Source organism: Solanum lycopersicum, chromosome 6 (genome assembly GCF_036512215.1).
Source record: "Solanum lycopersicum chromosome 6, SLM_r2.1".
Classification (NCBI taxonomy): Eukaryota; Viridiplantae; Streptophyta; class Magnoliopsida; order Solanales; family Solanaceae; genus Solanum; species Solanum lycopersicum.
In genome coordinates this window covers 36567289-36628236 of record NC_090805.1, presented here as the reverse complement: position 1 = coordinate 36628236, position 60948 = coordinate 36567289, and the positions used below count along the sequence as shown (strand labels likewise).

At 32.3% G+C, this 60948-nt stretch overlaps 5 protein-coding genes across 9 annotated transcripts; 1 reads left to right on the top strand and 4 right to left on the bottom strand.

Annotated features, from left to right (window-relative positions):
- Positions 1–1029: 1029 nt before the first annotated feature.
- On the bottom strand, positions 1030–7424 carry LOC101244492 (uncharacterized). Of its 3 annotated transcripts, none has more exons than XM_004240861.4 (12): positions 7193–7424; positions 6955–7042; positions 5816–6109; positions 5005–5163; positions 4149–4289; positions 4003–4059; positions 3591–3729; positions 2772–2876; positions 2504–2694; positions 1892–1933; positions 1719–1803; positions 1030–1561 (listed from the first exon to the last, which is right to left on the bottom strand). In XM_004240861.4, the coding sequence occupies exons 1-12, from the start codon at positions 7282–7284 to the stop codon at positions 1557–1559; spliced, it is 1398 nt and encodes a 465-aa protein (XP_004240909.1). In that variant the 5' UTR covers positions 7285–7424; the 3' UTR covers positions 1030–1556. The 3 variants fall into 3 exon arrangements, with proteins under 3 accessions (XP_004240909.1, XP_019070076.1, XP_004240908.1); XM_019214531.3 differs by having other exon boundaries at positions 1030–1259; positions 7193–7359; XM_004240860.5 differs by having other exon boundaries at positions 1384–1803; positions 7193–7359.
- Positions 7425–26822: 19398 nt separating this feature from the next.
- Positions 26823–29111, bottom strand: LOC104647958 (ferritin-1, chloroplastic). The gene is made up of 8 exons (XM_010323864.4): positions 28470–29111; positions 28304–28387; positions 28153–28213; positions 27985–28072; positions 27681–27742; positions 27433–27498; positions 27284–27347; positions 26823–27167 (listed from the first exon to the last, which is right to left on the bottom strand). The coding sequence occupies exons 1-8, from the start codon at positions 28748–28750 to the stop codon at positions 27118–27120; spliced, it is 756 nt and encodes a 251-aa protein (XP_010322166.1). The 5' UTR covers positions 28751–29111; the 3' UTR covers positions 26823–27117.
- Positions 29112–34795: 5684 nt separating this feature from the next.
- LOC104647956 (uncharacterized) lies at positions 34796–40272 on the top strand. The gene is made up of 8 exons (XM_010323862.4): positions 34796–36964; positions 37060–37572; positions 37640–37939; positions 38142–38264; positions 38348–38772; positions 38920–39055; positions 39284–39864; positions 39941–40272. The coding sequence occupies exons 1-8, from the start codon at positions 36266–36268 to the stop codon at positions 40167–40169; spliced, it is 3006 nt and encodes a 1001-aa protein (XP_010322164.2). The 5' UTR covers positions 34796–36265; the 3' UTR covers positions 40170–40272.
- Positions 40273–41190: 918 nt separating this feature from the next.
- On the bottom strand, positions 41191–41755 carry LOC138337103 (uncharacterized). Its single transcript, XM_069299698.1, has 2 exons — positions 41750–41755; positions 41191–41631 (listed from the first exon to the last, which is right to left on the bottom strand). The coding sequence occupies exons 1-2, from the start codon at positions 41753–41755 to the stop codon at positions 41191–41193; spliced, it is 447 nt and encodes a 148-aa protein (XP_069155799.1).
- On the bottom strand, positions 41486–46842 carry LOC104647957 (uncharacterized). Of its 3 annotated transcripts, XM_026031468.2 has the most exons (7): positions 46742–46827; positions 45189–45245; positions 43774–43973; positions 43377–43476; positions 42435–42985; positions 41750–42362; positions 41499–41631 (listed from the first exon to the last, which is right to left on the bottom strand). In XM_026031468.2, exons 3-6 carry the CDS (start codon positions 43958–43960, stop codon positions 41782–41784), a joined length of 1419 nt encoding a protein of 472 aa, XP_025887253.2. In that variant the 5' UTR covers positions 43961–43973; positions 45189–45245; positions 46742–46827; the 3' UTR covers positions 41499–41631; positions 41750–41781. The 3 variants fall into 3 exon arrangements, with proteins under 3 accessions (XP_069155287.1, XP_069155286.1, XP_025887253.2); XM_069299186.1 differs by having other exon boundaries at positions 41486–41631; positions 43377–43973; XM_069299185.1 differs by having other exon boundaries at positions 41486–41631; positions 43377–43973; positions 45189–46842.
- Between the last annotated feature and the right edge of the window lie 14106 nt (positions 46843–60948).

Sequence of the window (60948 nt, the reverse complement as noted above, 5' to 3'; positions counted from 1 at the left end):
TTTCTCTAAAATATTGTCTTGATTTAAATTGCAGTGGGAAATAGAAATTTTATGAGGGTATATATGAACCGAACATGTTGCGCCTATACGAAGCAAGTCAAACATAGATTTTCTCTCAATACATAAAATGAAAAAAATTGACTAAAAAACAATTTATATCAACATAGGCCACCTACATATCTTATTCTTGAGAATTAACGTCAAACGTAGTTTAAGTACAAAGAAAATGTTGAAAATATATAAGAGGTGACCGAAGCCGACAGGAAAATAGGTTATTACGTTTAAGAGAGAGAAGAGATCGATCAAATTTTTTATTTTTGATGAATTTCTCAATTGAGCTTGGGCCAAAGAATTTGGATATGGGTTGAAATGATAGAAAAAAGATTGGTGAATTGAAATTTAAATTTATCCAATAAAGAAATATCACGTAATTATTAATAATAATAAAATTAAATAATAAAAGCATGTTATTTTTAAAGGTAATAGTAGACCAAAAAGTGGATTGAGTGATATTTTTAACCAACAGATGAATGAGGGGTACTTTTTAACTTTTTTTTCAAATAATCCAGAATATTTTTGGTCCTTCTCCGTTGATACGAAGGAGATAAATAAGAAAAAATTCAACCAATCTCAAGGAGTACTACAGAAACTATGGAAGAACGGCCGGGACAATGTCGAAGTTATAAACATGAATTCATGCTTTACTGAAGGAATTGGTGGGTACAAATTGAACTTCCTATGAACCTTTTATCTGACAAGAAGTCAACACTAGATGTATCATGAGTGCACAGAGCACGTAGAAATTGATTGTCATTTTGTTAGAAAAATTACATTAACTGATCAGAAACAGATCATGTGGGCAGTAAGAACAGATGGCAGACTACGGGACTGTAAAACAACAGCATGATTACCTTATTAGCAAGTTGGCAACGATAATTGTGTTCATGGATCTATCATAATTGTTGATATTTGTACTAAGTTAGTTAGGCTAATTCATGTTGCACAGTGTTAGCTAGAAAATGTCTGCAGTTAAGAGATAATCAAAATTTGTTAGCAAATTATATAAATAGCTACAATGTGTTTGGAATTATTGCAGAAATGAGAATTACAATTTGATTCACCCAATCCTTAATTCTCTTCATAAACTACTTCTTCTTCTTCTTGCTTCCCTTTCAAAGATGCTTTGGGACACATCTCCGTTCCAAGAGCAAAATCGATCATTCAGCACATCCCAATTAATAATGGATTAGTAACCAAATCTGGGTGCCATATTTATGTTAAGGTTGTTGCAAAATCTATGTTAACATAATATGTAAGTGCAGATGGCCAAGACAAATCAAGATCGACATACTCTAGGCATATGGCCATTACACAAACTTCCCGTATGTGAAAAAACATACAATTAACACTAATAAAGATTTCCACTGATTATATTCCTTCTTTGCTACCTATGGTTAGACCTCCAAAAATCCACCAGCTACCTAAAATTCATCCATGCAGTGTTTGGCCTAGCAATCGTAACCTGCCAGGATCATCTGCATGGCCTAACGATTGAATCATGCTAATAAGCAAGACACAACCAGCCAAACATAGAAAAAAAGATTTTTGTAAAAAAAGAAACGAAAAGAAACTTGTCAGAAACTATAAATCATCTTTCCGGGCCAATGAACCAGCATTTTTCAAAGACCAAAACCAACCAAGTATTTGTGATAACTTACTGGAAGCAGAATCCTTCTGTTTCTGTTCTATTACGTTGCAAAGCATGTTGTAGTCGTGTTTCAAATGAGGAGCAGCTATTTTATCCTGTAGAGGACAGTTAGAATGGGTGAGACTTAATGGATAGCCTATGCCTCAGTAATCTGAAACATCTAGTGATATATGAAAGTAATACCTTGAATATTTCGAATGGGCAAAAACTCGAACCATGGCAACCCTACAAGAACAGAGAGAAGCATCAAATCAGAATGGACACAATTAGCAAGTATCAATAGCCACCAAAATTCCCAAAGGGAACAAATATATGGCACCTGCAGCACAAGTTGTTAGCAGCATTTTGACAAGTGGTTTCTATAAGTAGTGTGATGTTTCCAGTCACTCTTTCAGAAAATCTTATTATTAAAGAAAAAAATGACGGAGAAGAAAACGCGCAAAGAAAAACCAGAATGAAAGCTTACACCATCATGATTATCTAAGGGTAACCCGATACAAACTGTTTCACAGGAAAGTACTCGTGGGCTTTTATGTACTTCTCAAACTTAGACTGAAATAAGGCATTTTATGAATGTGTAAGTTCACTGCTCTGACACGATCACATCAGATGAACAATTGGAACAAAACCACTAATTGAGCAACATGGACTAGGCTGCCAGTGAAACAGTTTATTTCTTTTTAATTAAAAGGTCTATGAAAAATCTCCAGTATCCTACTAATCAGCGAAGATGAATTGAAAAGCAAGGAACAAACATATTCATATTCGCCATAATATAAATCCCGAAACACTTACTGGCAATGCTATGGGACGTTCATTATGTAGCACTTGCACAAAGTACTTGCTTGAGTTGTCCGATTGGCAGCTATAAAGGATTAACATGTTATTTCCAGCAAAAGGAGCCACATTACTTCCCCGCCAGTTTCTATTCTTAGGAGGCTTAGGAGGGAGTTCCAAGCTTTCCTCTCTTTGTATCCGTTCAAACTCTTCAGCCATCAGAAACAGATTTACAAAATCAGAGTAGGACCAATAACTACTACAATTCTACTGTACAAACACTCACCAGATTCTTCAAGAAAGAGCCCGATTAGGCATGAAAAGGGAAGGAGAGTTTCTGCATGAGCAAAACGCATTCTTGCTTTTTCATAGATCCCTGTAGCATATCCTTCTGAAGGAGGAGAATGTACAGAAGAGATTAAGAAAAGGTGAAAGCAAAAGAAATACAAAATTAGATACAGATTACCCTCAGAGTATAATTGATTCACCTATAAACAAATTTATTGTTTGGATCTAAGTTCAGTTTAGGAAATACATACACATACATGATGAAAAATGACATTAGTAGGATAGAAGAATTTCAGATAGACTAGAGTGTGCAATACAGGGAGACATTCATACTAGGAATCAACAGCATGAGGATAATTTGTACAACAGAAGCACCTAATTGAAAGGACAGCTTATAAATAGAAGCATAAACCTCAAGGAATAATTACAGAATCTGCAAATTTAGTGGCTGATCTAGGATGTAAATTTTCTGGATTGCTTGGAATTAGAGACGAGAGATATACACAAATCATATTACAAAAGAAAGATAACTGGTTGAAGCTTAAATTCAAGGAACAAGGACAGAATATGCAAATTAGTGGCCAATCTAGGACATAAATTTTCAAGATTACTCGGAAGGAGATAGTAGCGAGATTACAAAGATCTTATTACATTTACTGGTTTGGTTTTAGTAAACATCAGTCAGACCATAACTATCTCTTCCTTTGTGATCTCGTTAGCTGCAACAAGAATAAGACATCCATATGCCTTATGAGACACTATTTAACCCCCAGGAAAAAAAAAGTGAAGAAAGAAAAGCTTGTTGAACTAGTATCACCTTCTTTAGCCTTAATTGCCTGTTCCATTGATTGAACAACATCCTCAAGAAGTGGCACTCCCATTCGATAATTTAGTGTGTCACCATAGCCTTTCAGTATGAACAACTCCAAATCATCAGTCCACTCCAACAAAGAAACCTAAATGTGAACTTGTCAGTAACCAGGGATGGCAGCAAGAAAGCTCCAATATTCCATTAAATGAAAAGTTGGAGATGTACTTAAAGACGGAGCTCAACAAGTAAACCATATGTTTTAATCAAACATCAAAGGAGATGGACTTATCTCTCACCCTCTCCCTGCATTCCATATTCTCCCCCAAGAAAATGGAAAGGGAAAAAACATAGCAGCAGGAACCATGAAACCCAAAACAGGAAATAGAAACGAAGAAAACCAGAATAGGATTAGCACTACCTCAGATGGACTGAACAGACTACAAGCTTGATTGGTGATGTTCAATAAGGATGCTTCCTGGGAGAAAAGTTATTTAGGAAATAAGTTCTCGATAAAATTTATACAAGGTTTAGCACTCATCAGAACACTAATATTACTATACTCACCTGTTTGCAGAGAAACCATAAAGAAGATACATCTTGATTTGTAAAATTAAGCCCATATTGCCTGACTAATTCATGAGTAATTTCATTCAATAGAGGTTCTTTGAGCTTGTTAACATTTGGCTCCTGACTTTTTCTAAAAGCCTGCAACCAAATGAAAAAGTATCATAATTTTTTGCTCACTCGACTCTCCAATCAAACCCCCATTCCCACCCACTCACCAAAACCCAGAAAGAAATAACACCCAATTTGTAAAGTCTTGCTTAAGTCTTCTTTAGATCAGATAGCACCCACATCGATAAAAAGGAGCAAGAGAGACAACAAAGGCGGTTACTTTAAAAAAAAAAGGTAGTAACAGTGTACAATACAGAACACTCCTTTATTTTTATTTTTAAATTAGAAACATGCAGAGTTAGCACTTTGTCGATAAATGAAAGCAAGTTTGCATTTCTATGTACATTAGACTTCTAAAAATATGCAAACCAGAAATTACTTAACCCATATTTAGAAGTTGTGTTCTATACTTCCAGCAACATCTTCAATAATAAGTTAATCTCCATTGGCTCAGTCGCAGTTTAGTCGGCATGTATTTTATTTTTACACCTCTAGGAGATGTTTAACTTTGCTATTTGAGGAAAGAGACTTCATTGCGTGACAGAAAATTGTAAACTTTTGAAAACAATCAAACAATGTTTATACTCTAACTTAACCAGCATTGATGTAGTTATTATTACTTCAAGTCCCAAATTTACAAGCAACAGCTCAAAAAACTAGTTAAAATGCATGAATGGCAACTAATTTTGATGTTATTCATACAGAAACCTCCACCATAAATGAAAGATAAAATTTGCATGTGTACCTTGTAGCTTTGACAACAATCGTGAAATCTCAAAACTATGTCACTTGCACGGCTTTCGCTTGTAACTGCAAAAGCTCGATGCCTTCCTGGTCCAAGCTTCCCTCTTTCATTAAATAGACCCATCCCAAATGCCACAGCACTAGCTGATGCCCGAGGAACCTATATAGTTAAACATGAATTTGAAGGCAATATGACTGAGAAGCTAACAAGAAACTGACATGAAATTAGAGACTGCAACCTTTGAATACAAAGGGCATATTTGTAGAATGTAGATAAGTTCTCCAATCATGCAAATCCAAATACTTGTAAAACAATTGAATTCTTGATGCATCACTTAAATATGTGCTTTGGTGGATAAATAAAGACACTCCGCAGCTACTTCTAAAACCATATGATTTGCCTGACAAAAGCAGCAAAAAGACAAAAGCCTCTACAAATATCCCTGTTGTCTATTAAAGTATTTATTTGGAAATCATCTGCATGACACATGAGGAAGCCAGAAAAAGAAGACAAGGCAGAGGCAAGCCAAAGGACCAAAAGTCCTTGAGCTCACAAGATGATGAGATATCCTCTTTGGATTTTTAGTAATAAAAAGATGTATGATGTCCTAGCAAAATTTGGCTCTTCCACTACTGCTAGCATGTTAGTTTTTTTTTATCATTTGTTGCAAAGTTCTTTGACTAGTATTGAGACCAGCAGAGGGAAGGATAACTTCATTCATACTTTCTTCTTTATTCAGTAGGATGACTCTAGTCATGCTTTGCCATTGTCTCAGACTGAATATAAAGAAGTAATAAACTGATCTATCAACCTGGGTAGTCTTGATTGAATATACATCTGGGTGGTATTCTTCATTGAAAAGGTCTGGAAATCTTTCTCTGACTCTGATTCCGAGATGATATAATTCATCTTCTCCTTCAGTGATCAACTCTCCACCTGTAACTTTTCCTTTCCAAGGAGACCTCCATCCCGCTAACCAAGAGGGAATTTTCTCCGAATATTGCTTATGTTCTTTTGCATCACGTACAAGGACTTCCAAATGAGCATCCAAGGCGTCTAATTCCCTTATCTTCTTCTTTGTTGGTGCACGAGTTCCATGTCTTGCCTATCAAAGAACAAGAAAGCAATCACAACAAATTATCTCTGAAAACATCTCTTACAGGAAAAGCATAATTTCAGCAATTCCAGCCAAATTGTTCAAGTTTATCATCAGACAGATATCCATAAAGAACTTCAAACTCAATCTCTTTGGTGCACTAGATGTCGATGTCGATGTCTCGTCGGTCATATAATTTGAGGAGAATACAGAGTATGCAGCATGGGAACAAACTAAGAGTCTGCATGTTACTACAACATTAGATGCCTTACGACAAGCAAGTGAGAGAGAATGCAAAGCATGTTAAGTGCCAAATTAATAACTAAAGTGGAACAGAAGCATTTCTCATTAAAATTGAGGAAGCAACGAAGTAAAGACACTCTAAATGAAAATACAACCATAAAGGTTCTGCAAAATTTGACCTTGGACTCAGAGAAGGAGAAGAGAATGGTGTAGTGAGTGAAAATTAGTGATTCTCTTCATCTAAAATTCTTTGTTGAAGCTAGCAAACTAAATTTTTAGACTGTATTCTCCGCTTCTGTTTTAAAGTACACAGTAATTTCTCATTTGAAAAGCACGAAATTTTCTTCTTTCAAAATGGTATGATGCAGACAAGCTTCACCTGGCACCAAAATCCTGTGTATAGCCCTCCCTAAACTAAATCTAAACACATATACGTCAGGATACCCTAGATATATATATCAAGAGATTAACACTAGTTGAGATAGTTCACTCCTGAACGTGTAAGCATCAGTTAAATATTGTTCGATCCAAATTTCAATTCTTCTAATAACATGAATATTTTATCAATCTGCCAGTTTTTAATTAAGATTGGCTCAGGAAAACAAACTCACCACCAGATTCAAATGAATTGGTGTACATTGATCTGGAATTTCAGAAGATACAAAAGAATTCGCAGATATGTCCTTTGAATCAGCATACCTGCCAATAAAAGGTGGAGTAAAATCGTAAATGGAAACGCCAAAAGAAGGCTCAAATAAACACCAAATTTAGCAATGAGAAATTGAAAATTGAGCGTAGATGCAGAAATGTAGAACCCTAGTTCGATGTATATTGAGGGATCAAATGGACCTGGTTACAGTGGCAAGGTGTTTCCGAACGTCGAATGGTTCATCAGCGTTTGAGAATTGCGTAATCGCTAAGAAAAGGAGTAGCAGGATCATGATATTCCTTCAAAATTTATCGTTTGCAAAATATTTGTCTCTTTGTACCCTTTTATTTATAGTTGAAGTGCGACTTTCAAAAAGCACCCCCATGAAATACGTGGCACTTGATTGCAAATTTTGGCATTCTCACAAAATATTTACATAATTAAATGTGTCTTTCGTTCCTTTTAACTCTCTCCCTTTATTTTTAGCTATCATTATTTAAATAATTAAGATAGAAGAGTATATAATCATATTTTATCTACTGAGTTTGAATAATTAATTTTAGAATGACCTACTTTTCTTTTTTACTTTGTTTTTCTTTTTGAAAAAAAATTCTTTAATAATGGATTTAATTTATTTAATTTTATTATGTAATATGTTTAACACTATAAGATTAAATGACATTCTAATATAATTTACATAAGTTTAATTTAAAATCATAAGATTGAAACGTCTTTTTTGATTTCTTAAATACTGTGTGTCAAGTTAAATTAGATAATTCTATTTGACACATATGAAGCATATCACATTCCATTATTTGATAGATGTGTATTAGATTTATAAGCTAAGATACAACACTTCTTAGAATTAGTTTAATATAAAGTTCTACCCACTTGATTATTTTCTTAAGGCTTAAGTCATCAACAAATTTTTAAAGTTATCCGCATAATTCACTTAGACACCTTAACTAGGACTTATACCTATTGAACATCTAAATTATTCAAAACATGTAACTATTAAAGATAAAACACTGATATGACAACATAAGTGTACTTCACTTAGTATTAGCACGTTAATAGGTTCCAAATGTTACTTTTTTTCTTAAAAAAATTTTCTTAAGAAATAAGGCTTCTGAATCTACGAATTGATATGATTTTGCAAGAAGAAAAAGATTTTTAGACATTGAAGTTAAAAAGTTAGTCGACCTCCGTTCATAACTAGATTTATTTCTTGTCACTCAAACAAACAACACCACTTCAAATTGAAATGTAAACTAATTAAGCTTATTAAAAATGGTATCATGAAATTTCATATAATAAAAATTGATAGTTAAAAAGAAATAAAGAGTTCTTCAACTCCAAATAAACATTAGTTATGTAATTCAGAAAAGTATGTCAGGTAACTCAAATTTTTCGATCATGATAATAGAAATTAAAAAAATTTCGACGAAATCTTTTTCATCTTCCTCGTACCAAAACTAGATGGAGAGAGGAGGATTATAATTGAAAAAACAATTGAGGGAGGAATCGTCTTGTTGGAGAGTTGGGGACGATCTGGATCAACTGGAGAGAAAAAAATGAGGGGTCGCCGTGGGGTGGATGGGTGGTTTTTTTTAGAAAATTCTTTTTTATTTTTTTGAGTTAGCTTAGTAAACTAAAATAGTTATTTTTAGAAATTCATTTTCAAAATAAATTTTTGAAATCAAATGTCACATGTCATCATTTGATTTATCAATGTGATGTCACAACGAGTGTAGTACACGCATATCATATTTTATGATGACTATCATAAAAATGTCAAATAGATATCAATTTATAGAGCATAGTTGTGTAATAGGTATAAACCTTAGTTGAGGTGTTCAAACAAATTATGCGCACAACTTTAATAGACCACATATGACTTAAGTCTTTCCTTAATAAACGAGTTCCTTCATCCAAATCAGTCCATACTCTCTCTTCATTATTTTAGCGCATGTTTATTCCAGTTTTCTTTGATCCTTCTCCGTCACACAATACTCTTCAATCTTAATTTTAATTTTTCTTATTATATTTTGAAAGAAAAACATTTTGTATCTCAATATTGTTAAATTTTGAATTCCAAAAAAATTATTAGTAAAATACATTTTTAATTAAAAGTTCCTTCAGATTTATATGAAATCAGGTCTAGTGAGTAAGAATCAAATGGAGAGGGGCTTTGGCTCAAAAATAGCTTGCAATTTAGAAAAGTAAGATTTAAAGGTTTGAGTTATATATAATGTTAAAAGAGAAAAGATATAAAGTCGTCATTGAAGTTGTCCCGAATTTTTGAAAATAACACCTTAACTTTGTAACCGTCATATTACCCACTAAGTAATTTTGAATATATATAATTATATCATTTTTCGTCCATCTGACATAGAGAGTGGTGTGCACTCTCTTAAAGAGAGTGAACAACCTAAAATAACTAATGTAATTTTATTTTTACAAGTATTTTATAATAGCATATATTTTCTTATTTTTCTTATTATTTTAACTTTTTTCCTTTTTATTTTTTCTCTTTCTTTCTTCTATCTTTTCAAAAATTCATTGTCATCTTAATTCATTGAAGCTTCTTACTTTCAATGTCACAATTTTTTACCACAACTTCACCTTCTTCTTTTTTTTAAATTACTATTAGTTTTACTTTCTTTAGTTTTAAATTTTATCTAAATATTTCTTACATTTCGAACAATTCGATAAACTCATTAGATTTCAAGATGATTAGGAAGTATCATATAGTTTTTTTATTCGATTTCAATTAAGTTCTTTCAATTTTCTAGAAATTAATTGATTCCTTTAAAATTATCATTTCTAATTTTTGAATTTATATGAAAATGAGTAATTGATGATACCTTCAAAATTTAATTTTCGTAAAAAAATAATTAATTTTGTTATCAATAATTCAATAAAGTCTAAATAATAGTATGAATTTTATAAAGAATTGACTGGAGAAGAAGAAGAAAAAGAAAAGAAAAAAATGAAAGCGAGTTTCAATTTGACATGGGGGTGGGAGGTGAAGAAAAAAAAAATGAAGGGATGAATCACTTGAAAGTGGGAGGTGGAAGATGAAATGAAATTTAAGATATATCAAAATTAAAATTCAAAAGTAAGAGAGAGAGAGAGAGAGAGAGAGAGAGAGAGAGATAAATAAAGAAAGAAAAGATAAAGGAAAAAATTTGAAATGAAAAGAAAATATATTTTAAATTAAATTAACACGTGTCATGTAATGATTGGGGTGTAAATTCACTTGCTTCTTAAAATTTGGGACTGATCAAAAAATGGTATAATAATATCTGTTCAAAATTGTTTAGTGGGTAATAGGATAATCGCAAAGCTAAGATGTCTTTATAAAAATCTGAGACAACTTTAATGGAGACTTTATGTCTTTTCTCAATGTTAAGACTCTTAAAATACATTGATGCATATATATATATTGTACTAGTTCTAGACAAGTGTGTTGCACATGTTTTTAGCTAATCGATACGTATATTCTAAAACAATATAAATAAATTTTGGAATAAAAAAAAATATTACATAAACAATGTTGTTAATGTTGTCCGCGATAACCTTCTTTTTACTTGTGATAAAGACGCCATCATTTTTGTATCTCTAAGATACAAGTTGGATAGTATATTCGGGAGCTACATGACATGTCACATCGAAAAAAGATTTTTTTTTCAAATTACTCTTCTGTTAACTCTGGTGCTAAAGATTGGTAATTTTGGTAAGTTTAGGGTGTTTGGTGTTGACACTGTTTATTTGAAAACCAATATTGGTAAAATGCCAAGCATGCTCTTCAAGACATTTCCATGAATTTGATCTCTGTAGGACAACTAGATGATAATGATTATCATAATGGCTTGTTCAATGGCCAATGGAAGCTCACCAAAGGCTCATTGACTATAGCTCGAGCAAGAAAGCATTCAAATTTATAAGTGACACAAAGATCTATTCTTTGTGATCTATAAACTTTGTGGAAAGATAGACTTTTCCAGAATTGTGGCACGAGGGTCTTAGTCATATGAGCGAGAGGGGGATCACATATTTGGCTAAGAAGAATTTGCTTGCAGATGTGAAATAAACAAATTTAAAAAAATGTGTTCATTACTTAGCTCAGAAGCAGAAAAGAGTTTCTATTCATATTTTTCCTCCTTTAAGAAAGGCTGAACTACTAGAGCTAATGCACTCTGATTTGTGTGTTCCTTTTAAAGTGAAGTCATAAAGTGGTCAAATTTACTTTGCAACTTTCATTGATGATCATTCTCGTAAGGTTTGGATATATTCTTTAAAATTCAAAGATCAAGTACTTGATGTGTTTAAAGAGTTTCAAGTCTTAGCTAAGAGACAAACATAAAAGAAATTAAAATGTATTCACACTGATAATGGTGGTGAATATATTGGTCTCTTTGATAATTACTGCAAATTGCAAGAAATTTTTAATCAAAAGATTCTTTCAAAGACTCCTCGATTAAATGGAATGACAGAAAGAATAAACAAAACTTTAGTTGAGAGAGTTAGATGTGTGCTATCAGATGCTAAATTTCAAAATTCATTTTAGCTTGAAACACTTAACAATGTTGCTTATGTTATCAATTTGTCTCTCCTTGTTGCTTTAGATAGTGATGTTCCAAACAAAGTTCGATTTACTAAGGATGTTTTTTATGATCACTTGAAAGTGTTTGAGTGTAAAGCTTGTGTGCATGTTTCAAAAGATGAGAGGTCAACATTGGGTATTAAAACTAAATAGTGCATCTTCATTGGTTATGATCAAGATGAGTTTAGATATCGCTTTTACGATTCAATTGATAAGAAGCTCATTAGAAGTCGTGATACTACGTTCTTTGAAGATCAAACTACTAAAGTTATTAGCAAGGATGAGAAAGCATATTCTCAAATTGATGTTGATCCAGTCTTTATTATTGATACATCTTTTGCACATGAAGAAATCCAAGACAACGTTGTAGATAATGATCAGTGTGTAGTACCTATAGATGCTCCTATTGATGATGGTATGGTTGATCATCCATAGCTCGTGTTGAGATGACTACTCTGTATGCTCCAGAAACCTCGTGTAGAAGATCCATTATGGAGAAAGCACAACTCAACACATTATTCTCCTAATAAGTATGTTCTTTTGACTAACATGAGAGAAACTGAAGGTTATGATGAAGTCATGTTAGGTACTCATAGAGCTAAGTGGAAAGAAGACACTGTAGACAAACGTAAGCTTTGTACTAATGTGGTAGACATGAAGCCTATTAAAGAGATCCTCCAGTTGAAGTCTATTTGACCCATTGGCTGGAGGGGGAGTTCGTTGAGCTATGACCCATGTTTTAGCCAAAGGCCCATGACATAATCCTACTTTGAAAATTATTGAAATTATTCCCATTATTTGGTTTCCAATTTTATTAGCAAGATGGGAAGAGCTATTATCTTAACCATATTCACTCGGTTTTTAGCCTTAGTTCCCATAGAGTAGTTTCATTCACATGTGTGTACTAGAGAGGGCACCAATATTAGGTCTACCGACTCATAATACTTCTACAAAGAATTAAGGGCACCATGCTTAGGTCTACATTCAAGGTTCATTAAGGATAGCTAATTGACTTTCTTAGAGAAGGTTTTCTACCATTCCGGTCCACCATCTCTAAGTCTATCATTTCACACAAAAAGGAGGCACCATCATAAGGTTTACCGCTTCAAGGTTTTGCTTTCACTTAGGGGGATAGACTCATCTGAAGGGACCAAGCTTAGGTCTACCAGTTCAATACATAGCCTAGAGGCCTCATTAATCATTCATAGAAAGGGCACCATACTTAGGTCTACTAATTTTACACATTTATTCATTCATTATTCAAGTAAAGAATGCCTAAGCTTATCAAGTCAAGAGATCACATTCAACTACTTCCATGCGTCAAGGAGAGACACCTAAGTCTACCAATCAAGATACAACATAACATATAGAGACCCTTCACATTTTAACATCAATGTTGACACCCAATTTTGACCGACCTTTGAACTTTATTAGAAATCCTATTCGATTAAATACGTATTTTAAATTTTAGAATTTTTAGTCGACTTTGCTTGAAAATTATATATTTTAGTATGTTTTATTTTATAAAATTATCGTAAATATTATAATATTTTAAAATTATTAATGAATTTCAAATGTTTTAAAATTTAAATGATTTTCTCAATTAAAATGTTTTGGCTCTTATTTACTAAAGTAAAAGAATATTGTCTTCCTTACTTTACTCTTACTCATCTATTTTTTAGTAATGAAATATTAAATTAAAAAAATCTGATTTGTCTCTCCTTATTTAAGATAAATAATAATAATATTTCTTTTCCTAATTTATTCTTGCTTATATTTGGAAGTGATATATTTTTATTTTGGCTGATTTGAATCTCCTTTTTAACAAGGAAAATAATATATTTAATTAACTCCTTTAAATATCTTTCTTCCTTATTTGTTTCCCCCTCTTTGCTATATAAATAAGACCTCTCCCTTCATCAACTCAGAGACACTCATTCACTCTCAATCAAAAAAAATTTCTCTCATCACTCTCTCTTCTCTCACTGCTCTCTTGCTACTTTAACAACACATTAATATTCCGATAAATATTCAAGTGTTCTTCGCTATTTTGCTACTTTCGAGTAAAAGATGAATCAATTTGTTTTGCTTAACCGTTATTTGATTACTTTGACAGGTTTCAAACTTGAAGTTCAAGTTGAAGATTAATTGAAGAAAGATTTATTTGTTTATTTGAATGTATATATATATATTTTTTTTTTATTTTTTGCCTATTTTATTTATTCGAATGTTGTAACAATTGTAACTCTAAAAGATCATATATATATAAAATTATTTGGGGGATCGTCTAGGGGAGGGGGAGTTATATGCTTACTTGTTCATTATAAATTTTTTAGAAATCATGCCTAGGTTTGTCTTTAACCACCTAGATTTGATATTTGTAGGTGTTATAATCTAATAAATTTTCAATTTGCTTGACGTTTTTGTTAACAAGTCTTAAAAAATAAGAACCAGAGTCCATTAATTTTTTAAATGTTAAAATCAAATCCTAATAAATCTAGTAGGCTGTTAGATGTTAAAAATATATTATAAATTCTCATTTGTCTTATCACGTAGAAACTATGCCTAAGTATTAAATTGTTCATATCATTTACAAAATCATGCATATATGTGTTACTCCTTCTTTTAAACACCTAGAAATTCATGTCTATAGGCTTGAAATAACTTTTAACATATCCGTAAAAATAAAATTTATTTGTGCATATTTGTGTCCTTCCCCATAAAATGGTCAATATTAATTCTATTTGTCTTCCTCATTCATGATGCAATATGTTTTTTTTAAAATATTTCATATCAAAGTAACATAATTTTCTTAAAAAGTCATTATTTAAACTTTGGATTGATTTTGACATTGTTTATTTTGAAAGTAAATTATAAGTACTATCTCCTAACCTATCGTTAGTGGGAAAGTCAAAGGAACTATGAGGTCTAGTTCTAATTTTTTAAAGCTGACGCATCCTCGGAAGTACCACCTACCCATGAATTTCAAAAAGAATTATGTGCATTTATGTGTAAATGTTTATGTGCCTATGTGTGAACTAAATCTTTTAAATCATTTTTCAAAAACATAAACTATTTTTAGACCGACCTCAAATCAAAATTGTTTCTATGGTGGAGGAGCGCGATCAACAATATCGTGGCATCATCCCTACAAAGAAACAAACATTTTTAAATAAAAATTCCTACTCAAAGCTTATCAATTTTCAAACTTTATTTTTGCACATATTAATTGCTTAATATTTGTCAATTTTGTATGTTAAATAAATAAATAAAAAATAATAAACTTGGTTGTTTATTATTGCTGTCTTCTAGCCTCGCATATTTAAATTAATAAAATAGCCTTAATTGTTTTATACTTGTTATCACTTAGCAAGCATATTAATGAATAATAATGAAGTGACCTTGATTGCTACTTGTAACCCCCACATAGATTGCATGAGATACGGCCGGGACCCACACTTGTGGACCTCGAGGGATGCCTAACACCTTCCCCTCGAGGTAATTTGAACCCTTACCCTAATTCTCTGGCCCGTTGACCTTAGTTAGACTTAGTTAGGTTAGATAGGCGCCCTAACGCGCCTTAATTCGTTAGGTGGCGACTCCAAAACTCAAAAATCCCAAAAGAGTTGTTAGGTCGTGCACAAAATCCGTTTTCTGCGAAAATGTGGCGCGACAGAATGGCGACTCCGTTGGGGATATTAGGTTCTTACCATTACGTGTTAACTGCTTATTTATGTGGGGTTTACTTTATTTTTGTCATTTCACTATTTGTTAGGTGCTTACCATGTTTAGCTTATTTTGTTTCCTTATTTATTGTCTTCTTTCCATGTTCCACCCTTTTCCTTTTCCTTAATTGTTTATTATCATGTTTCACCTTTTCCCTTTCCCCTTATTTGCTTACATGTTTAGTCTCGTATTCTCCTGCTTTATTTGTGTAGTTTTCATATCTTTATATGTTTAATTTCCTTTATTCATGCTTATTTATTTATTTATTGTTTATAAGCTGCCTATATGTTACCGCTTTCCAATTTAAATGCTAAATGTTTATTGTTTTGATAATTGGCATCACGCTCATACTTCCCCCAATTGGGACCCTCTTCCTTTTTTTTTTGTTCTCGTGATGTTGTGTCTTTGAACCTCTTACAACTACTCCAATCTTATTCAAATACCCATTATAGAGAGTCGGCATATGCGTGGACATAGTGGATAGTTTTACTACCGCGAAGCCACGAGCCTCTTGCATAGAATCCCTTTCAAGTCCGAGTCAAGCCACTCTTAGAAGTCCTGGTTAAGTCATACATGCTGCATAAAACCTAGGTGGTTTGACCCTTGGTGTCAATCCACATAATTAGTAGCCACCCTATTGTCTAAAGGGCCCCAACACCCTTAGACAAATTGCATATTTATGTGTCAACGTGATCATGATAATTAAATCAAGCCAGCATTGTCAAAATGGAGTTTAGAAGTCGTTTGTTACTTTGTTTGCAGAGTCATGGCTCACCCTCAGTTTCCAAACACGCAAATGGTGGTCAAAGTAAATCCCATTATGAAGATTTGGTGGAAAGATATTCAAAAAAATCAAGAGTTAGAAGCAAATAAACCGTTAGGCAGCCTCACTGCTTTGATCTCCGTAGAGTCAGATCACACTTAATCAAGGCAGAGAGAAGATGGGCTAGCAACCTCCTCAACACCGATTATGACATTATCCCAGAAATGAGGAAGCAGATTGTGCCTAACATTGGAGAGCAACATAATTGAAGTTTTTTTTATTATTCTTTTTATTCCCCATGTGTTATCCCTAGCCCTTTAGTTATCTCTAGATTGATGTAATAAATAGAAATTATTTCAATAATTGAAAGTCGTTTTATTGTCTAACTCTAAACTCCAAATTGACAAATAAGGCTTGAATTAGTTATTGTGCATCACTTATGTGTCGCTTAGGCCTACCTCTGGCTCAACGAGGCTCTTTTGCATTTAGGTCGTTTATCTTAAATAACGTGTTTGATATCTCAATTTATGCAATGTTCTAACTTGAGTTTTATTTTGCTTTTATTTATTTTACCCTTTTCCAATGGTTGATCTGTAGACCATAGTTTATCACACGCGATCAAAGGTCATTTCCTCTTCTTCCGACTGAGAATTGCAAAGGAAAAAGTGAAAGGGACTAATGCTAAGGTTATGTGCAAAAACTATTGAAAAAGTGTCTTTCAGACAAGTTGGTATCAAACCTTGAGCAGAAAATAAAGAAGTTAGAAGTAGAGTTGTTGGACATGCGTGAGTGGGCAAAGTTTTTACTCTCTGCCAATCCAACTTTGGAGACGAACATTCACTCTCCAAAATAATCTTCCTCTGGATTACTCTACCTCTCAAAGTCAACCGAGCTTCATTCAAATGCTTCTAAAAACATCTACTTTCCAAATCACCCATATCCTCCGCAAACACCATGCATATGCTCTTAAACCTCAACATCTTACTTTACACCCGCATTATCCCACTATGCAAGCTCCTCAATACGAAACACCTCTGCACCAAGTTCCTTGGCATCATGCACCTCTCATGCCATTTCCAAACCCTCCATATCAAATGTCTCTGTACCAAAGGCCTCCTATGCCATATCTTTTGGAACTACGTCAGACCTGATTCCCGTTTAGGAGGGGATACGTAGGCGCTCCTATGGGGTTCGGTCTTATCATAAATAAAACCTTTATTTTCCCCTTCTATTGATAACTGGGGCAGAATTTTTGAGAGGTTCTCAAAAATTCCATCAAGATTTCTTCTTGCGCATCTCCATACTGGGGCAGAATTTTTGAATAAACTCAAAAATTCCATCAAAAACATCTTCTCAACAACTGGGGCAGAATTTTGAGAGGATCTCAAAATTGCTAAAAATCAAGACCGGGTAGAAATTTTTAAGAGAATCTCAAAAAATCCAACAGTCGAGCTACAACTACAACAGATCAGAATAACAGAAGTTCTACACTGGGGCAGAAATTTCGAGAAAATCTCAAAATTTTCGATAATTCTCGGAAGAGAATTCTATCAGACACCAAAGAAGCACGCTGTGCCAAATCATGGATACAGATCAACCTCTCCTTCAAACTAACTATTTTTCTTTGAATGTAGAAAATACAGGTACATATACAAAGGCAGTTTCAACAATCAACATGCCACTTTTGAGCCCGACAAATGACACTCGACCCTTCCAACAAGGCAAATGTCCAAGCTACTACATAACCTCATCATTCAATTATGAAGTTGCACTATGCCCGAGATCTAGGCTTGCATGACTACATTATGCCCGAGATCACACTATGCTCGAGAAATGCATCATAGCATGTGCCCGAAGAAATGCATCATTGCATTGTGCCCGAAGAAATACATCATCGCATATGTCCAATATTGACTTATGCTCGAAGAATTGCATTATTGCATGCGCTCGATATTTTATGTGCCCAAAGAAATGCACCATTACATATGCTCGATACTGCATGTGCCCAATATTACATTATGCCCGAAGAAGTGCATCATTGCATTGTGCTCGATATTGCATGTGGCCGAAGAAATGCATCATTGCATGTGCTCGATATTGCATGTGCCCGAAGAAATGCATCATCGCATTGTGCCCGAAGTTTGCATAACCTCAAGATTGCATCGTGCTCGAAGTTTACATGTGCCCGAATCAAATCAAGTCATAAGTATCAACAGATGTCAAAAACAGATACGCTCTCTTTACTCATTATTTATATTTCAAAGGCGTCATCCTCCAAAGGCGTCATCTTTCATGGCCTGCGGACTTCATGTCATGGCCTGAGGACTTATCTTATGCTTACCATGTCCTTAAGGCGTCATAGTCTAAAGGCATCATCCTCATGGCTTGCGGACATCATATCATGGCCTAAGGGTTTAATTTCTGTCTATCATTGATCCGAAGGTGTCATAGTCTAAAGGCGTCATTTTCATGGCCTACAGACAACATTTTTCATGACCTGAGGATATACTTTGCATATCATGGCCCTAGACATCACAGCCTAAGACGTCATTTTTTTTCATGATCTTAAGGCAAACATTCATGGTCTATATGGGAAATTGCATCATGTTTACATTTACCGCTTTTTCTGCTCTAATTACTCTATTACAAGTTACAGTTATGCAGATTACAGACAAAGTCGCCGTTTGAACGACTGTTCACTTATTTACAAAATAAAGGCTCCGATAAATTCTTGGCTACTCGCACTATCGTTTCGCTACTCATCTATCATTCAGGCTACCATGAAGATATCTTCGGATTCAACTCGCCACTGTGACTTTCTATCTCTTCAGCTAGGCTCGTCCGCCTTACAATACGACATCTAGGCTCGTCCGCCTTACAATGTGACATCTAGGCTCGTCCGCCTTACAATGTGACATCTAGGCTCGTCCGCCTTACAATGTGACATCTAGGCTCGTCCGCCTTACAATACGACATCTAGGCTCGTCCGCGTTACAATAGGACATTCAGGCTCTTCCGCCTTACAATAGGATATTCAGGCTCTTCCGCCTTACAATAGGATGTTTAGGCTCTTCCGCCTTACAATAGGATGTTTAGGTTCGTATGCCTTACAATACGACATTTAGGCTCGTCTGCCTTATAATACGACATTTAGGGCCTTCCGCCTTACAATAGGATGTTTAGGCTCTTCTGTCTTACAATAGGATGTTTAGGCTCGTCTGCCTTACAATACGACATTTAGGCTCGTCTGCCTTATAATACGACATTTAGGCCCTTCCGCCTTACAATAGGATGTTTGGGCTCTTCCGCCTTACAAAAGGATGTTTAGGCTCGTCTGCCTTACAATACGACATTTAGTCTCGTCTCTCCTTACAACTAGACATTTTGCTTATATTATTATATTTATATACTATCAAATATTTTGGAGTTTGACGTTATTCTTCAGAGATGGGTTTCAATCCTTAAAGAAGTTAAAGACCGTCAAGGTTTGCACTACGTCTCAAAGCAGATACGCTCCTTATCACCTCTTGTCATTTATTTAGAACTCATTTTTTATCATTATTGGTCATACTTTATCTATTCATAAGCTAACATTTTATCTAGAATTTGCAGATATAATCGATCGCCCTTGATCACAATTATCATGCTATCCTCTATCACAACAAAGACTCTATCAATTCTTCAAACCCCGAGCTTCGCGCAAAGGCTGATAGCCTCACTCTATCACGCTCTTCCTGTATCTGTCACGCTCTTCTAGCCTCTCAATCTCTCTTCTCGCTACTCTAATTTTATCCATTCAAGCCGATATCGTGCCTTCCGAACACCTTAGCGCTCTTTCAACTTTTAAGAGCTTCATTTGCTCTTGAATCTAGAACTACACACGACCTGATTCTCGTATAATCAGAGATATGTAGGCGGCTTAATACCAAAGTCTCGGTCGTACCCTTTTCAACTCTATATCGTTTCAATTGATCCAACTGACATCTTTCGCCGGTCGGACAAAATCGGCTACTAAGTCAACGTTGGTTGCCTGACAATTCATTCTTCATTTTCAATCAACCAAGGGGCAGCTGTTGACACCCAATTTTGACCGACCTTTGAACTTTATTAGAAATCCTATTCGATTAAATACGTATTTTAAATTTTAGAATTTTTAGTCGACTTTGCTTGAAAATTATATATTTTAGTATGTTTTATTTTATAAAATTATCGTAAATATTATAATATTTTAAAATTATTAATGAATTTCAAATGTTTTAAAATTTAAATGATTTTCTCAATTAAAATGTTTTGGCTCTTATTTATTAAAGTAAAAGAATATTATCTTCCTTACTTTACTCTTACTCATCTATTTTTTTAGTAATGAAATATTAAATTAAAAAAATCTGATTTGTCTCTCCTTATTTAAGATAAATAATAATAATATTTCTCTTCCTAATTTATTCTTGCTTATATTTGGAAGTGATATATTTTTATTTTGACTGATTTGAATCTCCTTTTTAATAAGGAAAATAATATATTTAATTAACTCCTTTAAATATCTTTCTTCCTTATTTGTTTCCCCCTCTTTGCTATATAAATAAGACCCCTCCCTTCATCAACTCAGAGACACTCATTCACTCTCAATCAAAAAAAATTTCTCTTATCACTCTCTCTTCTCTCACTGCTCTCTTGCTACTTTAACAACACATTAATATTCCGATAAATATATAAGTGTTCTTCGCTATTTTGCTACTTTCGAGTAAAAGGTGAATCAATTTGTTTTGCTTAACCGTTATTTGATTACTTTGACAGGTTTTAAACTTGAAGTTCAAGTTGAAGATTAATTGAAGAAAGATTTATTTGTTTATTTGAATGTATATATATATATATATTTTTTATTTTTTGCCTATTTTATTTATTCGAATGTTGTAACAATTGTAACTCTAAAAGATCATATATATATAAAATTATTTGGGGGATCGTCTAGGGTAGGGGAGGGGGAGTTATATGCTTACTTGTTCATTATAAATTTTTTAGAAATCATGCCTAGGTTTGTCTTTAACCACCTAGATTTGATATTTGTAGGTGTTATAATCTAATCAATTTTCAATTTGCTTGACGTTTTTGTTAACAAGTCATAAAAAATAAGAACTAGAGTCCATTAATTTTTTAAATGTTAAAATCAAATCCTAATAAATCTAGTAGGTTGTTAGATGTTAAAAATATATTATAAATTCTCATTTATCTTATCACGTAGAAACTATGCCTAAGTATTAAATTGTTCATATCATTTACAAAATCATGCATATATATGTTACTCCTTCTTTTAAACACCTAGAAATTCATGTCTATAGGCTTGAAATAACTTTTAACATATCCGTAAAAATAAAATTTATTTGTGCATATTTGTGTCCTTCCCCATAAAATGGTCAATATTAATTCTATTTGTCTTCCTCATTCATGATGCAATATGTTTTTTTTTAATAATACTAATTTAGAATCATTTCATGCATTTAACTTGGCTTTAAAAATATTTCATATCAAAACCGTGTAACATAATTTTCTTAAAAAGTCATTATTTAAACTTTGGATTGATTTTGACATTGTTTATTTTGAAAGTAAATTATAAGTACTATCTCCTAACCTATCGTTAGTGGGAAAGTCAAAGGAACTATGAGGTCTAGTTCTAATTTTTTAAACCTGACGCATCCTCGGAAGTACCACCTACCCATGAATTTCAAAAAGAATTATGTGCATTTATGTGTAAATGTTTATGTGCCTATGTGTGAACTAAATCTTTTAAATCATTTTCAAAAACATAAACTATTTTTAGACCGACCTCAAATCAAAATTGTTTCTATGGTGGAGGAGCGCGATCAACAATATCGTGGCATCATCCCTACAAAGAAACAAACATTTTTAAATAAAAATTCCTACTCAAAGCTTATCAATTTTCAAACTTTATTTTTGCACATATTAATTGCTTAATATTTGCCAATTTTGTATGTTAAATAAATAAATAAAAAATAATAAACTTGGTTGTTTATTATTGCTGTCTTCTAGCCTCGCATATTTAAATTAATAAAATAGCCTTAATTGTTTTATACTTGTTATCACTTAGCAAGCATATTAATGAATAATAATGAAGTGACCTTGATTGCTACTTGTAACCCCCACATAGATTGCATGAGATACGGCCGGGACCCACACTTGTGGACCTCGAGGGATGCCTAACACCTTCCCCTCGAGGTAATTTGAACCCTTACCCTAATTCTCTGGCCCGTTGACCTTAGTTAGACTTAGTTAGGTTAGATAGGCGCCCTAACGCGCCTTAATTCGTTAGGTGGCGACTCCAAAACTCAAAAATCCCAAAAGAGTTGTTAGGTCGTGCACAAAACCCGTTTTCTGCGAAAATGGGGCGCGACAATCAACACATATGAGCATTAAGAGAGAACTTACCTCAAATCACAATAGAATAATACTTTATACAAGATCTCATTTAAATCATATGAACACCTTCACATTATATTCTCACATATACCTTACCATGATAATACTCCCATTTACCATATAATACCTTCAAGACCATGATCACAATACATATACAATAAGTAAATACCTTCACCATAAGTGGATCAAACCATACAAGAACAATTTCATTATAATAAGAGAATCAAGTCAACTTACCCTTCACCCAAGCCATGATCACTATTACTCAAGTATCCAACAATTCATCATAAATAGGTATATATAACAATAGATATTAACAACACAATACAATCTAAACACAACTCTAACAAAATCCAATTATAATCATAACATCCACTTTATAAGTCAACTTTAGGGATTTAGTGAAATCATGGTTTCATAGAATTTTTCACCTTAAAATCATCAATTAACAATCAATATAATCATAGTCATCAATTGAAAATGTTTGATGCAAGAACCCATGAGTTTGAGTAAGAAGTGGTGTTCTTCACAAACTTTGGAAACTTGAAAACTATTTTGAGATTGACTCTAGGGTGAAACTTGCCCTAGATAAAGGATCACCATACCTTAATAGTTGAAAACCCATGAAAATTGAAGAAGAAAGCTTTTGAAATCTCCTCTCCTAGCTTGAACTTGACCTTGACTTTTAATGGTGTTCTTGAGAGAACTTTTTGGGAGGGAAGAGTTTTGATTTAGGTGGTCAAGTCTAAATGAGGGTTTAATTGATTTAATATATTTAAAATACCTAAAAACACTAAAAATAACCTCTTATGCATCTAATTATCCAAGGGTAGAATTTATCTAATCACCCTTTGCTGGGCTGACTTGCACCAGTAAAATATTGGTGACTTACGAGACCTCCACCTACAAACTGTAGTTGGAGTGACAGACCATCCAGTCATGTCGTGATTTTGGTAAGAGACTTGGCCATGGGATCTAAGGATCCCTAGTCTAAGTATTGACCTATGAAGGAATACTTACTGACCGTAAGTGGACCTACTGGTCATAGGTGGCCAACCGTAGGTCACCAGTCTTTGGCAGCTTTTGGGTTTAACTTAGGGTCCTCCTCAAGGACCCTTAGGGTGGTCCTTTGGGAGTCGTACCCAAACGTTTAACTCATACACTAGTTCAATCAGGTAATATGGTCTCTTATAGAAGTTTTAGACTCCAAACAACACAACAACTTCAATAACAACAAACTAGACACACTAGCACCAAACGACTAGCGTCCAAATGTCATGGACGTCTCTTGACATTTGACCTCAGAACTCTTAAATCAAACTTTAAGAGTTATTTATCATCATTTTAACAAGTTACCAACTTATAAAACACATGTGAAGCTCTAGTTCATCCTATTTCATTTTTAGGGTTGTTAAAGTTTTGGACTGATAGTCCATAAATAAAGGTATAATATCAGTAGGGTACAAATAAATTATTATGCGATAGTATAACCTAAGATATAAAGTGTGGCTTATGCCTTGGGCATAAATGTTTTCCGCAAAAGTCCAGACATTATTGAGATGTTTTATCCTATGGAGGATGCAATTAGGTTTGTTTTGATCTGACAACATATGAAAAACTTGAATGCATATAATGAATAATTATCATGTCTAGCTAGACAATGATGAAGGCTATATGAAAATCCTTTAAGAAATAAAGGTGATTGAAACAAATAAAAATTTGAAAGAATTTTTTTAATAGAGCTTCAAGAATCCTTATATGGATTGAAATAATCAAGGAAGAAAAGGGTACACAAAGAATGACCCTAATTATCCTTACATTTCTATGAAAAGGTCAGGATCTGAATTTGTTATTTATAATTGTGCTTGACTTGAACATTATAAACACTCTTAAAGGGCTTTCAAAAGTTGTTGAGTTTTTTAGAAGGGGATCTAAAATGAAAAGATCTCAGAATTTTGTTTTGACCTACAGATTGAGAATTTGACGAATGAAATATTTGTCCATCAATCAATATACAAAAATAGTTTTGATGCAATTTTATATGGATAAATCACATTCATTGAGTACCCCAATGATTATGAGATCGCTTGACATGAATAATGATTCATTTTGATCTCAAAAGAAAGATGAAGAGTTTGTGATGATGAAACTTAATATCTTAGTGCAATTAGGGCACTAATGCATCTTGCTAACAATACTTAACCAGATATATATTTTGCAGTAAATTTACTGGTAAGATTAAGTTCCTCCCAACTAAAGGACATTAAAATGGTATTAAGCACATAGTTGAATAACTTCAATGGACCATAGACATGAATTTTTTTTAATTTCGATGACTTCAAGTCAGAGCTGATTGGTTGCGCAGATGCAAAATGTTTATTTGATCCGCATAAAGCTCAGTCTCAAATACGCTATTTGTTTATGTGTGGAGACACAATAATATCTTGGTGATCATTGAAGTAAATGTTTGTAGCCTCCATACTGAAGTAATAGCCTCCATAAAGCAAATCGAGAGTGCCTCTGGTTGAGATCAATGACACACTATATTTAGGAAATATGTAGTTTTTCATTGAAAAAGAATATACCAACTTCAGTGTATGAAGATAATCAATTGCAAATGAAAGTGTCCACAAGATGATTATTATTGTGAACAAGTTAAATGGACAATTTACTTGCAATTACGAGGTCATTACAAGTAGAATGATATTCAAAAATGTATTCGGCTAAGCTCAAAACCTCGTCATATCCATGAAATAAGACAATGATATATCAGGATGGGTTCAACCATGCAACATCTTCGTGAAGTTGGTATATAAGATTGGATGACATCATCACAACAAATTAAGTGATGTTTTAATCAGAGGAAGTAAAATACGCGTTTCACTCTTTTTTTCTTGACCGAGTTTTTGTCCCACTGAATTTTCCTGGCATGGTTTTTAATGAGGCAACAAATAATGCATATGAAAAGATATGTGTACTCTTTTTCTTTCAGTAAAATTTTTCCCACATGATTTTCTAGGAAAGTTTTAATGAGACACATTATCTATAGACATCCAACGGAGAGTGTTATAAATTCATAGAATTATAAATTGTCCATTTAATTACTTTAAGAATTATGATGAATTCATGTATGTATAATTCCAAGGTGATATAAACTTTGGTGGATAATTATGTATCTACTAGTGAGACATTTATCATAGTGATCTTTGGAGTGATATCTCAACACTATAAATAGAGATATCATTCATCTTTTGTAGTACATACTTGAATAGAAGAATATCATCTTCTTCATCTACTTCTCTTCTCTTCTTCTCTTTATATTTATATCATTGAGCTTGATTTTATAACAATATATATTTTTATATTTTCTTGAAAAGAACAATGTCAAAGACTAACATAATTCATAAAATGGAAACAAAAAGACTAATTAGGCACTCTGGTCATGGTATATATTGAATACCAAACCGTAATTCATTGGGTTCGATTTAGTTCTACGCATGAGCCGATAAAAGCATTTCCGCCAGGCACCAGGCAAGATGGATGAGCTTTTGTATTTACTAAGAGCGTTAACAATAATTGAGGTTCCTTCATTAAAAGCTTGGAATCATTTACAAATGTGAGATTTAACGGTTAACCGATGTGTCTAAAGTCATTAAGCTTATAAATTTCGTCATCAAAACAATCTCGCCAACCGAATTCTATGGTGACAAAGACAGTGACAAGCAAGGATAGCTCGACAATACTAAAAAAAAGACATGTATCGTAGGTCCTCAAATTTAAGAGGTCTCATTTTTTATAATAATAAGTTATTATTTTATAACAAATATATCTAATAAAAAATAATTTAAAATAAAAATGATTATATTATCAAATGAAAATTAGAGGAATAAATTACATAAAAATTATTAACAGTTTGATTTTTATTTTAGGCCATTGATCTGCAACGCCTAACTTTGAAAAATCAAAACCAAGAAAAGCCTAACCAATTAAAAATCAAAACCAAAAGAAAAACCCAACTTTTGAAAATAAAAACCAAAGATCGACCGACGAACCCAAAAGTAATTGAATTAATGGCCAACAATACCGTCATTTCTTAAATCTAACATCTAATTTACCTTCTCGGTTATACTTGTCACTCCTGGAAGGAATGGGGAGAACTGTTACCAAACTATATTGAAATAAATGCCCAGAATTCCTAGATGACAAGACTGGAAATATATGTAGGTAACAAGTCAGAAACAACCAAGAACCAGCCTGACGATAAAATGCTATAAGTTGCAGAAATATGTCAAAACATGAGTTGAAAGATGAAACAAAAGGAAATTTACTAGAATTTGATAGAATGCTGCTCACTGGTGCATTTCAGGTTCAAGCAAGATAGATGATAGCATAGATGGTAAGTAATCAAACTCCAAAGTACTTGGAAAACTAGCACAACTGACTAGATCAATCTACTAGATCACTCTTGTATGCACTTGCTAATAATCTATTAATAAGAAGAAGCTCATACTCTCAGATTAGCCCATTCTAATATCCAAATTTACCCAGACAACAGTGGAAAAATACAAATGGTAAGCGAAATTCTATCTTCTCCTTCAAGCAGCAGCTCCCTCTTGCAGCAACATCTGATCGAAATGCCAGACACCTATATCACAACCAAAGAGGTAATGTTAAGATGAGGGGAACACAATATAGATATATGACGGCGGTGTATTTCAGAATGAAAAAAATACAATCGTTAAACAGGGTATGCAATCCTACCATGTCCTTGGCCAACTCTTCTCAGCTGAGCAACATATTCAGAGATCTTCTTGATAGCTTCCACCTAAAATTAGTAAAGCAACATCTTAAATTTGTATAGCTACAAAATGAATCTCAAAATCTTCAAATAAGCGGTAATACTGCATCACCTGTTCACCCAAGAACTCGCTTTCAACAAAATCAGCCAATTGCACATCATTGTTTCGTGAGGCTACCTGTTTTTTTTAAAGAGTTTATCAACGTCAATAAAAAACCTAAAAGGGACAGATTCTAAAAATAGGCAGATGCACTGTTGCAATTCAAAACTTGTCGTTTTCATCACAAAAATCTACAATTCTTGTCAAAATATATCAAGATCTAAGTAGATACAACCAACAAGCATGACAAGGGAACTCACAGCATGGACGTTTAGAAGTTTTTCATTTGTCAACTTCTCCAGAGACAGCGCAAGCTCCATCGCTACAGAGTAATTAAAAATCAGTGGTTGAACAGAATGTAACAATTCTAAATTCACGAGAAGCAACACAAATATACAGTAATTAATAGGAATCTGAGTGTACAAAACAATTCACAATAAATATGCACCGAACACCCCATTTAATAGCCCACAAGTAATCCATTTCCAAGTTGACAGAGACAACCATTTGTACATAGTAGTAGATTTAACTCTATACAGCTAGGAGAAATGGAGCTAAACTTACCATACAATGCATCCCCCTTCTCAACATGATCAAACTCAGTAAGTGGCATCAACATAGACTGCAGCTTCACCTTCCCACCACGCTTGTTCTACAAACAAGAAAAAACACAAAATATTAGAAACCATAACCCCAGCCGGAGATTCATCATAATACCGAATCGTCAAACACCTGGTATTCCATAAATTTCTCAGCATGTTCCCTTTCCTCTGCACTAGATTCCTTGAAAAACCTAAAGTCAAGAAAACCAGAATGAAAACACACCTAACAAATCCACAGACAAAGAAAATCAAAATATCAAAAGGGTTTCTAGAAAAATTACTTGGCTAGACCCTTGAGAGCAACGTTGTCTCGATCAAAATAGGCGTACATAGCATGATAAACGTAAGAAACATTGTATTCCACACTGAAGATCCAAAAACAAAACGCATTAACACCAACAGATTCAAAACACAAAAACAATTACAAAAATTATAAAACAAACCCACTTGATCTGTTCATTAATAGCAGCTTCAGATTCATCGCAGTATTTCTGTCGGGCAAGAGAGGCTTGTGGAAGAGAAGGGACAAGCATAAACTCTTTCTTCAACTCCTCAAAAGGCTCAAACACAACCCCTGTCAAGGGCTTATGGTTTGTCCCCTTTGAAGCACAAACCATGAACCCATTTCCACTTTTAGCAGAAAAACTCTTGTGGGTTAACAGATTTTCCCCATTTGTAGACTTAGGTGTGTTCAATAGAGCAAAAGCTGGAGCAACCTTGAGAAGCATGATGGAAAATTAGGGTTATGAATAAACAGGGGAGAAAATTCAGTGTGTGGTGATGACTGATGATAGGAAAAAGGGGAAATGAACCGTACAGATATAGTAAGAGCTGAGTAGACTGAAGACGATGAGGACCGTTGGATGGATTTACAAGTGGATGGATAGGATTAATTTGCGGACAGGAGCGCGTGGTTGGCTTGTGCCGTATCTGGATTTACTGCACTAAAACTTTCTTTTCCCAAAAAGACAAAAAGATAAGAAGGAAAAGTTGGTGCAACTTTTCAATTGATTTTGGAACGATAAAAGATTCTCTAAATTTTATTTTTATTTTAAAAATTATTCATTACTTTGAAATTTCAAATTTAATTTCGACTTAACTTGGTGCTCCTTTTCAATTTACTTCTCAACTCTCGCTTCATATATTTAAATAAAGTAAAAAATACTTAAATCTATAAATAGATGTATATTAAATTATTTTGTTTTTTAAATTAAAAAAATATTTTTTAAGTAATATTTTTATTCACTTTACCTCAAGGATAATCGCGATTACACTCTGTTATTCTTACAATAACTTGTATTTATAAAGTTAATGAACAGAAACAGAAACAAGATGAAGCAGAAAAAATTTAAAATACAAGAATTAATTCGAGTCCACAGAAACTACTGTATGTCCTTAAGAAATTTAATCCCCTCACTGTACCAAAGTTATGGATTAATTTCTCCCAAGATAAAATGGATTAACCTGTTAAAGAAATAGCGGTACCTCAAACTTCTTTAACTTCAACGAACTGAAGAACAACAACAAGTTACACAGACTCAGTCGATCGACACTTTGATTTTATTTTGAGAGAAAAAATAAATGCAGAGAAAGAAAAATTTTCAGTGTTTGAAAAATCAAAAATTGACTTCCTTTTATAGCCAATTTTCAGCAAGGAACATGTCTGTTCAGTGAAATCTGTTCAGACCCATTTTATCCAGAAAGTTGTGTTTTTTGGAAAAAATAACAACTTTTCGAAAAAATGTCCAAATCCAAAGCCAAAGCCAAAGCCAAAGCCGAGCCGAGCGAGCAACGACGACGACATTTTGATTTATTGCATTCAAATTTTGGTGTTGACAATATCTAGTGCAATCGTCAATAAAAGTTATGAATTACTTTTTCCCACCACGTGATGGTGTTGACTTCATGTCACAAATATCAGTGTGAATCATTCTAAAGGATTTGAATTCCTATCAACAGATTTATAAGAATGCTTAGCATACTTAGATTCAACACAAATTTGACATTTTGATTTATTGCATTCAAATTTTGGCAAAATATTTAAGTTAATCAGTTTTCGCAAGGTTTTGTTATTAACGTGTCCCAAACGTTCATGCCATAAACATATATACTCAAGCAAGTAAGAAGAAGCAAAATCTTTATTCATATCAACTGCAATTACATTGAGTTTGAAAAGGTCATCACTAAGGTAGCCTTTTCCTACATACATATCATTTTTGCTTACTACTACTTTATCAGAAACAAATACACATTTAAATCCATTCATGGTCAGAACTGGAATTGAAACTAAATTCTTTCCAATTCTGGAACATATGAGACCCTATTCAAAGTCACCACCTTGCCTGATGTCATCTTTAATAGGACTTTGTCAGTTCCTTCCACCTTTGCAACAGTGGAGTTTGCCATAAACAATTTTTCATCTGTAAGTGCTGGAGTATATGATGAAAATAATTCTTTGTTGGCACAAACATGGCATGAGGCACCAGAATCTATCTACCATTCTCTTGGATTTCCAACCAAGTTACATTCTGAAAGCATTGCACAGAGATCATCCATTTCTCCTTTGGATTCAGCCAAGTTTGTTTGATCTTTCTTTTTATTGTCCTTCTTAGGACCCCGACATTCATTAGCCCTATGACCATGTTTACCACAATTAAAGCAGTTTCCATTGAATTTCTTCTTAGGAGGATTGCTTTTTGGACTAGATGTTTTCTTTCTTTTATTTAATTTTGTGGAATCTTCTTCAACAAAATTTACTCCAGATATTGCTGAATTACCACGTGACCTCTTTTCTGCAGCCTTATTATCCTCTTCGATTCTCAACCTTACTATGAGATCTTCAACAGTCATCTCCCTGCGTTTGTGTTTCAAGTAGTTTTTAAAGTCCTTCCACAATGGAGGTAACTTTTCAATAATTGCAGCCACTTGAAAAGCATCATTCACAATCAATCCTACATTAAAGGTTATATGAGTATTAAGGGAAAACTTAATATTTCTAACATAGGCATTAAATAAATTTATACCTTCAGCAAGGAGATCATGGATTATGACCTGCAATTCTTGAACTTGGGTGACGACAGTCTTACTGTCGATCATCTTATAGTCCAGAAATTTTGCCACAATGAATTTCTTCATTCCGGCATCTTCTGTTTTGTACTTCTTTTCTAAAGCACCCCAGAGTTCTTTTGAGGTTTTGGCATTGCTGTACACATTGTACAGATCATCTTGCAGACCACTCAAAATATAATTTTTACACAAAAAATCTGAGTGTGTCCATGCTTCAGTTACCAAGAATCATTCATCAGCCGGAGTTTCATCTGACACAACAGGAACATTCTCATTAATGAACTTTTGCAGACTCAACGTAGTGAGATAGAAGAACATCTTTTGCTGCCATCTCTTAAAGTCGACTCTAGAAAACTTTGCAGGTTTCTCAGTCGGTGCTAAGGCAGCATTTGAACGATTATGTGCAACCGTTGTTGTTGCAGCACTTACTGTTCCAACATTTGTTTGACTTGAATTAGTCATTTTTTTTGTGTCACAAATGGCAGATAAATTAAGTATTTAAAATACTAACAGTAAAGAACAAATCTTTACACAAACTGTTTCTGATTTAACGATAAAGTTTTTATGTTCTTTTAATCGTTAATCGAATGAATTTTAAAAATTCAAGCAGAGTAGAAAACCATAAAGCTTTTAATCTCCAGAAACCTCAAATACAGAAACTGTTAAATTTCTTAAGATTGTTATTCTTACAATAACTTGTATTTATGAAGTTAATGAATAGAAACAGAAACAAGATGAAGCAGAAAAAATTTTAAAAAAAAAATTAATCCGAGTCCACAGAAACTACTGTGTGTCCTTAAGAAATTTAATCCCCTCACTGTACCCAAGGTTATGGATTAATTTCTCCCAAGATAAAACGGATTAACCTGTTAAAGAAATAGCGGTACCTCAAACTTCTTTAACTTCAACGAACTGAAGAACAGCAACAAGTCACACAGACTCGGTTGATCGACACTTTGATTTTATTTTGAGAGAAAAACTAAATGCAGAGAAAGAAAAAATTTTAGTGTTTGAAAAATAAAAAATTGACTTCCTTTTATAGCCATTTTTCAGCAAGGAACATGTCTGTTCAGTGAAATCTGTTCAGTCCCATTTTATCCAGAAAGTTGTGTTTTTTGGAAAAAATAACAACTTTTCGATACAAGAGATAATATTAACAGGATTTATTTGATTCAACAAAAACTGATTAAATAAATTTTGTCTAAAAAATTTATCAATCAAATCATAAGCCAAAGCCAAAGCCAAAGCCGAGCGACGACGGCGCGAGGGGGCATCTTCTTATTATCTCTTTTAAGAAGTAATGGAAGTGTTTCCTTCTATAAGGACAGCAATTTCCATTTCTTTTGCCGATATGGGAGAAATGACTTTTCATTTGTATTTTGCAAATGACTTTTCATTTTCCCTCTAAAGTAGTTCCCTCACTTTTCATATTCTCTCTTTTCTTTTCCCGTTCACACTTGCTAAAACCCAACACACTCTTCCTCTCTACGGAGTATACATGTAAACCCTAGCCACCACTAAACTTAAAACATGGCCATTTCTCTTGGCCTTGCCATCCATAATTTCAACCAAGAATACATTAATCTCCCAAACACTCTACTCTGCCCTTTAGCCCTTGTGCCGATTATGGGTTTTATAATATTATGCTAAAAAATTACAATTAGTGATATGTCACAATTAGTTGTAGACATAATATTAAATAATCAATCAGATAGAACTAATTTGGTTCTTTAGGTCAACTTTAGAATTTTTTTTATTTGGTTTTAAAGTTGAATTCTTAAATTTAGTGTTCGATGAAATGGTCTTGATTTTTTGCTGTTAATAAATCAAACTTTTATTTATTATTGGAAAAAGGGTTAAATATGTTCCTAAACTCTTCGAAAATGTTTAGATATACCCTCCGTTTAAAGTTTGGTTCACTCATGCCCTCGCCGTCCAACTTTTGGTCCAAATATGCCCTTATGGACGTTAGTTTCCATGTTAGACATATCCAACTCATTTTTTATTTCTTTAAATGTCACATGAAATTGCCATGTCATTTTGGCCTTACCACATAACATTTATATGAAAATGGAAAGATATTTGGACTCATAAACACCTATCCGACCCATAAATCAGCTCCTTTTAAATTCACTATCCGACCCATTTTTAACAATTTTGTTTGATTTTTATTATCGCGGTAAATTTCGAACATGAATAATTTATTAAAAATAGAAAAAAATATAAAATTAACGCCAAAAATTCACAAATAAATATAGTAACCTCAAATCTAACATTTCAATTTTTTTAGATTTTTTATTTTTTTATAAATCTCGAAAATGAGTAATTCATTAATAAAAAATATGAAAAGTACGAAAAAAAAATATATAAATTAACGCCAAAAGTTCAAAAATAAATATAGTATCATTTCAATCTACAATTTTTTTAAAATTTTTATATTTTTTGGCAAATCCCGAAAATGAGTAATTTTTTAATAAAAAGGGAAAAATATGAAAACAAAATAAAAAATATGCGTCAAAATTCACAAATAAATATAGCAAACTTAAATTCAATAATTTCAGCAATTTTTTTTATTTCATATTTTTTTCATATTTTTCTATTTTTTATTTTTCAATTTTTTGCGTAATTTTTATATTTTTTTCATATTTTTTGTTAATAAACTCATTTTTGGGATTTGTCGAAAATATTAAAAATTTGAAAAATGTTGAATTGTTGAATTTAAGGTTAATGTATTTATTTTTTAATTTTTGGCGTTAATTTTATATCTTTTTCATACTTTTTATTAATCTATTACTCATTTCGAAATTTATCGAAAAAATAATTTTTTTCAAAAAAAAGTGTTTAAATTGAATTTAAGGTTAGTATAATTATCTATGAATTTTTGGCGTTAATTTTATTCTTTTTTCATATTTTCTTTTTTTTTTATTAATCAATTACTCATTTTTGGAATTTATCAAAAAAAATAAAAATTGTTGAAAGTTGGTCGGATAATTTATTTAAAAGGGGGTTGATTTATGGGTCAGATTAGGTGTTTATAAGTTCGAATATCTTTCCATTTTCATATAAATGTTATGTGGTAAGGCCAAAATGACATAACAAATCCATGTGGCATTTGAAGAAATTAAAAATAAGTTAGATATGTTCAACATGACAACTAACGTCTATAAGGACATATTTGGACCAAAAGTTGGATGACAAGAACATCAGTGAACCAAACTTTAAACGGAGGGTATATCTAAACCTTTTCGAATAGTTTAGGGACATATTTGACGTTTTCCCTTTATCATTTGATAAGAATCTTCATATGAAAGTTTTTTATATAATGACACGAGTTTTTAGTCTTGAACTTGGATAGATGCATTGTAAAAACTTTGCAGAAGTACTAAATAGCAAAAAGAATTTAAAAATTATAATATTTTTTTATTTTAAAATAAATTGATCGTTTTTCAGTTTTGTATTAAAAGTATTAAAGATAAAAGAATAAAAATATTTTTAAAAAGTAAAATTACATAAAAAAAATCTCTTTCTAATCAAAAAGATTTTTCCGACCAATTTTTTTTTTGTAAAAATAACTTAAATACACAACTATAATTTTTATATTCTCTAATTTTCCCTACTTTTTTTAAATATTACATAATTCCCTATTTTTTTTATTTTAGTATAAGTTTTTAGATACATTACACTCTCTCTCCTATAATACACATTTACCAATTTTAATGCCTATTTTTTCTCCATTAAAACACTCAACCTCTTAAATCAGTTTTTGAATTTTAAATTTTTTCCATTTAAACACTCAACCTTTTAATCAGCTTTTTAATTTTGAATTATTAAATTTAATTAAATTTAAATAAAAGAACAAATTTTGAAATTTTGAATTTCAAAATTCAAAAAATATAGAAGCAGGGTAACTTCCACTGCATTCTACCGTTCTTACCAAAGTCACCTTGCACTTCTTTTTTTTTCCTTAATCGTCTTCATCCCACTATTTCTTCATAACTTTGAATCTTCTCAACCCAGCAGATTTTTCTATTTTCTTCTTTTTATTCTTAATCCATATTCGACTATTTCTTCCTAATATTGAATCGTAAGAACCCAGACCCTTTTTATAGTTAATCCATCATCAATTCATATATTCTTCTCTTTTTCATTTTTGTTAATTGTTCTATTACTTCATGGTAATGGATCCGTCAATCAATAGAAGGATATATGATTCCGATGATGATAATTGGAAAGAAAATAGGAAAAAGTCTTTGCATGATCCTATGAATCTTCAAAAGGATTCAAACAAAGACCATGGCGAAACATCAAAGGTTGTAAAAATACAACCAAAAAGGAAAAAAGAAGCAGCAAACACTGTTGTTAGGCCTACATTGTCTCGGGTTAGTATATTGGTACTTAAAAATGGTGTTGTTTAAATTAGTAAAATTTTTAAGGAATCAAGTGTGCTTGCTGATACATTTTAAAAAGGGTGTATAGTGTTTTAGATGGTCAACTGATACGTGAATTTGTTGTGTTTCATAATATTTTATATGTATCATTAGGTTTTTGAAAATTATTATAATGTATCATTCAATAAGTGTAGTAAAGTATAATCTGTGCTTGATGATACATGTTGAATCTGTGTGTACATTGTTTAGTAAATGTAATGATACATGTAGTAGCTATGTATCACATGTTCTGCATGTAGTATGAATTCCTGTATGATATCATGTATCAATAAGGTATTAGTTGTTTAGTTGATTTACTCATACATGTTTTGAAACTTGTTATAATGTATCATTCATTAAGTTTAATAAATGCTTAATCAGATATAGTTGATGATACATATAGATTCTTTGTGTATGTTGTTTAGTCGCTGTTTATGATACATGTATTAGACATGTATCACATGTTATAATGTTTTATTTAATTCAATGATACATGTTATAGACATGTATCACATGTTTTTCATATAGTATGAAATTCTGAAAACTGAAACCATGTATCATTAAGTTATTAGTTGTTTTATTTAGTAGTTATATTTCTATATCGTTTTAATTTGCGGTTTTATTTTCAAATTGCAGCCACTGAAGTACAAGATTAAAAAGATACCAACACATCCCATAAGGTTTGCTGTCAACTTTAACAACAATTTCCTAAAGGACTTTGAAAAATACGTGGGGGATAATGTTATCCAAATGTTTAAGGATACAATTTTTGGACCCTTTTTAGACATATCTAAATGTAATTTTCAGGGCCAAATAACTAAGTGCTTATTGCTTTTAGAATTGGAACAAAGCAACCCTAATATGTTGCATATTAGACATTCCAACGGGTGTGTCCTGAAATTTGGTATAGATGATTTTGCATTATTAACAGGACTTAAGGTCAGAGGAAATACCAATGATTTCAAATACCCAGAACAAACTAATTGTATGCTTTTTAAAAAGTATTTCCCTGGTGCAGTCAATAGTGTTATAAAGCATCAACTAGTTCAAAGGTTTAAGATGGGTAATTGGGAGAGCAATCAGGATGCACTCCAAATGTCTATACTGTTCTTTATTCATACATTTGTATTAGCTTCTATTGATAACACAGCGATATCTATTGTCGACTTTCTAATGGTTGAAGATGGTAGATATCAACATTTTCCTTGGGGTCAGCTATCATTTTCCAAACTAATTGGTTCACTTAGACAGGATTTTGACGTTAGTAAAAAGTTGTACCGATTATATGGGATGCCATATGCACTAAATGTTTGGATATACGAATGTGCATCCAATTTAAATTCAGAAATAGCTGTGAGAGAACGCAATGTCATCCCAAGAATATGCAATTGGAGAGTTGTGTCTGAAAAGGCAAAGTTTGAAATGCTTATGTCCACCATTTTCCAAAAGGTAAAATTTTATTTTTGTATATGGAATATCGTTATTTATGTCTTTGTTACTGTATCTAACAGTTAAATTATCTTATGTGTTTGTGATACATTTAGAATGCATGTTCAAACATTGTCCCAACAGCAGAGGAAATTGAAGCTTTTGATATTGCTCAAGTTGAACATACTCATTCTACATCAATACCATTAGTACAACCAAACGAGCAAGATGATTTAGATGATTTCTCCACAAGACCGCCAGAACAGTTATTGAGGACATATTCTAGAGTGTCTGATACATCTCCTCCACCACCGCCAAAAAGAAGAAAAAAATCGATTATTCAAAAAAAGAAGGTGTCAGAACAGAAACAGCCTGATCAATCAAATGTGTCTCCAACACCGGATGATGATGTACATGTTTCCATGTCAAGTCTGCCTCAACATTCGAATGCTGATGATGTACATGGTTCTGTTCCACAAGTGTCACCGAAATCGGCTGCTGATGTACATGGTTCTGTTCCAGACGTTTCTCAGAACCCGGCTGCTGATGTTCATGGATATGCAGATTCACAGAATGTCAACAATATAATTCCTCATATTGAAGAGTTGAAAGGATATTTGAAAACTTACGTAAGTAAATTATTTTGTAATTTTTAAACAAACTTTTATTTATCCTAAATGTATCTACAATTTTTAGGTTGACAAGAAATTTGAGGAATTGATTATTTTGATAAAAGCAAATCACTCCCAGCCGATGCAATCTATTAGCAAAGAGAACATCAATTTTCAGGCTGATACAAGCACATTTCAGTCTGACAAACAAACATCTCAGCAAATACCGGTTGATCTCGATGATATGGGTGGTGTAGCTGAGGATGGTGGTGGTTTTTCTGGTAAAAATGGTGAGCATCATATCGTCGACGATGCAGGGGATGTCGATGTGGATGGTGTTGGTGTTGCTGTAAATGAGGGTGAACCAATAGTCACTGATCCAAAGGTAATGTTTATGATAAAGTGGGTATGTTGTGTATCATGCACATATAGTCAATGCTTTGTATCATGATCATTTTTTTTCTCATTTTATATTCTGTCATGTATCATTCATATTTAATCAATACTATGTATCATGTGATTGTTATCAATGTTACGTATCAGCACAAATTATATTAACAGTTTTTATTTCAAAACTGCATATTCAGGATGGTGACGCACATCAGTCGCACCAAGATTTAAATGAACATATCATGGACCAAGCCGTTGACGACAATGTTCATCACAACATCCCTCATGTGTTGCCCGAAAAAACAACAACAGATTCATCGGTACATTTTTCAATTTTGATTTATGACACACAATTTCATTACACACAAATTTATTCTAAAAATCATTACATCATATTATACAGGATTCTTCAACTTCAACAACAATATCGCCATCAACTCAAGCAGCAATAGAAGCGCTTATCAAAGATTTGGGTAAAGATGCTACCAATGCTAGACCATTATATTCTTACGATCCAAAGAATATAACTAGCAGCCAGTACTTGTTGACCGACAGTCAATTACCCACTGAAATTCCAATAACGGAGATTGCTGTTAAAACTGATGCAGTCACTCCTGCGCATAGAAATAGAATGCCTTCGAGAAGGATTCAATATCCATATTGTACTTCTTTTGGGTCAAGCGAAAAGGGAATAGAGAAATTGAAGGATATGGCTCGACTCCATTTCCCGTTCGAAGGATGTGGCATTGCAGATAAAGTTTCACCGAAACTGATTGAGGATTACATGAATTGGTTGTTGAGGGGGCTTCTAAAAAATCATAACAATAAGTAAGTTTTATACATTTTTTTTCTCAGTGTTAGGCGTAATCATTTTATATACAACTAATTCATTATACTTTGTTATATAAAAACTGTAAATAATTGAGTGTTATGTATCATGTACATACATTGAAAACTTATGTATCATATATGCAGGAACCCATCGGACGATAAATACAGATCAAGATCTTCTTCTTTTGGATTTACGATGATGGACTTTGTTGTTGCTTTTCCAATGAACAAGAATTGGTTTTATGCCATGTCACAGCCAAACAAGTGTTGGTCTGATGAGGTAAAATATTAAACTATTTATGAAATATGTATCAGTCATAACTATATTATAACATCATGATACATTATCTATAAGTATCATACTATTTAATTAGCAATGATACATTATGTATAAGTATCATACTATTTAATTTGCAAAAGTATCATACTATATTCACATAATTATATTTCTTTTTTTATATTGTTTAGATGTAAATAATTTCTTACTCTGTTTTCATTTTGTTTATAGCACATCGATGTGATTTTTTACTACCTTCGTAAAAAATCAAAACTTTGCAGCATGGATCAATACAGATACACAACAACCCACTGTTTGTTCATGTCACATGTAAAAAACTGTTATGATAGATATTACATGGACGATGATGATGATAGTCTTACTACACAAGAACATATTGATCGCGCTTCAGTTGTATCTGTACATGAGAGGTCAATAATTAACATCATCAAAGGGTTTGGAATACCAGCTGCTTTACCATGGCATCTTGTAGATGAGGTCTACATCCCAATTAACTGTGATCAACAATTCCATTGGGTGTTGGCTGTTGTTGAGTTGAAAAACAGGTTGATAAGGGTTTTTGACTCATCAATTAGCACAAGGAAACAAACAATTCCTCATGAGATCAAGATGTTGTCTAAAATGCTTCCTTCATACCTACTTGACAGTGGTTTTTTTGAAGAAAATGAACGCACAAAATTTGCTGATTGTCAAGCATATAAAGACAACAATAATGGATCACTTCTGGAGCCTCAAGTTCCTTTCATGATAGAATTTGCACAAGACATCCCTACACAGGAAAGCGATAGCCTGTAAGTATCAAGAATTTTTTCAGTTGCCCTTTTTAATGTATCATTAAGTTTTTAATTTATTCTGTATTTTTTGTAGAGACTGTGGGTTATATGTTACTGCATTTGCCGAGTATATCAGTGACCAAATCAATATATCTTATGCTGATTTTAATCCTGATTACCTGCGTCAAAGATATGGAGCATTGCTGTGGAGTTATGGAAGTGAGAAGGCTAAGTGCGGATATGTTAGCGACAATGATGATCCACCAAAATCCAGGGGCGTAGTCACACCACCACCAGAAGAAGATTTAGTTCACATAGCGTAGCATTTCATGATAAAACAATGTTTTAATGTTATATTTATTATTTTTATATGTTATTGAACAACTATTTTTATCCTTTTTAATGTTATTTTTTTGGTTTTGTCAATTTCCATGAATATTTTTTTCACATTACGTAACAAATTTGTTTATATTGAAGATATAAATATCAAATGATAGACGTAAACATTTTTAAATTTTTAATTAAAAATAAACATAATAAATATACTGACAAAACCAGGTTTAAATCATTTAATAAAGTATAATCAAAGTATTTATAATCAAACATAGACATAAAGATTTTTAAATTTTTTATTTAATCCAGATGATACACTGCCAAAACCAACTGATACATATGTACCAGAAACACACTAAAAATAACTGATACATTGGCCAAACCGTATGTATAATGTACAATATGTTACACTCTAATCCTTAAATTTTACAAGATATTTACGTAAATTGAATAGCATATTCATATGAATTGCTATTATTTTTTTAAAGGAAAGTTATTTACTGTATATTTCAATAAAAGCATATCAAAAAAAGCATTACACAAGTTAAATTATATAAATTCACATGATACATGATTTATAGTCATTCTAAAGTACTCAATAACATTAACAATATATTTGTATTTTTTATCTAATGGAGATGTATCATTGTGCAAACCAATGATACACACTAAAAGTACATGATACTTTATATAAACAATGTGTACAAAAAATACATAATAAATGTACATGATACACTAGATTAACCATATGTATCATGTACATTATGTTATCTTACTGTAGCATAAGATTTATATATTCAAAACAAATATTGACACAAGTATTTTTATCAACACCAATAATAAGAAAGTATTTATAATCATAAGCACGACTTCAAATGTAATTACCACATGTTTGTACGTTTATTTATCTAAACACAAAGTGTTCAATTTGCAGTCGTAATTAAAGCTGAAATTCATTTAAATGTTTACGTGATAAATTATTCTTTATATCATAGAAACATTACGACAAATTCACTTCTCTTTTGGGTAGAAAGTACAAGTTCTTCTGTTGTGCCCTTCTTGTCCACATTGTCCACAACAATTTGTGTTCACCGAAATCTTTTCATCTGCATTCTTTCTTCTTCTTTTTATTGGTCGTCCAGATGATCTTCTGTATCTAGGTGGATACACAGTTTCAGCTACCACGTGTTTAGGATCTGACCAATCTTTCTTGTCTGGCATTGGCACCATTGGAATTTCATATGTTTTTGCCAACGCATCAGACTTGTAATAATCAGAGCAATACGGATTCATATCGGTGACATTCTTTTTTTTCAATACAGCTATTGCATGTGAACAAGGTATCTCATCTAGTTGAAATCTACCACAACAACATACTTTCCGCTCAAAACAAACAATATATCTTCTTCCATTTTCATAAACCGAGAAAATAAACTTAGATGATGGAACAACCTGTGTACATTAAAAATTTTAAATATATAACTTTTAAAAACCAAATCATGTTAAAAAAAGCATAATGATACACAGAATTAGATATATATAATATAAAGTATCATATAATGATACATACCTCCATTTTTGAACTTTTAGCTGCGTTTATAATCAACAATTCCTCAAAAATTTTCTACCTAATGTGTCCTTTGTGTATGAGGCTACTTCTCTGTTTTTGCAATGCCAAGATCCAAAAAGAATTCTAACCTCTTCCAAGAATTCTAATTTAGTTAATTGGCGTGCTTCAACAAGACAACCATTGATACATTCTGCAATGTTTGAAGTCATCATTCTACCTCTGTTTACTGTTGCATGAACTCTTGACCACTTTTCGTAACCTGCATATTCAAGGTACTCCTTAACCCTGTGATCAATTCTATCAACCTTAGCCATCAACTTATCAAAATCTTCCTTTCTATATGCCTTGACCATAGAGTAGAATAGATCACTTATGGCCTTTCTGCTCCTTTTGAAGTTTCCACATACATTCTTCCAAAGATGCCAGATGCATGCATAATGAGGTACATCGGGGAACACAATCCTTACACTCTTCATGATACTCTCATTTCTATCTGAAACAACACACATATCTTTTCTATTGCCAAATGCATGTTTGAACTGTTCAAAAAACCATTTCCACGAACAATCATTTTCGGTGTCAACAACACCATATGCCAATGGAAATATGCAACCTGATTACACACACATTATATTATTTGATACTTAATATATAAAAAGACATCATTACTATAAATAAAAAATACCTGCGCCATCAAGTGTGCTTGCTGATACAAATGTCCTTTTGTAAGCTCCACTCAGATGTGCACCATCCACAACAACTACTGGTCTGCAGTATTTAAATCCCCTAATGAATGGTCTTAAGGCGATGAACAGATACATAAATTCATCCTCTTCAGTCTTATGCATTCTTATATAAGAATCTGGATACACAGTTTTTAACATGTGTATGTATCGCGGCATCCGTCTATATCCAGCAGATGGTTTTCCTCTAATCATGGAGAGTGCACGTTCTTTAGCACGCCATGCTTGCTGATAAGATATTTCAACACCATAATATTCTCTAATATCATCAATTATATCCCTTGGTGTATAAATTCGTTTATAATTGATCAATTTTGGAGCTGTCACTCCACTTACAAATCCCACTGTTGCTTGGACTTTGGTTAATACCCTCTCCCTCATCGGACACGTATGTTCACTATTGAAATTTCTAACAATGAATATATCAGATTTTTTCCTGCACGACGCCTTCATAGTCCAACCACATTTGTCTGAAAAGCATACCAACACATAGCTGCGTACATTTTTTAAGCATATTAATACACATATCAAATACATCATATATAATATATTCAACAATAATGTTTAAATTAATCAAACAATGAATCACACAAAAAGTATCAACCAATTTTTAAGAAAAGTATCAAACTTTAATGAAATTTATCCACTATTTGTGATATGACTGTTTAAAATGATACAGTCCTTACTATATCAGTAGTAGTACTTTCAAGTATCAAATATACTTATTTCAATGTATCAAAAACAAATTCCTGAAATGATGATACATTAGATTATAAAATAACATATGAAACTTGCAGGTTTTCATATAGAACAGTAATGTTTCATGTACTAATTAAATTATAAAACAACACATGATACATTAAAACATCAAAATACTGTCATACCTTTGTTGATCAGACCTCTTCACTTTGCAGTTGAAGTTGTTCTTTATCTTATATTTCGTCATCACATCTACAAGTGTTGCTTTATCCTTGTATATCTGACCTGTCTTCACATCAACAATATCTGAATTGATTATAACATTTGCAACTCCAACTTCTGAATTTTCATGTGTCTCAAATAAGCTATTTTCAACTATTGCCAAAGCCTGTGTATCATTTGTTGTGCCTTCTACACACGTTATTTCTCCACTTCTTCCATCAAAGTTATGTACAGTACCACTATTCTTCTCAATTGTGTCAATAAATAATGGATATATTGAAAATCCAGGCTCGTTTTTTTTCAGTTCAAAATATAGTTTAACACTCATATCGTTCTTAAGTTTCATCGGACAGGAGTTACCTTCTACAATGTATCGAATTTCAATTTCTTTCCTTGATACATCAATGTCCAACTCGGCCGCAATTGCTGCTTTGAGATTAGAAAACGAAATTGAATCTCCAACAACGATTCCATCAATTTTGTAATTTTCATACTGCAATTCGTTCACCCAAATTCCGGAATGTCTCATCAAAATCGAAGTATTCATCTTCAAAAACCCACTGCAACAACAAAAAAATTTCGGCAACTCCAATTGTTTTCTAAATAACTGATACAATCTTTGATTTTCAAATTATGAAATTAATATCCAATTAAGTGCTGATTTAATGCTGATTAATGATCTGTTACCACAATTTAAGCTGTTTTAGTAACAGCTTTAAATTGTCCGTTTTTATCCCCTATTTTTTCTTAACAATTTTAAGTTACTATGTATCATTTACCATGTATCACAACTTTCTAAAGTATCACGGCTCAGCAATTTTAAGGGATTTTTTGTAATTAGTAAACTTGTCGGGACAGAATGTAATTATTGATTTACACTATGGGATTCCTTAAATTTATCCTCTTTTTTTTCAAAACTTTAATACTTAAGGGGAGTACTAGATGTAAAATAAAAAAAAAGACATGTAACAAATCATGATATGAACTGTGAATGCATATAATATAGCATAACAAAAACTTACTCATTGTTTGCTCCTTCCTACTTAAAATCTAATCGTAACTTCATATAACTTTCATTCGATTATTTAGACCTATAAAATTCATAATGGACTCGTCTTGACTTGACTTCACCTTAGCGAATTAGTCAGTTAGAAATTCCAAAGGATCTTGACAAGCTTAACTTGATTTATTATAAATGACTCCAAGTTGATAATAGTATGATGCTTCATAGAAACAATGTTCTTTGACATGTATATCACCAAAAGAATCGAGTTCATGATTTAGTTCTAAAATCATTTTTAAATAACATTTTCAAAAAAGCTACTTACAAAAAGGAATGACTTAAAAACTCCCTTTGATAAAACAATATAATTCTCCAATATTTCTACATCTCTCTTAGGACAATAGTGTCAGGTCTGAGCCTACACCCTGGACGTGGCCGACACTCAAGAATCATTATTGGTCCCTAGCGGAACCCTTGACCCTCCTCATTACTCAACGGAAGACTTAATTAATATAAAAATTTCAAAACAAACTCAACTCTTAACGATATCATTAATAAAATAGTTTAACTCAAAATACTCTGAAATACTCAATACATGCATAACTGTTCAACTCAAGTATTAAATATTATCAATGAAAATGAAAAAGAATTCTCAAAAATTTACTGTCTATGAAGCCTCTAAAATATTGTGATGGAAGTCGGGATAAAACCCTCGACATCCTAATAAAACAAAATGATAAATGGAAAATCCTCAAGAAGCAAGGACACTTACCAAAACTAACTACAATTGTAAGTGGCATCATTGGAGAGCTGTTGATGACCCTAAATACTTGTATTTGCACCACGAAAAATGCAAACCAAATGACGTCAGTACATTGAATATAAGAACATGCAAGGGGAACTCTAAAGCACATACATAAGCTTGAACTCATAAAAAGGAAGAACATACTTACCTCAACTAAACTCAACTTAAGGATACTCAACTCAATCAATATAAAAACAACAATAAAGATGTAGTATAAAGAAAGCTTTTGAAATAGTAGATAATAACTCAATGTAGTAAAAATACAATAATAAACTCTTTTATGTTATTTGAGAGATTCCTAACCGACAACGATCACTATGAGTTACGTGATGATACAATGTCTCGCTTACACTGCCAGAAGTGTCATATACCTTGCCGAAGTATAAGACATTCTCAACTAAGTGGTCCACTTAACTAAGCTTAAAATCAATAAGGAATCATTTAAAAAGTATGATCATTTATCCATCTTAACACACATGATTTATGAGGACTTTGACTTGTCTGAATTCACCCATATATCAGTGCTCAATACTAATCTCAAAAATATATATATAACTCATGCTCATATGTGTTAAGAAAACATTGCTCCTCCTCAATTCGAGATAATTACTCAAATAGTTTCTCTTAAAAGAGATGATGCCCAAAACTCTTCACAAACTCATATAGAAATCAATGTTTATTTCATTTTAGATGTAAAAATGTTATATACTTAATAATACTTAGTCCCCTCATATCCTTTTTTTTAAAAAATGAACTCAACTCTCCTCATCCTCATATTCATTTACTCAAGTCTTAATTCAAGTTTAACTGATTGAAAAACACTTCTCAAAGTGATTCAAAGATTTCTCAAACTTTACTCTGAATCTTTACTTTAATTTGAAAAGTGAAATTAAGATATATAATTATGATATATGAAGGATCTATTGATTATTTATGAAGTCTTAGATAGTTAGGAATAAGAAGACTCAAAGGAACAAGTGCGAAATGAGAACAAAGAAATAAAGTGGTATGCTGCTTCGGGAGCGCTGCTAGCGTGTCGCTCTAGACCTCAATTTATTGGAGGTGTGATTGGACGCGCTGCTTGCTAATCGCGCCAGGCCTCCATTTACTCGGGATCTGATTAGGCACACTGCAGGCATCCCACCAAGATCCCATTTACTGGAGTTCTGACTGGGCGCACTGCATCGCACCAGGTCCCTGGCGCTATAGGGGCACGCCGCCCCAGCCCAAACCCAATGAAATTTCTTCTTTGATTTTTGGCTGTAACTCGCCTAGAATTGATTGATTTCTTCCAAACTCCCTTAGATTCATTAACCCAACACAACTAAATGAAAATCCACTAAAAACCAATCCTCATTCGCAAGATTCTCACCCCAAGACCTCAAAAAAGCCCATTATCAAAGAATGAAGCACAAACCTCATAGAACTCAATAAACTCAATTTCATGGATGAATTCGAAATTTGAAGACTTGTGATTGATGTGAAGGTGAACAAACCCATCACCATGAAAAATTACATACCTCGGAAGATCCACCTTCTTGGCAATTTCCCCAAATTCTTGAAGAACTCGTTGAAATCTCATCTTTTCTCCTTTTGAACATTGCCCTAGTTTTCTTGAACGCTTTAGATTGAGTGAAAATGTATTTTAATCAGCTTGGACCCCTAATTGAGCAAACAAAACGTGCAGGCCTAGTGGGTTAAGGAAAAAAAAATAAAATGCACCTCGTTAATTCGGATGAGTTTTCTTAATTGGACAAGTTGAACTCAAACGGACATATCTCCCTCATCCGAACTTGGATTTTAGCTAACTCAGCAACACTGGAAAGATGGCTCAATGCCCTTTAATTTTATATCTCATGGGCTACCTAACTCATAATTTGCTGAAAGTTATGGCCGTTTAAAGTTGACCAAAAACTCACAATTTAAGAATAACTTGCACTACTCTAAAATTGACTATTTTCAATTTAGTTCTTTCCATTATTAGCTCTTTTTAAGATCGAGATGTTAGAAATAGCTAGCTCATAGGCTAATGAATAATATATATATTTTTATTTATCTCAAATATAAATAAATGAAATATTTTATCGGTTTTCACTTGCCTATTTTTTTTTATCAATCCAACACGATTAGTCCATTTGTCAACCCTTATAGTTATTTTCCATGTTGCTTTAATAGACCTAAATTTTCAAATGTGGAGAAAAGTTGGAATCTTCCCCACGATAGCGACTCTTTCCTATTCTTTTTATTTCTTCTTTTATGTGTTGTAATTTTGGCGCACAAATTTTCTCTCTTCTTCTTGATAGGATTTAAAAGTTTGTGGTTCAGACTTGACGAATTGTATTTGGCAAACAAAGTTTAGTGTGAACGCATTAGATGCTTCGACGGTTTATTTCTTTTTGTATTGAACTAATAATCAAACATATATGATAAGTAATTTTTTATTTATATTTTTTGGATAGAATAAGTAGCCCTGCTCGTACCGTCTATATTAATTGTAATATTATTCTATTTAAAGAGAAATAAAATATATGTCTAGTTACAAAATGATTAGAAAAAAAAATATTTTTAGATTTTTCTGTATAAAAACAAAATTCTTTTATAAAAAGCATAAATTTAAAATTAAATTTATAATAGACTAAAAACAAATCTTGCGAAACTTTTTATTGTCTGGTATTTTAGGGGATTTTCATGGAAAAAGATTTTGGAATAAATGCCATTAATTTTCATGAAATAGAATAAAGGCGATTTTCCACTTCGCCATCTTCCTCCCCACTGGATTGCCCCTTTGCACCTGACTATAGTTACTTTTACCTGACTATTGTTGAGCAAATATATTCTATTAAGATTTTTTTTTAGAAATATAAACTCAACAATTCACTTATTTTAAAATAGAAAGTATTCGTATTACACACTATATGAAAAGTGTAAATTACATGGATATTTTTCTTGAATTATATACAAAAATTTGCATAAAAATAAGTTTTATTTGGATTTTTCTATAAAATTGAATCCGAAAGTAAAACCTTCGTGGGTAATTATTTCATGTGAATTTCAGAATCCCGGACTAATTTACCTAGGGATTTAAATTCCGCACGTAAATTACTTGCGGATTTTCTTGCAAAAAATATCCAACAAAATGAATTTTCCTACTTCCTATGTCCCTAATTATTTGTCAACATTTTCTTTTATAGTTGTCCCTAATTACTTGTCCATTTTGACAAATCAAGAAAGAACAATTTCGTTTAACATATTATACGCTCAATTAATTACTTTGAAAAACGTAGAACTTTTTCAAAATCTTAACTTTTTAATCCATGCTCTTCATAATTAATAGGGCTAAAATGGAGTATTTATTTACTCCTCCCATCCACAATTGTTTGGCACGTATACTAAATATAGATGTTCAATATTAATTGCCAGTTTAAACAATCACGAAATAAATAGTTATTTTCTCCAATTCTGCCCTTAATAATTATTACAATTTTTCAATTAAAAAATTATGTAGACTTTTGATATAGTAGGATTATATTAGTTAAATTATACCTCTTATTCAATTTTTCCTTGAGGGAAATACATAACCTTACCCTGACAAAACTGATGAACGGAGGGAGTATTTTATTATACATACATACATACACACACACATATATATATATACACACATATATATACACACACGCGCATATATATATATATATATATATATATATATATGGACACATGAAATTGTACAATAGATGAGTAGTTGCTTGATATATATATATACACATACATACATAAGGGTGAATTTAATTGTCCTTCTAATGTCAAGTCCCCGTGAGATTCCAGTGAGATTCCATGCCTACTCATTTATAGTTGCTCCTTGAATTTTTATCTCCTATGTCCCTAATTATTTGTCAATTTTTTTTAGTTATTCCTAATTACTTATTTATTTTAACAAATCAAGAAAGAACAGTTTCTTTTAACATAATATATGCTCAATTAATTAATTTGAAAAAAGTAAAACATTCTAAAAAGCTTGACTTTTTAATCCATGCACTTCATAATTAATAGGTCTGAAATGGAGTATTTATTTACTCCTTTCGTCCATAATTATTTGACACATATACTAAATATAAGAATTCAAGATTATACCTTGTATTAATATTTTCTTGAGAGAAGTACATAACCTTACCCTAATAAATAATAATGGACGGAAGGATGTTTTATTATACATATATTTACCTACCAATCCATATATCTCAAGCAACTACCCATCCATTATACAATTTCATGTGTCCAATCCCACATTGTACAATTTCACTTTCATGGGTCCAATCCCACATTGTACAATTTCACAAGTTCCCGCGAGATTCTATGGCTACTCATTTATAGTTGCTCCTTAAAATTTTATTCTATCAATATTTTTAAAGTGGTACAAAAGATACAAGCAACTACACTAATTTTTTGTGGCTTTCTCCAATTTGATTTATTCTAAAGCAAAGTTTAATTAATTTAATTGAGTATTTAAATACCATTTAAATATTCATAAATTTTACTAAAGTACTTTTAATTGATCTCATTTCAATATGGTGATTAAATATAACTTAAATATTGACTAAAATTTATGTAATTTAACTCTTAAAAGTGAATAATGACAATTATTTATATATTTAAAATAAACCTCTACCACCCAACATTCATGAAAAAATTATATTTACACTTGCTATGAGATAATGTCCATAACTAAGCATATTAAACACATATGAAATTTAATTATACATATCAAGTTTTTATAAATAAATAATTGAAAATATGTAAATAAATTTATAAGTTTAAAGTGAAATAAAGTTATAATTAATAATTGATACTACATCACATTAGGTATTTGTGGTATTTTTAATTTTAATCTATATTTTAATAATTATACTTTAACATATAATTGTATATTTGCAAACAAATATCATTTAATTATATATAAATTATGTCATTTTTTAGTACTTATAAAAAATATCAATCGGATATACAAGTAAAATTTATTTATTTTTCATTTAATATAATTTTATTAATGAAGGGTAATTAAACTTCACATCAATGGTGTACATCATCAAATTTTTCTATAGTTTAATATAATATTTGACTTATTCAATAATACATTATTTTATATAAATAATGTTAAATCAAAATTAATTATATTTATGATAGTTACTTTACTACTCGTTAAATAACCAATCATATAATTTTAATGCTTTCTATCTTTTACATTGAAAAAAAATATAAACCTCAACATTAGTTTTTTGTGATAAATTAGAAATATTGATAATGACATTTGTAATGTTGTTCCAACACCGTATTAGATTGATATCATTGTATAATAATTATTTAATCTATAAGTGGAGTAAAAATTTAACGACAAAATTCATTTTAATGTCATTATTATTTTTTATATTATTGTAATTTTTTATTTGGATAAATATATTTAAAAGAAATTATTCCTTGAAGTTTTCAAATAAAACAAGTTCTTAGATTAAAATAAAACTTCCAATTAAATTATATTTAAAAAAGTTCAAGTATGCATTCCTCGAAAAATCTCCAATCAAAATCATAATAATAAAATCCCCAAGTAATTCTACAAGTAAAAACAAATCCCAAGTAAATCCTCAAGAAATAAATTCTCAAAAAAAATTCATAGAACATAAATCCCGACATAATACCACATATAAAATTATTTCTAAATAATTTTCTAAGTTATTATTTCTAGTTGGATCGGGAAATAAGTTTATTTAGGAATTTTCTTCCAAACAAATTTTAAAATAGTTTTTTTTTCATTACTTGCAATTTACCAATGAAAATGGTACTTGCAAATTATTTTCCCCAAATAATTCCTCACGTAATAATTTTCTCAAAAGGCGCCAAATTTACCTACCAATTTTCTAGGGAAATATTTTTTGCAAGTAAAAAAGTCAAGATTTTAGGAATTTCATAATTTCGCATGAAAATTTGTAGGAAATTTTTGTGAAAATAATCCCCAAGTAAAATCTCCAGGTAAATTACAATTTTCTATTAGCAATATTTTTAAAGATAAGTGATGTAACATACGTGGACTTGGTAAAGTTTAATAGGAGAAGACACAAATATCTCTAGACTATGAACGAAATCTCAAACAGACATTTTAACTAACTAAAATCCTATTTATCCCCCATCCCCACCCCCCCACATAGATTACATGAAACCAAAACACAACGCAAAAAAGAGATACAAAAGAGAATAACAATTCCCAAAGACACCATGTAGCTTCTCAAAGATAGGACACATACGTCTCCACACCGATCTGTAGGACTCTATTAGGGGTTAGCTCTGTACAAGTGGTACCGATGAACCTAGATCTGATACCAACTTGTCATGATCCGACTTTTCGAAACCTGATGACTCCCATTATAACCCACAAGTTAATAAGCCGACCCGTACCCAGAATGATAAGTAATGATTACAAGGGTAATACTAAAAATAAAATACACTAACAACAAGAAAAGAGCGAAACAGGAACAAACCAAAACTATACACATTAGGAACCTTCCCTAAAGTGGACCATAACAAGTCGTCTCAAAGACAAAATACTAGCTAAAATATATACAGAAGGAGACAGATTGATCCAGGATGCTAAGTGCTCACCCTCGTCTCTGATATCCACCCGTTGCAAAAGATGACACAAATGATAAGCATTAGTAGATGGTGTCAGGACCTGCATCACGAAAAAGATGCAGAGTGAGGCATAAGTACCAAAACAAAGGTACTCAGTTGACTTCATAGGCTGACTGATGTCAAGTCCCGCCACATCATAGTTAAGTTTTACATCCGGATAGAGGAGAAAGGGTCTAGAGTTATGGAGAGGTTTGCGGAGAACACTAGAATCTTCTTGATTAATCAAGAAGACTAGAGAGTTCCTTAGAATTCTCTAGAATAATTTTGATATTTCTCGGAAAGGTTTAGCATATTCTAGAAAGTGTAGACTTTTCTAGAATAGGGACCAAAGTGTAATTATGAAAAGGACTTGTAAAGTAATTTTTATTTACACTTAGGCCATTAGGGAGTAATATAATTAGAAGGCCCTCTCATTTGTAAATAAACCAATCAAGTTGTAAGCAATCTTCCAAAGAAATACAAAAGCCTTCTTCCAAAGTTCTCTTTTGATCTTTCGAAGTCTTTCTTTGCATTCTCTAAGCGTTTCGAGTCTTAAAGGCTTACTTGAGCTTATAAGATCATGAAAGTTTCGTGAGTAAGTTGTCAAGTGACACACGGAGTCTTAGCAAATACTCTTAGTCCGTGACAAAGTGGTATCAGAGCAAGGCTTGACACTAATGAAATGACTACCGAAGGAGACGTAAACGGTGCTAGCACCACCAACGTCCGTATGGTTGGTGGAAAGAAGAATCGGAAAGTAATTTAACCTTAATCAAAATTAAACGAACACCAAATTTTGAAGAGACTTGAATAGACTTGTAATTAGCAAAGTCAATTTCACGCCTATATATCTATGGAGTGAAACTTAACAAGAATTTAGGTGTCCATCCTAATTGTGAATTTTTTCTGATGCTCAGGATTACAAACTTGCTCTATTTAATTCTATAACAATCTTGACTTTCCACTTTTGAGTTAAATTTAAAAATTGTAGATAATCTTTTAGTGTTATCAAAACAGGTTATTATTAAAATGGATTAAATAAGTAAGCAATATATTAATTTAAATATGCGTCAATTGAAAATTCAAAACATTAACATTCATGTGTAACTCCATAGGCCTAGAACCATTAAACTATAACATTAAAGGATAGAGTGGGAAAGAAAATTCTAAAACCTTAATTTTATTGTTTCTTTCAGACTCAAATTGTGTGATCCTACCAAAACTAGAGATATCTCTCTAAAAATTGCTTTCACACAATATTATGATTTATAAAAATGATTTGGTTAATTCTTAAATACATTTATGTGTGTTGTGATTTTGATTACTAATTTCTTTGTTTAAAATATATTCAATAGGGTTCCAAATAGTAAAGTTTAGCATCGAGAAAATAATATTGAAGTACAGAAAAATGTCGCAACAATCTTTTATTTATTTCAAAGTGCGAGTATTACAATCTCTATGATTTCTCTGAATTCGTTTTTTCGTATACAATTCAAGGTCTCTTGAGCTTGATCTTGAACTTGAACTTGAACTTGAACTTTCTCTTGATCTTGATCTTGAAGTTGAATTTTATCTTGATTTTGACTTCTAGTTGAATCTAAGGGCTCCAAACTTCATCTTGAATCTGATCGTTTTGATCTTGATTGTTCTTGAACTTGAACTTTATCTTGTTTTTGACTTTTAATTGAATCCGAGGGCTTTGAGCTTGATCTTGATCATTCTTTAACTTGAAATTTATCTTGACCTTAAATTTTAGTTGAATCCAAGGGCTTCGAGCTTGATCTTAAGTGGGACGGTCTTGCTTGATCTTTCTTCAACTTGAACTTGAACTTTATCTTGATCTTGATCTTGAACTTGAACTTGAACTTTATCTTGATCTTGACTTCTACTTAATTTCAAGGGTGTCGAGATTGATCTTGAATTCACGGTCTTAATCTTGATTGCTATTGAACTTGAACTTTATCTTGATCATAAATTCTAGTTGAATTCAAGAGCCGGTCTTGATTCTTGATTGTTCTTGAATTCAAACTTGCCGCTTGTAGAGAAATCTGTGGCTTCTGATCCACGAGCTTTCTCTAACTTTTCATTAGAATTCTTGGTTCTCTATTTTAAATTATGAGGACTCCTATATGTAGTTTGGAAATAGAGGAGTTGTGATTGGAATAGGATTCCCTTCGGCCAATCAGATTTAAGTGAGATGACATATGAGCTTTATGGAACAGACTTTAGTTAAATTCATATTTATTGAATTTCAAATAATTAACCGAATTATATTAATTCATAATATTTAATTGGACTAATATATTTATGAATTTAGTATAATCTGAATCATTAAATGAATTTATATTTAATAAATTTTAAATTATTATAAATGTCCTCTTCTACAAGTTTTGTCGATATATTTTATCTTCAAAAACTAGGTTTGAAAAATTTGAAGAGTTCAACTTACATACTTGAAGAATTTAAAGATTTCAACTTGTATGCTTGGAGATTTTGAAGACTTTATCTTGAAAATTGATTTGAGACTTTAAATTACAGATTTGAAGAATTTGAAAACTTCAACTTGCAAACTTGATTAATTTAAAGACCTCAATTTGTATACGTGGTTGAATTAAAGACTTCATGTTGTTGAAAAATACTCATATTTTATAGAGCAACTTTCACATATAGATAACACAAAATTTGTATTTGTATGTTATAGCAAAGTTTGCATAATTGCGCTCCATAGCAAAGATTCTATGACTAGGCTATTTCGCTATACATATATACAAAAGAAACAATTGTATAAGTCTCTGGATCCTCTTTCAAATTTGTATAATTTTGCTGGCAAGTAATTTGTATAAATGTCTGCCAGTGTCTCGTTTGTATAAATCGTTGGCATCCTCTTTATCCAATTTCATGTGTTTGTATATCTGTTTAAAAATTGAAATTTGTATACAATTAAATCAAAATAACACGTTTGTATATCAAATATCTGTCTCTCTCTCTTGCTTTATACAAACATAAATTATACATTGTATTTTGTATAATTTATGTTTGTATAAAGAGAGAAAGAGAGAAAGCCTAAAGAGAACTAGGCAGGGGAATATTTGCATTGTATAACTTTAAGTGTATAGGACAAAGATATATATATTTTCATGTGTATATACAATTTTCTCTCGCTTTATACAAACAAAAACACATTTTATACATTTTTGTTTGTATAAAGCGAGAGAGGCACTAACAGAGGGAGCGAGCGTGAGATCGAGGGTGGCGAGCGAGAGTTTTAGAGAGAGAGAGAGAGGCGACTGACAAACAGTTTGCTACAAAACACAATTAAATCCAAGTATGGTTATACTATTTAATTTGAATTAATAATTTGCCATTATATACAATTTCCCTTATTTTATATGGGTTTGCCCCTTATATTGACCCATCAATATTTCATACAAGTCTAAAGTTTGATGACACAAAACATAACACAAAATACTTATCACTCTGACTTTCAAGTGAAAAATCAAGCGCGAACATGTATTTTTTTTTGACACTTATGCAACTGAACTTAGAATATGGTTCTAAGTGCCTACGTACCTCAATGAGGAGGATCAAGTCACAACGTATTTCTAAGAGAGTGCTTTTTTGTATTGTACACAATTTATACTCTTGCTCTTTCTGGCTAAGAGTGACATACATTTTAGACTCGTACCTTATGGAATATTTTGACCTAAAGATTTAGCTCTAATTTAAAGAGCTTTATGATGTACATTTTAGGCTCGTGCTCGAAAAGCATTTCAACTTGCAGATTTAGCTCAAGTTTGAAGAGCTTTATGATATATAGTTTAGGCTCGTGTCTCAAAAAGTGTTTCAATTTGAAGAGCTTCGTGACATACAATTTTGAAAAGAATTTCAATTTGACGGCTTAAGTCAAATTTGACGAGATTTGTTATATACAGTTTAAGCTCATGTTTTAAGGAGCATTGAACTCGAAGATTTAACTCAAATTGTTAGAGCTTTGTGACATACAATTTATGCTTATGTTTTGAGAAGCATTTCAACTAAAGTTTTAGCTTAAATTTAATGATTTCTACGATATACAATTTAATGTCATGTTTTGAGGAGGATCTTAAATTGAATATTTACCTCAAATTTGAAAAGTTTTGTGATATGCACGTTAGATCATGCATATAGAGGCATTGTAATTTGTAGTTTAGGCCAGCGCGGTTAAGAGCATTATAACTTGTATTTTAAGATCGTGTATTAAGGAGAATTGTAGCTTGCTGTTTAACATTCGCGTTAAGAAGAATTTAAATATACATTGACTCTTCAAAGTCATCTTCAAATGCAACCCTGTCCCCACTTTGGAGTTCTTCTATATCTTCATCTTCATGAGGTTCATAGACAATAAATCGTTGATCTTCTCTTAAAGTCATGTTTAATTTCATGTCATGTGCACGAGTTTCCAACTCTTTGAATGTATTGAGATTTAATCCTTGCATGATGTAGTGAATACCTCAATTCATGCCTTGGATGCAACTTTTAATGTTATAAGTTTCACTAAGGTGATTTTTGCAGTTTAGACTAAAACTTCTCCAACGATTGATAAAGTCTCCAACTAGCTCATCTTTACCTTGGTGAGGTTTGTAAGTTTAATCATACTAACAACGCGTCTTCTTCTATAGAAATGATTGATGAACTCTTACTCTAACTGCTCCCAACAATTTATAGAATTTGGTTTGAGATCTATGTATCAATCAAATTATTTTTGAGAGATTGAGCAAATTCTTTAACGAGATAATTACCATATGTCCCAACATCATTGCAAGTTTTGGTAAAGCTACAAGTTGTTTGAGATTTCCTTTGCCATCAAATTGTTGAAACTTAGGAGGTTGATAGCCTCAGGAACTTTCAAGTTATCAATATTTTGTGTGTATGTGTTTGCATTTGTGGGAGAATATTTGGATGGAGACTCAATTTGTATTTGATAGCCTCTATGATAAATTCCTTTAATTGATCAATGGGAATCAAACCTCTATCCAAAAAATGAATCTCTTTAATCTTTGTTTGCTTTATGCAAGAATCTCCTTCGTCTAGAATTCTAGGAAGATTAAAAAATTCTTGATGTACAATTTCAAAAATTAAAATAGCTAGAAGAAGCTTAGTAGTTAAAATAGTCATTTTGGGAAATAATGAAAAATCTGCAAAATTGTTCAAGTTAGGAAAGTGAGTTTTTGGTCATTTTCAAACGACCTTAACTTCTAGCTCAGGATAAGTAAAAGGTAATTTTAGATATGGTTGAAAAGATCGTTCCATGATCTTTCCAAAACCACCAAGTTTGCGCGATTTCGTGTTTGTATGAATGAGTTATGCCCTTTAGAAGTTGGGCTGTTGGATTAAGGAAATGTCCAAATCCGAATTTTGAAAAGGTAGTTTGGTCTTTTTCCTTACCCAATTGTTTTATTTCGGTTTTGGTCAACAAACTGGGGTCTAAACTGATCTTAGTCTGTTCACACTTTTACCAAAAAGGAGAAGAAAAAAGATTCGCCAATATCGTTCTAGTTTGATCGTGGATTTCGTCGGGGGTGATCCTTACAAGGTATGTGAGGCTTCCATAAGGTTGGAGTGTTTCTCCCACGTGCCAAAATATTTATTTCAGTTTGGATTCATCTTAAAAGTATTTGAGTATTGATGGTATTGTTACATTTTCTTGATTTCATATGTTATTCTTTAATTGCCGAGTTTAGAGAACCCACAGTCCCCATAAACGATGTAGCCGTCATGTAGAAAAGGGTCATACATTTTAGATGAACTCTTTTCACAATATACTAGTGGATCCATTAGGCAGTTCATTTCTTATACCTTTGGCCGGGTATATAACGTGTTGGAAGCGTGAGGTAAATTATTATATCATCACTATAACTCTTAAGTGATGGTTGTCGGTTAGAGAAACTCCCAAAGTATTAATTGCATGATTCCTCAATGGGTTGTGTTTGTATGAATGGGGGTATGAGACTTCATTCATGCATTGCACATGCAGACATTGACAGGAAGCATGTTATGTCAGAGTTACTTTGTACTTTTACATGCATCTCAGAGTTATTTTTATCTTTGAATACAGATAGAGTTGAGAACCATATTTTAAATAGTTTTTATTTATAATGCACATGTCATGAAACTGCCTCATATTGAAATGAGTTAGTTAAGTATTCATGAGTTGAGAAGAGCTAAGGTAACTATTTCTTTAAGAATCTCTTTGAAGCCTATGCTATTTTAGATTCCAACTGGCATACTCGTACATAAAATGTATTGATGCTAGTTGGCCTGCATCATATTATGATGCAGAAGCAGGTAACTAGGATCAGCATTCCAGCGCATCGTTGATCCAGTGAGCAGTTCAGAGTCTGTTGGTGAGCCTTCTTGCATTCCGGAGGATCCATTTTCATTGTTTGCTCCTTTAGTTCATTGGGATGTTGTGGGATCTGTCCCAACATACCTCTAATTATTTGGTGCAAACATTCCCAGTTATTTTATTATTCAGTTTAATTTAAATTCTTTGATCATTATAAGTATGATTGTTTTCATCCGCTAAGTTATGTAAGCCAGATCAAGGGTCTGCTCTAGGCCAATAATTGTCATCTAGTGCCAGTCCCGCCCAGGGTGCTGACTCGGGGCGCGAAAAACTTGGTATCAGATCATAAAGTTCAAGAGTTTTATAAAGTCTATGAAGACATGTATGTAGAATCCTAGTTATCTGTGTGAAGCGCATCACATCTATAATTACGAGTCTGCAACATTTAGAAATACCTTCATATCTTTCATACTCATTTCGTGCATTAGAGTTTGATCTCTAAATAATTTCCTTCTAATTTGTGCCAGAGCTTGTTTTCGAAGAATCATGCCTCCATGAAGATCAGTCAAGAGGTCGTCTAACTAGAGGGAATGTTGAGAAACAAGAGTTACTTAATGCATCTGAAGTGTAACCTCAAGGAGAAAATCACCATACTGAATTCCATGATACTATTCAAACGTTAAGTTGAGTTGCGACTTATCAAGTAGAACAAAGAGATAATTGACAGGAAATGGCTGATATTTGAAGGATTTGTGAGCTTTTAGGGAAACATTCACCAAGCTTCAAAGGTTCAAGTGTTGCAGAAGATCCAAAGAACTTTTTTGAAGTACTTCATAAGATTTTTGAGATATTACATGTTGTTGATACTGAGAGGGTGGACTAGATGCATACCAATTGAAGGATATCACTAGAGTCCAGTTCGACTAGTGGAAAAGTAAAAGGGATGAGGATGAACCATCAGGTTGTGTTTGAGAATTCTCTCATGAGATGTTTCACACCTTGTGAGTTGCGAGAGGAAACGATAAGAGTGTTTCTAACCATTAATCTAGAGTCTATGAGTGTTCATGAGTACATTATGAAGTTTGCACCCCTTTCCTAGTATGCTCAGGATATGGTTGTAGATATGAGGAGAAGGATTAGTTTATTTGTTGCTGGGTTGTCTCGTCAGTCAAGCAAGGAAGGCAAGGCAACAATGTTGATAGAGGATGTAGACCACAACAAGACTAATGATCCATGTGCAACAAGTTGAGGAGGATAAGCTGAAGGATAGAGAAGAGTTTAAGAATAAGAGGGTTAAGACATCAGGCAATGAGTTCAGATAGAAAATGAGTAGTATAAACCGGTCTTTCCTCCAATTGATTTAGAAGGGACTTCTTCATCATCTGATAGTGCCCATGCACCCAGAAACAAAGGTGAGAATAATGGATGGAGCTCACAACACTTCAAAGCTAGACAAACTAAGTTTCAAGGTAGTGAGGCTCAAGGAGGTAACTAGGCTCCTAAATATGGTAGGTGTGATAGAATCCATTCAGGTATTTGTCATGAGGGCTAGATGGGTTGTTTCAAGTGTGGTCAGAATGGGAATTTCATCCAAGATTGTCCAAATAAATGTAAGGAAATGGTACTGGTGGAGGAACAAACCGCTTGTATGCTATCAAAAATCGCCAAGAGCAAAAGGAATTACCAGATTGTGTCAATGATATGTTTCAAGTCTTTGACTTTATTGTTTATATATTGCTAGACCCAGGAGAGATTTATATTTTGTAATTCCATTTGTTGCTATGAATATTGATATTATTCCATAGAAACTTATTGAACCACTTAGTGTGTCTAAACTATTGGTTAGAGTCTATTTTTATTGTCCTTATTCCATCAATAACAAGAGTACCATGATTGATCTAATTGAGTTAGACATGGTTTCGATGTCATTCTTGGTATGGACTTGATTCATGATTGTTATGGCTCAGTTGATTCTAGGACTCGAGCAGTAGAGTTTCAGTTTCAAAATGAGTCATTCTTAGAGTGGAAAAGTAGTTCAGCAGTGCCTAAGGGTCATTTCATTTCTTACCTTGAGGCAAGGAAGTTACTTTCTAAAGGTTGTGTTTATAACTTAGTCTGAGTTAATGACTCAAGTGCTGAGCTACCTCTTATTCAGTCAGTTTCAGTGGTAAAAGAGTTTCCAGAAGTCTTTCCAGATGATCTTTCCAGAGTCCATCTTGAGAGAGAGAGATGGGCTTCAGTATAGATCTTCTCCTGGATACTCATTGTATATCTTTTCCAATATATAGAATGACACCAGTAGAGTTGAAAAAGTTAGAGAAGTTTGACCTTTTAGAGAAAGGTTTTATTCAACCAAGTATCTCACCGTGTGGCGCTCCAGTCTTCTTTGTGAGAAAGAAAAATGATTCCCTTAAGATGTGTATAGACTATTGTTAATTGAATAAGGTAACAATCATGAATAAATATCTTCTTTCAAGGATTGATGATTTCTTTGATAAGCTTCAGAATGCTTGTTATTGCTCGAAAATTGACCTCAAATCAGGCTATCATTAGTTAAGAGTGAGGGCATGTGATATTCCAAAGACAACTTTCATAACAGATTTGGGAATTATGAGTTTTGGTCATGTCCTTTGGTTTGACAAACGCACTAGAAACATTCATGGATCTTATGAATAGAGTCTTCAAACCTTATTTAGATATGTTTGTTATCATCTTCATTGATGGCACATATACTAATCTATT

Bases quoted from the DNA above. Each gene is read 5' to 3' on its own strand.
- LOC101244492 (XM_004240860.5), bottom strand. From the start codon at position 7,284: ATGATCCTGCTACTCCTTTTCTTAGCGATTACGCAATTCTCAAACGCT. The intron at 6,110-6,954 runs GTGAGTTTGTTT...GTTCTTTGATAG, and splicing joins CAATTCATTTGAATCTGGTG to GCAAGACATGGAACTCGTGC. The intron at 4,060-4,148 runs GTGAGTATAGTA...CTTTTCTCCCAG, and splicing joins TATGGTTTCTCTGCAAACAG to GAAGCATCCTTATTGAACAT.
- LOC104647958 (XM_010323864.4), bottom strand. From the start codon at position 28,750: ATGCTTCTCAAGGTTGCTCCAGCTTTTGCTCTATTGAACACACCTAAG. The intron at 27,499-27,680 runs GTGAGTTCCCTT...TAAAAAAAACAG, and splicing joins AACTTCTAAACGTCCATGCT to GTAGCCTCACGAAACAATGA. The intron at 27,348-27,432 runs GTGATGCAGTAT...TACTAATTTTAG, and splicing joins GCGAGTTCTTGGGTGAACAG to GTGGAAGCTATCAAGAAGAT.
- LOC104647956 (XM_010323862.4), top strand. From the start codon at position 36,266: ATGTTTAAGGATACAATTTTTGGACCCTTTTTAGACATATCTAAATGT. The intron at 38,773-38,919 runs GTAAGTTTTATA...TCATATATGCAG, and splicing joins CTAAAAAATCATAACAATAA to GAACCCATCGGACGATAAAT. The intron at 39,865-39,940 runs GTAAGTATCAAG...TATTTTTTGTAG, and splicing joins ACACAGGAAAGCGATAGCCT to AGACTGTGGGTTATATGTTA.
- LOC104647957 (XM_069299185.1), bottom strand. From the start codon at position 43,960: ATGAATACTTCGATTTTGATGAGACATTCCGGAATTTGGGTGAACGAA. The intron at 42,986-43,376 runs GTATGACAGTAT...AAATGTACGCAG, and splicing joins AAGAGGTCTGATCAACAAAG to CTATGTGTTGGTATGCTTTT. The intron at 42,363-42,434 runs GTATTTTTTATT...GTGTGTAATCAG, and splicing joins AAGCACACTTGATGGCGCAG to GTTGCATATTTCCATTGGCA.